The 70,057-nt window shown below is 51.3% G+C and overlaps 1 protein-coding gene across 2 annotated transcripts; it reads left to right on the top strand.

Moving 5' to 3' along the window:
- The first annotated feature begins 18,300 nt into the window (after positions 1-18,300).
- On the top strand, positions 18,301-60,656 carry SMAD6 (SMAD family member 6). 2 transcript variants are annotated; one of them, XM_086620311.1, is made up of 5 exons: positions 18,301-18,462; positions 18,589-19,096; positions 21,568-21,624; positions 23,650-23,727; positions 60,115-60,656. In XM_086620311.1, exons 1-5 carry the CDS (start codon positions 18,301-18,303, stop codon positions 60,654-60,656), a joined length of 1,347 nt encoding a protein of 448 aa, XP_086476437.1. The 2 variants fall into 2 exon arrangements, with proteins under 2 accessions (XP_086476437.1, XP_086476436.1); XM_086620310.1 differs by having other exon boundaries at positions 18,301-19,096.
- The last annotated feature ends 9,401 nt before the right edge of the window (positions 60,657-70,057 follow it).

The following is a 70,057-nucleotide window of genomic DNA, read 5'->3' as shown; positions in this document are numbered from 1 at the left end:
GATGAAAAGGCTCTATGCAATTGTAGGGTTTTTTTTTTTTCCCCTCTAAGGCCAGCATTTGGCTTGGACTATCCAAAGCAGTTAAGTTTATTAATAGTCTGTTTCTGGAGCCGAAGTGACTCCGTAGAGGGGAGTTATTCCATGCAAAACAAAACAGGAAAAGAAAACAATGTCCAACTCCTCCGTTCTGGAGAAGCCCTCAGAAAGCAGCATTGTTCCACCTTCTCACGTGAAGCAGAGGAGCCCTAAGACAGAGCAGCCATTGCGGGAGGAGCGTGATGTGGTCCAGCACAGAGACGCTCTGCGGCGGGAGGGACATAGAGAGGGCATTCAGGAATGAAATGTGACTGCTGCTTTTGAAAATGAGCCTGGTCCTGGCCAAGTCACTGGCTTGAGCGTTCAGCAAGAGAATCAAAGGGGGGAACTTCACAGGCAGCAGCACAGTCTGTTATTTGATGGGATCCAAGTGCTCATACCCTTGGAAGGCAGCAGGATACGTCGATGCGATTCCCATCATCATTAGCGAGGTATATGCTGGACAGTGAGACGTGCTCCATCTACAAAAGAGCAGTGAAGCTTTTCAGTGCCTCTTAAAGCCAAGGTTTTGCATGGATCCTCTATTTGGGAACCAGTTCACTCATTTTTCAGCCCTTTGCCAGTGGTCCCCATCCTTAATCAGCACCACCGGTTCCTTGCTTTACCCACGGCTAGCAGCTGGGTGCTGGCAGACACGGGGAGAAGGTGCGTCAGGACAGCAGAGGAGATACAGAAGAGCCAGGTGAAGACAGCAGTCGAGGAACAGACAGATGGACGGCTGTTCTTCCAAGGGCTGTGAAGATTAAAGGAAACCTCTCCGCTCAGAAGAGCCTGGGAAGACGATGCCATTGCTTTTTGCAATCCATGTTGTGTTTTATTGGTTATGACTTCCGAGTCTTCTTCCCATCCTGGCTAATAAAGCTATGTGGGCTAAAAAGGACACAGAAAGAGTAAGTAGGTTTGCTCCAGCTCTCCATAGTAAGCAACCTGGCGTTGTGAAACACTGGAGACAGTTGTTCATTAGAAAAATAAAGCGTGGAACTCTTCCCGTGGCAGGAAGTTCTCCCTAGAAATGTTCTTCATCACGAAAAACCCAACATCATCCGGCTCCTGCCTTCCCCCTCCTCTGACTAAACAGAAAATATTCTTCACATGCCTCGTTCCACTGGGATTCTGCGGCGGTTTGAGCATTGCTGGCTTTTTTCACTGCCATATTTCAACATATGCCCCTTAAGACAAACAGCAATGTGCCTTTCATCAGTTTTAGCTCTTGGGTTAATTTTGCCTACGGAGGAAGAATAATCTGTAAACAGCCCTCGGACAGGGGCACCAGAGCCTGAGATGAGTTTGGGGAATTACAGGATTACAAAACAGCATGAATTTTAGTGACAGTGCAAGGTATCCACTTAATGACAACTTCAAGTTCCAGCAGTTCCAGTAAGGGAGTTTTATAACAACATTAAATCTGGGATAAAAATGGATTATTGGCAGTTGCAAAGTTTTGGGGAAAAGGTTTGTTCTAGTTCTGAATAAAGCAAACGGTTTACAATTTTTCTGGGAAATGAGGATTTGAACAAAAATGTTGGTTTGGTTGAACGCATGGTTGGATTTGCTCTCAAAACTTTGTAGCATTTTAAAAATAGAATGAAACGTCGTCTAGAAACGGAGGTGATTTCAACTCGAAGTGTGAAAATGCTTCACTTTGAAACGCTTTGAATTTTCTTCTTACAGAAATTCAGCATCCGTATTATAAGGAAGTGACGGACCTTGGGCTGGGGCACGTCTGAGACAGCTAATTTTGAATCTTTGACTGAAAATCACTCATCTGGGTGGAGAAGCGCATGACCCATCACCGGAGACGTCTGAGGGAGGGCGAGCTGGCGCTGGGCACCAGGTAGGCTGCAAGGCAAATTAACTCGTTATACCACAGGCTCGTCAGCTTCTTTTGCTTCCTTTGAACACCACAAAATTCCTACTTGTTAGTTACTATTTATACAGTTGCACACAGATTCTTTCTTAAGCGTTCACATATTTTATGAAGTTAGAAAAGACTTTTAAGATGCAAAAAACCTCGATGTTTTTAATGAGTTTAACAATAAACAGGCAGAGACTAAAGCGTGCAGAGTCCTCGGGTCAAACCCGCACCGAATTTCCACTGGCCTCAGCACAGAGTAGCTTCAAGCTCATGCTTTCCCTTCCAAATCACGCTGGGGTGGTGAAAACAGAGTTTTCACTGACGCTTCACACATAAATGAAGAATTTTGGAGTACCGGGGGGGTTGCTTGGAGCTCGCTAACAGCTCAGCGGCGTGTGCTGGGCGCTGCTTTGGTTTATTTTCTGCAGAGAAACTCTTTTGTTTGATGTGTCCTGCTGGCGTCCAGCGCAGGACTGGCAGCAGAAAACTTTCTTCACATGCCTTTACATTTAACTGAGGCAGCTTAATTGTTACTCAATGAAAGCACAAATCTGCAGCAGAAGCATCGTGCCCACTCCGGGGAGAGGAGCTGGGATTAAAGAGCTGGTGGGGAAAGACCCTTATGCAAGGGCAGAAAGATCATTCAGAAATATTGATAAAACACAAGAGGAACCTTTAAATATTTATTAAAAACGAAGTTTGAATGTTAATTCCCCCTCACACATCACCCGTGAAAGAGATTCTAGAGATGAGGAAATGAAACCACAGAGCCAGTAAATGATTTGCCCGAGGCCTCAGCCATAAATCAGGCTCTGAACTTGAGACCAGCTCTTCCTGCTCCCTCCAGCACCTCCCCTGGCTCCGTCGCCTCTCGGCGATAAGGCGATGGGCTTTGCTCGTGCCCGCGTTCCCCCGCGTGCCACCTGGGAGTGACGCTCATCGAGGTTTCAGACCCGAGTTCTGCAGCACCACGGAGCGTGATCTCCTTGCTTCTCCTGAATGTTATCATGCTGGGATGAAACAACTTGCTTTCTCCAGCTTCTCAGTGTTTTCATGGCTTTATCAATGAAAACACACCTGAATTTAATTTGGTAGGGAATTCTGTGTAATGAGTGCAAAAGATGATGGGCGTTGGCAGTTTTTTGCAGAAAAAGAGTGTTTAAGTCTCTTTTCAGAGTCTTTCTGATTTTGCCCGACTGTTTTGTGATTTCTAACATGGGTGGTCCAAGTCCTACATGTGCAACCGTGAGGCCACCGATGGACTGGGAGCCCCGGTCCTCTTCCAGGAGACAAACCCAACCGTCTCGATTCCCTTTTGCAAGTTGGTGGAGCCTTGGCCCTGGCCCCGGGGAGTGCCTGGGCTCCTCAAAACCACCTGTGTGCCGGGCCTGGGCCACCATTTCCTCACTGTGCTGGGCCACCATCCTCGCACCGTGCTGGGCCACCGTCCCTGCGCCGTGCTGTGCCGCCCAGCACAGATGTGCCTGCAGAGCCTCGCACCAGATACGCTCCCTCCCGTGGGATTCTCCAGATAACTAGCTTGTGTATTAAAAGTTGTTTACCCCACGCTTAAAGCAGGATGCTTTCCTTATCTGCAGGCAGAGTAAATTCCCCCCCAGTGCCTCCGCGCCGTCATTCCTGGCCCGCTCCTGACTCCCGAGCTTGCTCAGCGCTGGGGCTGGCTCTGCGTTATCTCCTGTCTGCAGCACAGACAGACCCTGCCTGGAGCAGCCTCCGGGCTCTGCAATACCAAGACCAATGTCTTCAAAGACTGAAAATTACTCTGTAATTTGAATCTTTAACAACACATGGAAAAATCCACAGGAACTGGCCTGTATCATGTCTCCGAATGGCTTCATAAATACAACACTGAGGAATCTGGATACTCTCGTGTGTGTCCGTGATGGATGTTTGTATTCTAAGAAATGCATTTTCTGCCTTTCCCTATCTCTCTGAAGCTGCTCGAACCCAGTGTGCAGCAATTTCTCCTGCCCCTTCCGTGCCTTCAGCCCTTGTCCCACGTCACCAGCAATGGCACCCGCACCAGGGGGCAGGGTTTAGCCCCATCACCCATTCCCGAGCCAGTGGGCTCCGATGGCTCCTCCTGGGCCACCACTATTGTTGTCAAACCCCCATTCCCATCTGCCTGAGATGCAGAAGCCACATGTAGAAAGTTCAGATACAAAAAAACTCGATGGAATGTATTTATCTGAAAACAATAGTGCGTCTGGATGGAAAAATCAGTGTTTTACACCAATCATGTGGTTGCTATTAATGTTTTCCAAAACACCCAGAGGTACCTTATGCGTTAAGTAAGAGCAGCCTGTCCTATTTTGCTTAAAAAGCAAAATGTGCATCTCTGCATCTAAAACTGCTCTTGAATTTCAGCCCCATATTGGCGCCCAGATGGCTGCCAGAGGAATTTCCCGTCCCCCCAAATCTGCAGCCACGGGGCTTGGTCTCTGCCCCGGATCCTGCAGCAAATACTTATGGTTGCATTTCAACTCTTCTTTCCCATTCCCTTCCCCAAAGCAGGAGAGCACCCCGGAGGTGCGGATCGGCCCCGGAGCCGGGCACAGCCGAGGGCAGTGCCGGGGGTACGCCGGTGGGGACGATGCTCGTAGGGCAGTACGGTGGGATCCCGCCGGTTTTTACACCCCATGCTTTGACCAGGCAAAGGAGCAAACCCAGCGGAGAGCTGCTGCGAGGAGGAATTGTTTCAAGAGGCTTCGACACCAAAGGCTGAGCTGGAGGGTTCATTTCCTCGTCCGCAGCCGCTGCTGCAGCCCCAGAAATCCAAGATCTGCTGATAGCCATTGAGCGAGGATTTCCATTTTTGGTGCGAGCTCAGACTTAAAATAGACGGTCTTGAGCGAGGAAGAAACTCTGTTGACAGAACATAGGGAACATTCCTCCAGTGTACTTTTGCAAAGGACTATCTCTGTCTTTAATCTCCGCGCCGTTTCCTGCAGGTCTCCCGGGCCCAGCTTCCCTCTCATTGTTAGCGGAGCTTTTGGAAATGACCTCAGGCAGTTTGCAGTGACTGGCGACCCACGGTCAGAATGACTAACCCAGTCTGTCTCCATCCCTTGGACATGTCCCATTGACTAAATAAATGACAGGCACTGACATGTGAATAGAAACAAAAACAGCCTGACAAGTGAAATCTTAACTCTTTGAAGCAAAGGAGCATCCCGACAGCGGAGGGGAATCGCTGCAAACAGTCCTGTCCATGGCAAAAATACAGCAAGATGGCAAAAAAATACAGCGAGCCTCCCCGAGCTGCTCAGGACACATGCAGATTGGGTAGACAAACATCTCTAATATTATTTTTAATTGTTTAAAATTGTTTTCTGAAGCTTTTTATCTCGGCACATCTTTAATTAAAAGTGGGGCTGTGTGTTTACGTGGCCATTTGTGTGTCTGGGTTTGGCGTGAATAATTCCACTGGACGTTACAAGCAAGAGTTAACAATGAGAGTGCCTGTCGCAGGGTCTGGGCTCTATATTGTAGCCATACCAGTTGCTCCATAACCCTCCATAGGTGACCCTATAGGTGCTTCCTGACTTCCAGGTCCCATTTACTGCACATAAACACCCCTCGGACAGGTGATCCTGGTTCCCTCAAGCCACCAAAATCAGCTTTAGGGAGGATGTAAGGGGATGCATGCTGTAAGGGGGATGGATGTATTTATCCCTCTCCCAAAGGCCCCCGGTGCTGGGTGCTGTCAGATTTCCAGGACTGAATTCCTCAGCCAAGTCCCCCCTAACACATTTTGCCCAGCTCCCTCCAGCCCCCATCCCAGCTGAGCGGCACCAGAGTTTGCGAACAAGCCACATCATCCCAGCATGATATAATTTTTTTAGGGCCCAGACTAGCTGCCTTTGAAATCTAACAATAGTTTCACCAATAAGAATAGAATTAATGTTAATAAGCTACATTTGTGGATTTTTTTGGTTGGAAAAGTAGGAAAGTATTCTCTGTCATATAATCAAAATATATTTTGAATGCTGTAATTAAAATAATTAATAATGCTGCCTAGCAGTTATTAGCACTTGGTGCGTTGTTAGGATGTCTGCATTAGCTAAAGTTTAATAATGAGGTTGATATAAATCCAGAAGAAGAAAATAATGATATGGGGAGTGGTTGTAGTGCTGTGGTCTGATGGCTTCTTGCTTTAATGTACGTAACAAATGATTCCCTCTGGCTCTCAGCAGTTGTGGATAAGGCCATAAAAAAGGAGGGGGAAAAAAAAAAAAGGAGGAAACCTCAGCTAATAAAAATGCCACCCTTGCTTTACGACCCAGAGAAACGTTTGTTGTTTGGCTAATGATGATATTAATAACTCGTGTGGAGATGGTTGATGTCATTCTTTCGTCCTGCGTGTGTAACGTTTGCATCGAGCCCGCGGGGAGCGTGGGTCTGCGTTTGGGTCACTGTCACAAACACCGGCCGGTGCCACGGCGCGGTGCCACGGGAGCAGCCCTCGCTGGGAGGTGGCTTCGGGAGGTGTTGGCAGGTCTCACAGCTGAGACAGGAGAATGAAGTCCTAACCTGGCTTGGGGGTTGGTTTTTTTTTTAATGCAACACAATCGATTGTCTTTCCTCCCAAACGACTCTCGCCTTTCGCTGTCGCGGACCCGCTGCTGTCCCCTGCCACAGGGCTGGATGAAGCTCAGTGAAGAAGGAACCGATCCCATGAAAAGCCAGACAATTGCTGGGACTTCATTCCCGCAGATCTGATGCCCGAGCCCTCGGCCGAGCTCTTCTGCACTCACACACCCTCCTCCCCTCTCTCTTTGCTTCTCTGGTCTCGGTTCACCACATCCCATCTCCGTGCGTTAATCATTATTCACTCACTAGCCGGATACAAAGAGCCCGAGAGCTAAAAACTGCTCACCTCGTACCAAATCTGTTTTCTATCAGATATTGTCACCAGGTATCTGCTGCAGTCAGTGCTCCGTCCTCTCGTTCTCATCCCAAATTATGCCGGGATAGCCTGATGGGCCACGGGGAGCCTTCTGCCGTTTCCAGACAGCAAGACAGTTCTGCATCCCTGCGCCAGGTCGGCTCCAGCGCAGGCTGGACTTTGGGTGGGATGGTAGGAGCCAGCGTGCAGGGTCGGGCTGCGCGGTCAGGCATGGTCCCGGGCAGTGGCCCACGTGAGAGGGTAAATAAATGGTCAGATTTTGGCTGGGACCTGTCCACTGGAGGTGATAGAAGCCATGCCAGTTTACACCTTCCAAGGGCTTGGCTGCTGGAGATGGTTGGCACCGAAATACCATTGAAAGGGTTTAGTGTCAGAAACACATGCAGAAGTGTGGAAAGCCCTTGTCGTGGCTCCCAAAGGAGACGAGGGGTCTCCAGAGGAGACCTGCACCTCCAGGGCTGCCTGATCTGGTTGGTGTTTCATCCAGGCACAAGCTGACGGGTCTGGCTGGGACGGCTCCCCGGCAGGGAGGCACGCTGCTGGCACCCAGGGAGCCTTGGGCAAGAAGCTGCTGCTTCTGATCATCTCACAACAGCCTGAGATGTCGGAGCCAGCAGTTTCCTGGACAGAGACAACTTCTCAGCATGGTTCAAGGTACAGTGGGACCGACCCTGCGGGGCGCCTGCTCAGAGAGGGGTTTTCTCATTCCATGGTGTGGCAACAGGACAGAGAAGATCCCCTGGAGACCCAACGGGCTTCCAACCACCACCTCCTTTCCCAGCAAAGCCTGCTCTGTCTGCTGGGTGTCTAAGAAGCAGCTGTGCTACTGCTGGGTCAAACTGTGTACTTCTGTGTCCTGGTGGATATTTAAGGATGATTTGCTCTCAGTCACACCCAGCAGTGCCAATGACTTTAGGGTCAGCTCCTTTCCTCCCTAAGCCTGCTTTCTATTTTCACAGACTTCTGCATGAGCAAGCCCTGGAGATCCTGCAGCCAGCTGCCAGCAGAGATACTCAAAATACAGTTTCAACACAAAAAGAGATGTAGTTTGGGTACTTTAGCAATGATTGCCTCTGGCTACCTTCGGTCCAGGCTCAAAACAGAGAAGACAATATTCTCTTTTTCCTTAATGATTTTCATATCCCCATTTCGAGGTTGCAAGAAACTTGGGAAAGCATCAGACCAGTGTGTGCTGGTCCCACAGCCGTGTCCCGGGACCGGCTTTTGAAGCCTGCTTTTTTTAAATTTTTTTTTTTTTTTGCCCTTGCTGCATTCAGCCTCTGGGGCCAATGACTCAGTCACTATTTCTATTCTCTTCCCACTTCTGCTCCTGCTTCTCTAAAGTTTTGGTCAGCAGCAGCAGCTTTTGCTAATGTCTCGTGGCTGTTTCTCCCTTGAGTTATTACTGGAGATGACTACGAAATAACAGTGCTGCTCTTTAAGACACTACTGCACCACTGCAGAAAATATTTACCAAAGATGTGGTAAGCAGCTCTTTGCTGGAGTGACTGGCGTCTGCTCTGAAGCGGACCAGACGCCAGTCCCTTCAGCAAAGAGCTGCTGCAACAGAACAAATTGCCCAGGGCAGCAGATCTTGGGAAGGGAGAAAAGCCAGCAGCCCAGTCTGTCTGTCTTTTGTGTTTTCTAAGGGAGAAAAATTATCTTTTTACAAGCCTGCCCTAGTTGGCTCTGACCAGCTCTTCCCAGAAAATACCATTGTAAACAGAAGAGCAAACTATTGCATAAATGGACAGGTTGCCATTTATATCTGACCTTTCTCAGATCTGCTTCGATGTCTTCAGCAACCTATGCTTCCTTCTCATCCAGCCCCACCATATTTCAGCTCCTGCTTCTAGGAGAGCTCCACCGGGCACAACAAACCTCAATTAAAATCCATTTTTGACATGTCCATATACTCCCTCTACTTTCTAGACCAGCTCCAAATAGAATAATCCTTTTTTAATCCCCCTCCCAAGGTTCTTCCAGTTTTGTGTTTGCAAATTGTATGAGTAAACACGGAGAGGGGTAGATTTTATATTTTTAAAGACACTGGGCTTTGTCGCTGGATTGGCGTGGTGGCAACACGCAGCGCTGGGCTGTTTTCCTGACTCAAGTCGACCCTTTCCAGCTCAAAAATGACAATTCACCAAAGGTAAGCCACCAAAAAAAAAAAAAAAAAAAAAAAAAAAAGTAAAGGGCAGTCTCAGAACTGGGTGTTATCTGCCTGGAAAAGGCTCCAGAAAAGCAGCCTGTCTCCACAGGCTGCTGAACAAATGCTGATAGAAAGGACAAACCCCTGTGTGTTTGTTATGGGCGGCGTGGTCTTCAGATGTATCCTCTGGTGGACACGGGCCGTTGTAATTCCCTTCCTATTTGAATAGAGCATCTGTTTTATGTGATATTACTTGACTCCCACAGCCAGACCAGGACAGGAGTTTGATGGCCAGCCCTGCTGTTCTGCTTGTGACTGGGGAAATAAAGAATGAGGCTGAGGTGGATGCTATGGGCTTCTGCAGGGCTAGAAATCCCCAAGCTGCTCTCATGCAGATGGATGGTTGGACTCAGCACATCCAGCTCTCTTCTGCTGGAGTCTCAGAGTCTGTACCATCCTTGGACAGGCTGAACGTGACTTCTCCTCCCCATCCCCTTCTTCATCTTGCACCGGTACCTCCTCGCGCGAGTCCTGGGAGCCGATCTCTGTGCTCACACTGCTGCGGGATCCGTTGGAGGGTGGTTGCTCGTAATTGACCATGAGGTAGGATGTCCTTCCTGATAAAGAACTAGATTAAGAATGTCCTCCTAGATAAAGCCCTAGACTAAAGCTCAGGAGCCAATGTCTTCATCCTCTCCACCCACATGCCTCATTTGATTAGATCATCAGTTCAAAAGGACATAGAAAATCACTGTCACTGATACCAGGAAAGGCACTGAGAGGTCTGATGGCAGGTAGACCCTCCCCTGGATCAGCAGCTTCGTTCCAGAGCACAGAGGAGTAATGACCTCTGTCATTCACTCCTGTGCCACACTCCGGTCAGGAGATCCATGTCCTGCAGCTGTCTAGTGAATCTCCAGAGTGGAGGTAGAGCCACAAGATCCTGTTGCTTTGAGGAACTGTAGCTTTGCTTTCCAACCCCAAGCAGTCCTCAGAAAAACCACATTCAGAGGAGCAGTGGCCTACACCCCTCTATCTTCTCTACAGCACTCGTTGGGTGCGTAGAGCAGCTTAGGAACTTCTGCCCTCGGTCATCCTGGACAAAAGCAGAGGGTCAGGGCAGTTTTTGGGCATGACAGCTGGGGAACCTCCTCAGGGGATAGTCCTGTCCCCATGGGCCATTTGGCCTCTCCTAGATGCTGACACCAGGGGCCAAACTGGAACTATCAGCTCTGTTTCACCAACAAAACCAACTCGTAGCTCCCGGGCACAGGACTGGCAAGCCCATTAAACCTGGGAGTGGTGTTGGCTTGGCTGATACCGACCTCCTGAGCCTGCAGCTGTTGGTCTGAATCCAGTGCACTCAGCTGGGGAAAAATGGGAAAGGAAGGAATGGCTTCGGGCAGGGGCTCCCCAGCTGGCGGGTGCACAAGGGTGTGTGAGAGCAGTGGAGACCCAGGGCAGCTCCTGCATCCCAGCACAGTCCTCTTCAGGGGGAGAAGGTTTTTAGTGCTAGACTTTCACATGAGCTCTGTTCCCTTCTCTGGCACAGACTCCCCGTTACCTTGGGCAACTCACTTTCCCCCAGACAGCAACGGTAATTAGATCTCTGCATCCCACTGGATTCTGCGGGAGCCGGGCACTGATGTGCCTCCAAGGATCCTTCCCACTGCAAGCCCTCTGGATGAATACAAGAGGAAGTCAAAAGCAATTCCTTGCCTCCCCGGAGTGTTTTAAGAATAAATACGGTGCAGATAAATCAATGCTGCTTGCATGGGATCAAGAGGGAGGCGGTACAGGGAAACTCCAGAGGTTTGAGAGTTGGGTTTGATTAGACAACTGGAATTGGCAGATAAATGAGATCGGAGCCAATGTGAGAATCTGCCTGGCTGGCCAGAGGACGGGCTCGTGCAGGAGATGACGGTGGGTGTTGCGGGTGCTGCCCACGCTCAGGAAAAGTCTTGGCTGCTGGAGGAGGATTAACAGTTATTGACATGAAATTTGCTGAACCTCCGAAGAAGTTTGGCTTGGGTTCAGCTCAAGTTCGATGGCTTCTTCTTCTTCTTCCTCGGTGCAAATGGTTTGGAAATTGTCAGAGGTCTGTGTTAATTGCTGAGATATTTGCTGCTGTTTCTTCTCCGTGGATTGGATCCAGTGGGAAGCTGTGCCCGGCAGCTCTTTCTGCTTCAGCATCCTTCGCCCTCGCTGAGGCTGGCAGCGAATGACTCCAGGCTGCGAAGCCACCACTGGTCCAGCCCAGCCCAGCCAGCTTCTCCCTGGGAGCGAGACACATCTCCTGCAACATTCCCTCCAAAATTTCTCTTTTCACTTCGCACCGCCTGGAATATGTCATAACAAAGCTTCGTCGCAAGGACGCGTTTCTAGTTGTTCTGTATTTTTCAGATGGAGAAAGTGTGTGAATATTCATCTCCAGCTGCACCGTGAAATGGTTCAATTGGTGGAATTGTGTATGGTCCCACAAGGCAGTGGGTCCCTCTGGCCATGTTTGGGGAGAGGGGCAGCTCGAGAGAGATGGAAATACAGCTTTTATTAAGGGGAAGAAAACACCTTTCTCTGCTGTGGAGGCTGGTTTGGATGAAGGCAGCCTTTCTGTCCTACAAAACCTGAGACATCAGTGCTTTCCTTGGGTTGCATCAGGAATTTTCTGGGATGCCTTGAGTTTGTTTGCCTACAAAACAAAAGCTGCAGCACAGGGGATAATCCTGTACTCCTGGCACTGGTCTGATTTGTGGTTCAATCCTGTTTGTCCTGAGCCAAACCAGGGAACTGAACCTAATATCCCGTATCTCAGATGGGTGCTCTCATCTCCAGACTTGAAGTCAGACTCTTTCTCCCTGGAGAACTTTTTAATTATTTACACAAATAGGTTTAAAGAAATGGGGATGCAATGGCCTGGAGAGCTGGGCCTCCTCCTGGGATGTGAGTCCATGTCCCTGCTTCAAGCAAGGAGCCTCGCCTGGGGTGGGGACCACCGTGGACGAGTGCCATCACTCACCAGTGAGGACCTGTTGGGAAGAAATTTCACCTCTGTGGGCTTGACTAGAAATCCAGGCTTGAGCCCAGGCAACCATTCCAAGCAGCACTTCGTGGAAACTAGTAGGTGGCTACCAAAAAAGAAAGAAAGGGGGAAAAAAAAAAAAAAAAAGTTTTGGTTTTGCCCAAGTGACATTTTCTGACACAAGAAAAACATGTTGTCAAAAAACTTCCCAACCACTCTGCTGGGAATGTGCTCTTTGCCATCAGTCCCCAAGGCTGGAGCGCTGGGGTGTTGAAATGTTACTACAGCCCTGGAAACTGTGAGTCAGCTTGTCCCCACCCACAGCAGATACTCGTGGGAAGGGCCTTGAAAAGGCTGGAAACTCAGCAGCTCTCGCCTTGTGGAGTTTCCATTAACCCATTAACATGAATTTCAGGTCCGGGGAAATGCGGTATTTGGTGAATTTCTATTGGATTTTGTTCCTTTTATCCCCCGTCCCCTTCCTGATTCTGATAAGTTTGGAGGAGATTTAATTTCAACTCATCCCTGAGCAATTTGGCTGCCGTGGCTCCGGTTCACCCCGCTCCGAGCCCCGTGGGACAGGCTGGACCTGGGCAGCAAAAGCAGCACCCGTCGCCGTGCCACCGGATCTGGTGGGGATTTGGATGGGGTCATTGATGGCGAAACTTTCATCCTACTTAGACAAAAGGTGTCAGGGCACATTTTGCCAGTGCAAACCCTCCCGGTCGCATCGCTGTGCTGGGATATAAATGCATTGATTTGGGCATCCCCTGGCAGGGAGGAGGGTCATGCAGCGATGTCCCGGATCCACCGGGAGCAGGCGCGTGGATGCCCTGCTCCCCAGGGGCACACGGGTTCGTGGGTGCCCGCCGTCCCGGGCAGCCCGGGTGCCCGCACCAGCGGCGGCTGCGGTGCATCGTAGCAAATCCCACGTCTTAACTCAGTGTACGGTGGGGTGAAACAACCCGTGGGCTTCCCTGACACGTGCCCTCACCAGTGTCCCTGGAGAGGTGGCAAAAGGCGGCTACAACTCCATCCCGGAGCTGAGACGGGCTTTGCCGTGGGTGCAGCTTGCCCAGGACAGGGGCACGCTCCGAGGCGGCGGGGTGAGATCACATCCTCTGCACCAAGGGTTTCAAGACGCCGAGGTCTGGGAACGTGGAGTCCAGTGGTTGTGAAATACTCCATGAAGGAAAATTGTTCAAACATTTCTTTTTTTTTTTTTTAACTTTGGATTTATCAAAAAGCCTTGTTCTGATTTTAGCTTTTTCCATTTTGAAGATGGTCCAAAGTCCTATCACAGTGTGTTACCGCGCAGAATATAACATTCGCAAGAGCGAGATGAAAAGTCGGTCTGAACTGGAAAAATCACGGCAATGTCATTAAAACAAATGAAACGGGACATTCTGATGTTGTCAAAACTTTTTTTCTCTGGTCCCTTTCAAAATCAGCTTCCAGCAAAACCAGCCTGATTTTATGAGGCATTTTAGTTTTTGGCAGAGCCCCTCGCTCTGGCGCAGCACTTTTGTCGTGATTTCTCTGGCCGGGCTCAGACACTCTGTGCCCCCGTTGCAGGGGGTGAAATGGGGGTGTGGTGTGTCCCCCAACCTTCGCTGCCCCTCGGCGTCGAGTCAACGGGGTCCTTCCCTCAACGCCATTTTCAAGGCATTAAAATAATCTACAAACTGAGCTGTTAAAACATTATTTAAACGGCAATTATTCATTTTGTGTTTTAACCTCTGCATCTTTCTCTTTGACCAGAAACGTATAAAATAGTAGAGATAAAAAAAGCAGAAAATTATAAGGTTATTTTTCCTTACTGCAAAGCCGGAGCGCAGTGGTCCATGCCTGCAGGTTTGGGCTCTGCCATCACCTTCCTTGGACCGTGCTGGGATGCGGTGACAGTGCTGGCCCGTGTCCCCCTCTCTCCCTCCACCCCGGCTGCAGTTTGGCTTTGGGAAGAGGCTGGTGTCCTCCCGGCCACCCACGGCCCTCCTGGGCCCATGAGGATTTGGCTTTATATAGTACCTGGGAGATCCATGTCAGATAAGACTGGCAGGCGTTCAAAAGCTTCTCTCCAGCTTTTGTGCCAAGACCTATAGGATGCGTTCCAGAGCATCTCCCAGGAATGTTCGTTATTATGACAGGCTAAAAAAAATAAAAGAGGGAGGAAAAAAAAGGCAGTGAAAGAGCACATTGCTGTTAATTACTAGAAATCCTTTAATAACCAACATTACTATAAATTATATGTGCATTATGACGGGTACAATCGAGCGCTCTGTTTTTCTTGCCCCACGTTAGGGCACGGAACAATGTACTCTTGTTGCAAGAGCCACGCCGGATGGCACTGGGGGTGAAATTAGGCTTTTCCATCGCATACCTGCGCCCGCAGAGATGGTCGGCAGCGCCGGCGCCCCTGAAGGCTCCATTGTTCTTCGTGCCATATCGCACGCACCGTGATTATATAGCCTTGGACGAGCAGCAATACGTCGCTTGCTGAAATAACAACCTACCCTTAGCTTAAACAGTGCTATATTTAAGATTTATATATATTTAAATGTTGGTAATTGCATATTCGTGACCTATTATAATTTGGATGACGGTTTGTAAATAAGATAATGGAAAGAAAAGCATCAGCTGCGTTTAGGGAGGTAAATCGTGGGTCATGCAGGACAGGGCGATCGATGCGGATTTTAAACAAGCGTCGGAACCTCTCTGGAGCAGCGTGGGGCTGGGTCCGAGATCCAGGAAATCCCGATTTCTGCTTCCACAGCTGAAGCTGAATCTTTTCCGCAGCCCTTCCACGCCATTTAACTCGTCTTTATTCCCAAATGTGGAAAAGCTTGAGAGCGTTTTCCTCCCCCAGTTGGATGTCGGCTGACTTTTGTAAATAGAATCATACAATCATAGAATGGTTTGGGTTGGAAGGGACCTCAAAGATCATCCAGTTCCAACCCCCCTGCCATGGGCAGGGACACCCTCCACTACACCAGGTTGCCCAAAGCCTCATCCAACCTGACCTTCAACACCTCCAGCGATGGGCCATCCACAACTTCTCTGGGCAACCTGTGCCAGTACCTCACCACCCTCAATGTAAAGAATTTCTTTTTTATATCTAACTTAAATCTGCCCTCTTTCAGTTTAAATCCATTGCCCCTCTAAACCGTGATTTCGGGATAAAACACGGCAGCTCCGCGGGTCGGTGAGAGCGCTGGGATTTTGCACGGCCATCGTGGGACGTTGTTTCCACGCAAAGTGAGTCAGTACTCAAATACCATCATCTGGTTTTACTCCCAGTTTGGTTTCTACGTAGGGAGGGAGGTGGCCGGAGGAGGACAGAGCTGCACGGGGCCATCAATCCCCTGTCCGTAGCAGCTGGGAAACCCAATGGCGGAGGCGGTTGACCTTCAACCATTGAAGGTCAGGTTGGATGAGGCTTTGGGCCACCTGGTGTAGTGGAGGGTGTCCCTGCCCATGGCAGGGGGGTTGGAACTGGATGATCTTTGAGGTCCCTTCCAGGATTTCTCTGATTTTTTTACACGGCATTTTTAACAACGCAAACCGCACATTTCCTAAAACCCACCCCAAAAGGGCAGGGGAAAACGGGCTTTGCCCCTGGTCCTACAGGTCAGTAGGGGCAGAAGTAACCCCAAAGTCAAAAGACCTATTTACATATTATAATTACGCTGGTGCAAACCTCAGTGGCACCCAGGTATTGATTTTAAATGGAATATTTTGGAATCCTTTACGTTAAGCTAAATTAAGTATGCCATAAAAAAAAAGGTACTAATTTAACCGAGTGTATTTAAATCATGTTGTTAAGTGTATTAGCGCAGGTTTGGGGAAACACGTTTTGGGGAAATGTGGACATAAATAAGCCTTCAGTTATGGCAAGAGCCACCCAAAGATGTCGAGAGAAAAACTGCAAACATTCAGGTTACCTGCAATGTGTTGGTTGAAATACTTTTATGGTTTTGAGTTTTTTTTCCTTAGCTGGTCAACTGCTGGGAAATAAATTGCCAAGATTTATTTTTGCTCGTTAGTCTAGTTCCCCCGTGGGTTCCCAAGTCCATCCTCCAGACAAAGCTCCTGCACTTTCTGTTCTCACCAGCGGGTTCCCACTGAGATCACAGAATCACGGAATGGTTTGGGCTGGAAGGGACCTCCAAGACCATCCAGTTCCAACCCCCCTGCCACGGGCAGGGACACCTTCCACTACACCAGGTTGCCCAAAGCCTCATCCAACCTGGCCTTGAACACTTCCAGGGGTGGAGCAGCCACAACTTCTCTGGGAAACCTGTTCCAGTGCCAGATACGGAGCCGCTGCCCACGCGCGACGGGAAAGTCCGCGGGGGGGGCTGAGCGCAGCCCCCCGCCCCGCGACCCCCGCTTGAGGAGCCGCGTGTTCCGCAGCGCGTCCCTGCCACGCTCAGCGGCGGATGCGCCCGTGGAATCCGCACGCCGGGACTCCCGCTGCGGGCTCAGCAAGAAGAATCGCCATTTTAGGGGGTTTTATTTATTTTACGATTTTTTTTTGGGAGGGGGCTCTCAACCTCGCAGCCCCCTCCCTCCGCCGCCGCCGCTGTTCCCACCCGGCCGCGTGGGGCGGGACGCGGCGCCGCACCGCCCCCTCGGGGCCGCCCCCCCCCCCCCCTCCGCGGCCGCCGCTCCCCCCCTCCCTCCCTCCCCCGCGGGGCCGCGGCCGGGGCACGCCGCCCCCCGCCGGCAGCCGCTCCCCGCCGCCCGGGGGCCCCGGCGGCGGGCGCAGGGACCATGGGCGGCGCGGCGCCCGCGGAATGTCTTTCATTCACGGGCACGCCGCGCCGCGCGAGGAAGGCGGGGTGAGGGGGGGAGAGGGGGCGGTGCCGGCGCGGCGTCCGGACCAATGGGAGGCGGCGGCACCGCGCGTCACGCGGCGGCGGGCCAATGGGAGCGAGCCGGGCCTGAACTTTTGCCACGGCGGACAAGTTGATACATCGCGGGGGTGTGTCCCGCCGCGGCGGCTCCGGCGGGGGGGGAGGGGGGGGGGGGAGCGGAGCGGCGTTAACCCCTTCGCCGCCGCCGCGCCGCCCTGACCTACTTTCCCCCGGGCGGCCGCGGCGGGGCGCCCCCCCCCTCCGCCCCTTCCCGCTCCCCGCGGGGCCGCTCGGGAAGGGCGGGGGGGGAGGGGAAAGAGAGGGGAAGGCGCCTGTTCGGAGCGGCGGGAGGGCGGGGGCTCCCCCCGTCGGTGAAGTGGGGGGGGGGGGGCAATCGGGGCGCGTGTCCCTTTAAGAGTTCGGAAACTCGAGCCGGTGTTTGCGCAACGCTCGGTGCCGCGCGGAGCCGCCAAAGTGTCTAGACTGGCACATGATGGGCGGCAGCCAATCGCGCCGCCGCTCGCGAGGGGCCCTGCGTGCGCGCCGCAGCCACACAAAAGACGGCGAGGGCGGGCGGGCGCGAGCGAGCGCGGAGGCGGCGGCGGCGGGAGCGGCAGCCGCGCGCAGGGGAGCGCGGGGACCCGCCGGCCGCGGGACCGCACCGCGCCGCACCGCGCCCCCGGCCGCGGGACCTGCGCCTCTGGGATACGTACAACTCACGTGCTGACACCGGCCTCCGCTTTGGGTTCTGCTCTTGGTTTTTTGCTTTTTCGATTTTTTTTTTTTTTAATTTTTTTTTCCTGGCTTTTTTTTTTTTTTTTTAAAAAAAAAAAAACAAACTATTTTTGGCCGAAGGGAATCGATACCTCCGAGCGCGGACCCGGCGCCAGTTCCCCGCCGGGCGGCACCCCAGCGCCGGGGCATTCCCCCCCCCACCCTCCTCCTTACTCCCACCTTGTATGGTGGAGCAGCCCGAGCGCTGCCCCGGGCTCTCCCCGGCTCCGGAGTCCCGCGTCCCCGCCGCTCCCCGCTCGGCCCCGCGTTGGCAGCCGATGTAGGGCACGGCGCGGCGCGCCCGAGCCCCAGCGCCGCCACGGGAGCGGCCCCGCACCGCCGCGGGCGTCGGCGCAGCCCCCGCGGCGCCGTCTATGCCCGCGCCGCGCTCCCTCCCCGCCGCCTCCCCCATGGTGCGGCCCCGCCGCGGGCCGTCGGCGATTCGCTGGGCAGGGCCGCGGGGAAACAAACCGCCGCGCCGGGCGCTCCGGGCAGGCTGCGAGGGCGGCGGGTCTGAGATGAGATAAAGCCGGCGGCGGAGCGAGGAGCCCCGCGGAGGAGGGGCGCGGGGGGGGTAGCGGCGGAGAGCGACGCGACCCCCGGCCGCCCGCGTGTCGTATGTTCAGGTCCAAACGCTCAGGGCTGGTGCGGCGACTTTGGAGGAGCCGCGTCATTCCGGACAGGGACGGCGGAGATGGGAGCGCCAGGAGCGGCCAAGACCTCGGAGCCACCGGTAGCTTCAAGATCCCGGAGAAAAACCCCTCGGCGGAGATCCGCGCGGTAGCGCGCAGCCTGCTGCGGGAGGCGGAGGAGCGGCGCGGCGGGGCGGCGGCCGAGGCGGCGCCCCGCGGGGACCCCATGGCGGAGCGGCGCGGGGCCCGGCTCCGCGCCCCGCCGCGGCAGGAGGACGCCGAGGGGGCGGCGAGCCCGCGGCGGGCGCAGGAGAGCGACGGCCGGACGGTGACCTGCTGCCTCTTCAAGGAGCGGGAGCCGGGCGGCCCCCAGCCTGCCGCCGCCGTCGCTCCCCCCAGCCCCGACGGCGCGACCGACGGCGGCTCCCCGGAGCGGCGGGGCCGGGAGGCGCGGTCGCGGCTGCTGCTGCTGGAGCAGGAGCTGAAGGCCGTCACCTACTCGCTGCTGAAGCGGCTGAAGGAGCGCTCGCTGGACAGCCTGCTGGAGGCGGTGGAGTCCCGCGGGGGCATGCCCAGCGGCTGCGTGCTGGTGGCCCGCACCGAGGTGCGCCTGGGGGGTCAGGCGGCGCCCCCCCACCTGCTCCTGGGCAAACTCTTCCGCTGGCCCGACCTGCAGCACCCCGCCGAGCTGAAACCCCTCTGCGAGTGCCAGAGCTTCGGCGTCGCCGACGGACCCACCGTCTGCTGCAACCCCTACCACTTCAGCCGCCTCTGTGGGCCAGGTGAGGAGCGGGGATGGGGGGGTGGTGGGGGGGTCGGGGTCCTTCCCCCGCGATTTGGGGCTTCTGACCCCTTCCTCGGCTGATTCGAACCCTCGGGGGCAGCCCGGCCCTGCGCTGCTGCGGGGATGCCCGGCCGGGATGCGCCTGGCCGAGGGTCCCCCGGGCTGGCATCCCCCACCCCACCGCCCCCCTTCCCCAGCCCAGAGCGGTTCCCGGTTGTGCTTAAAAAGCCCTTTCTGTCTCTTTTTTTTTTTTTTTTTTTTTTCCCCTGCTTCCCGCGGAGGTTCCCCTGCTATTTAGGTGCATAAGCGGCGATAATATGCAGTTTGCATACTGCTGGCGCCAGCCTGGCTCGCTGTTTATCGGAGCGGCCGCGGAGCCGGGCAATTACCGCCGCCGGCTTAAAGCCGCAGGGCCCCGCCGGGCGCACCGGGGCCGCGGCCGGGGAGGGGGCTGCGGGGGATGCCCTGGCCGCGGGGGAACGCCGGACCCGCGTGGAAGTGGCGGGGGGAGCCGCAGCTCCTGAATTTCTCAGGGTTTTCTGATTTTTTTTTTTTTTTTTTTTTTTTTTTTGATCCTGGAGGACACCAACCTCCTGCTGACAGTCTTTTTCTTGGCAAGAGCTTTAATTTTATTTTTTTTTTTTTAATTTATTTTGCAATCCGGGATCCTGCCTCACTTTGCATCACTTGTTTGAAAGAAACTTCTGTGCTGGGCGCACTTCCCCCTCCCCGAAGATCACTGGAAGCAGCTTTTTGCTTCACTTGGAGTAAACGTGCGTTTGTAGGAACTGGACATTTATTTTAGGAATGGACAAAGTTTCCAGGTCTCTTTCCTGCAGCAGTGTAGGGGCAGTTGTTTTCCCAGCAGTTGAGTTGTTTTCCCAGCGGTGTAGGGGTACAGGCCCTGTGCAGGGTGTAGCAGAGAGTGGAGCTTTTATTGAGTGATCCTCATGATCATCTTGTAGGTCCTTTCTAACCTCAGTGATTCTGTGATTCTCATCATTTTGATAGTGAGTGTCTGTGCCAGGGCCCCACCCGCTCCAACCTGGCACTGGGGACAGTGGTGGGAGCCCAGGAAAGGCCTTGATGCCCTTTTCCACAAGTGCTTCCATGTCTCCCTGCAGAGACCATCTGTGTTAATGTTTGTCACCCAGTTTACTGTGGGGTGACGGAGCGCAGGGGTGTGAAAACTCCTCGATGCTTCCAGGATGTCCCTTGTGGCAGCAGGTCTGGCTCTAGCGTGGGACCATCCCAGTGTGCACGACACCGGTCGGGCTGATACATCCAGATGGGGATGTTGGCACCATCAATTTTTATTTTGAGACTCTTGAGTGCCCTGTGAGAAGAGCATCTTGTTGGTGGGCAGCTTGCTGGGTTAGGGGAGATGAGGAACCTTTCCTCAGAAGCAACAACTGACCACAGGCTGTCCCGGAGCCATCACACGAGGGATGCTGAGGTTGTTCCTAATGAGCTAAGCCAAGCTGAGCTGCAGTTGTCGGGCCGCGTGCCTTGCTTTCGGATCCGTGTGGGAGCACACCTGGGGTCAAGGTGATGCCGTTGACTTTTCAGTACAATTTCTCACTGAAGTCAGTGTCTGCTCAATGCCGCTGCCCTGGTACAGCCCAGCCAGCTGCGCACTCCTCAATTTTAGTGAGTTCTAATTCAAGAAACTTATCACTGCCGTAATTCGGGCAGGAGAAAAAACCCTCTAACCAGTGCATGAAGTTGATGGAGGACCTTCATCAGCCTTTCACGTGGTCTTGGCTCTTCCAAGGACAGCAAGAGCCAGTCAGATGCCCTGGTTCAGCAAGGCATTTCTAAGGACCTGCTTAACTTTTAAGTACACCACTGCTGATGTGCTGCTGCTTAAAGCTGAGTGTGGTCTTGGGAGCTTTGCTGAAGCGGGATCAGGGTGAGCAGGATCACAGGAGGCTTCTGCTGTGGACCACCTCATGTTCTGAGGGCTTTGTTGGGATGGACCGAAATTACTTTGGTGGCTTGTTGGCTGAAGCCAGCCTGGCCCCTGGTGTCAGGCGTCGGGTGCCAAGAGAGGAGTGTCTTTCCATCACCTGACACCCTTTTTCAGTCCTTGGAATGTGTCCGGGGAGCTCTTGTTAAGTCCGTGTGTGCTTGAGCTGTGGTTGTAGGGTTGTCTCCCAGCACAGGTGATGGAAGCGTCGTTCTTCGGGAGCAACATGCTATTTTGTGTGCTTCAGGTTGTGGGTGCCCAGGGCAGGGGGTGCAGGGGAGGACTGCAGCATTTTCAGTAGCAAAGCCCACTTGGAAAGGTCAGGGTGGAACCCTCATTCTTGAAAGGTTTGGAAAACTCTTACTCTCGAGTTGCTTCCAAGTGAGTTTTCTTCCACTGGGTGTTTGTATGCTTGGAATAGTTCCTACTCTGAAAGAGAAAGCACGAGGGTTTCGTTGATAAACCAAACACAGCACTAACATAAAGTTTTGTTTTTCCAGAGTCTCCACCACCTCCCTACTCTCGGCTGTCTCCTAATGACGAGCAAAAGCCACTGGGTACGTGTTCTCTCTCTTTTGATCTCTTTCGTGGTGCCGTCCCGGTGTTGGTTCTAAGACATCCCTACGTGGCACGTCAGGCAAAAGCCAACAAGTTGGGATTTTATGGCTGCTCATTATTTCTGAGCAAGCATCAGCTGACAGGTTTTAAGAAGTAAATGGCCGTGGGTTTATCATACCAAATTACCGCGCAGACACATGCATATTTTCCAAAATAATGCGAAGCGCTATTTTTAATGAAGGCGTAATGAAAGGTTACCAGCCGTCGTGTTTTGTCTGCGTGTGTAATCTGCGGGGTGACGGAGCGGAGGGGGAGCGGGAGCTCCTGGGTGCCATTTCCACCAAGCCCTGACCGCACAGCGCCGCGGCGGAACCGGCTGTTACCCTTCCTCTGCTTATGAAAATGAGACGCCAGCTCTTTGAAACTCGGCGCTGTGTAATTTCTGAATGGCGTTTCACTTTTCCTGATGGATTACAAAAGCTTTTTTTGAAAAAAACGCTGGCAAAAGCAGCTTGGGTAGGTAGGCTGGGCGTGAAGTGAAGGCTGCTGGAGAGCCTGGCACAATGCAGCCTTGGAGCCTGATCCTATGTAGTGCACGTAGGCTTGGAGATGGATTTAATGGCTTTAAACTGAAAGAGGGGAGATTGCGATTAGATCTAAGGAAGAAATTTTTTACATTGAGGGTGGTGAGGCACTGGACCAGGTTGCCCAGAGAAGTTGTGGCTGCCCCATCTCTGGAAGTGTTCAAGGTCAGGTTGGATGGGGCTTTGAGCAACCTGGTGTAGTGGAGGGTGTCCCTGCCCATGGCAGGGAGGTTGGAACTGGATCGTCTTTAAGGTCTCTTCCAACCCAGACCATTCTGTGATCTTATGAGATGTCTGGAATTGGCATGGCTGCATCCCGACCGTCCTTTCTCAGCGCCCGCTTCTTGCACAAGTAAACGGGACGCAAAGATGTGGGAGGGAAGGGAGGAATCCCACGTCCCTCTTGGGTTTCTTGCTGAGATGGGTGCAGTCCTGGCCGTGTCGGGAGCGTGGGATTTCTCCCTTCGGTAGTCAGTGGCTCTGGTTTACGGAGCGGGTGATGACCAAGGTGAGGCCCCATCGAACAGGGACAGGGTGAGACACGCAGGTTTGCCAGGGCAGTAGGAGTGGGACAGGACAGCTGTGCCTGCCATGTCCTACCCAGCCCCGTGGGGCGGCGGGAGCTGCCCCAGTGCCAAAGGTGAGTCCCTGCCCTGCCAGCCCTGCCACCCGCCTGCGGCACAGCCGCTCAGCCCTGCTCCTTCATCCCTGCAGCTGGTCTGTGACACAGGGCAGTGACCAGAGCGTCCTGCAAAGCAAAATTTGCTGGACATGTGGGGTTTTTTTTTCTGTTAGGTGTGGAGAAAAATAAAGGAGTTGTCCCTCCCCACGCTCCCCCTTCCAAGTTACTTCCCTTTAGAAACTGCTGGTGCTGCAGGGAGGGATGATAGATAGCGAGTGACACGTGACTTTTATTAAAACAACAGCCAGGGATTGAAATTTGCTTCACTGGCTTGTTTGATTGGAAAAATAATAGTTAATCTGTGAGCAAACAGTTGAGCGCTTAATTAGAGGGGTGTAAGCAAGAGAGAATAACAAAGACTCTTAACTTGTTAAAACAAAGTTTCCTTCGCTTCAGCAGAGAGGAAGGAAGGAAGGAAGCAAGAATAAACAGCTTCAAGAATTTTAATGGTGATAATTAAGTATAGTAACTATGAATTGTTTAGAGGCTTAATGTAACTTTATCCAGTAAGCACCAAGTTCCTACTTGTTTGATCAACTTCACTGCAGTTATTTTTGTGGTCGAAGCAATTCAGACTTTGCATTTACATGGTAGAGGTACAAAGTTAATCGCTGCTTTCTGGCCCGCTAGAGAGTTTCGGGGAGCCGATGGGAAGCTGACGAGCCACGGGTGCTTTCAAATGCAGGAGGACTGAAAATGCTTATTTTTTTTCCCCTTTTTTTTTTCTTTTTTTTTTTTTTTTTTTTTTTTTCCCCTAGATCTATCAGATTCCACGTTGTCTTACACTGAAACGGAGGCTACAAACTCGCCCAACGTCACGCCCGGAGACTTCTCAGGTTGGCAAATGTTTGCGCCTCTGCACGCGTGGAGCTCGTGGCTGGGGCGGCACCGTGGCTGGGGCAGGACCGCAGGAGGAGACGGGGGCAGTGGTGCTGCTGCTGGTTTATATTGGTGCGAACGGAGGGAAGAAGGAGCAGCTATTGGAGCTGGTTGTTCAGTCGTCTGCGCTCCGCGTGTTGCAATAAGATGCTGTTGGTGGGATGAGTGTGCTGGGACAAGCGGGGACGTTTGGGAGGTGGCCGTGGGGCCCTGCGTGCCCCCGTGGAAGCTGTCTAGACCCCTCTCAAGCCCCGGGGTCGGGGCTGGCATGGAGCTGGGCTGTTTGCCGTGACGGGAGCGATGAGGCCATTTCAAACGATGCTGCTCTGTGGTGGTTCATCCAAGTCCATCCCGCTGGTGTCACTTGTTGGGTCCTGGCCCTCCGGCGTGAACCCTGCTTTCCTGAGCAGAGCTCCCAGCTATGATGCCGTTGAAGTTCCTGAACAAAGCTCTGCTTAATTAGGTCCTGGTTTTTGTTCTGCCCCACCCCTGCAACCTTTCATTCATTTAATGGTGCTCCGTAAGGCCTCGGGGTGGTTTTACCTGCAAGCAGGCAGAGAGTTGGGGCTCTCCTTTGCTTGGTGTTGGGCTCTGGTCACGGTGGTCGTCTCACGTCTTTGTCCTCTGGTTTCTCATCCCAGGCTGAGGGCTGACTGTGTAGGGCAGGAGGGACCTGTCTATGGGACCAAATTTAATTTCTATCTAAGAAACTACTTGATTAATGGTCTGAGACCTTAGATGAAGATAGACAAACCTGCGTCCCGGTGAAGCCCCGTATCGCTCCTTCAGTGGTTGGGGTGGGCTTTGTGGTCGGGTAGGGCTTGGGCACCTCGGCGCCCAGTTGCTGGGTTGCTGAGCGTGCGGATGGGGTTTGCTGCTCTCTGGAGCATGCTCTAACTCGATGGTGGTGGAGGGGACCCTTGGGGTCCTGGTCCATTAGCCATGGCTTTTCTTTTCTCATTCTCCGCCTGCACGACTCTACGGCCGGTTTGGTGAGACCTGCGGCTTTCTTGGGATGTTTAAGCTGATCCCGACGCTGCAGCGCTTTAAAGAGCATTTAAGCAGCACGGCACCGCGGTGTCGTGGCACGGTGGTGCGTTTCTCTCCGGGGATTGTCCCTTCTCCTTTAAGGTTCTCCCGCCGCAGTGCTGCCGCGTGCCGAATCCAGCGTGCCGGCGCGCCGCGCTTGTGTTGTGCTGCCAAGTGTCCCTAGCAGGGGAACAATTGATAGGCAGGGCTTGGATCGTTCGGGGTTGTGCTACAATAAATAATGTGTTTGCAATTCCTAAAACACATTCCTCGGGCTGGATGCACGTCCGTAAAGCTCCCCGTGCCCATGGCTTTGATTATAACTTGATAATTGCCATTAATTATAGCAGCCGGGTTTGAAAACTGGGGTTCCTAAGGATGTAATGGTTTGGCCTCTCTCACAGCTGAGTCCTTTATGGGACATCTGGTAGATTTTCTGGACTAGAAGAGAAATTTTAACTTTTACTTGAACAATATAACGATAACATGTGACCGAGATTGTGCTGAAATCGGATCCCGCCTCTCCCCCTGTGTCGTTTCCAATGGTGTAACTTTTAATAAGAGTCTGGGGCTGTGTGATTTATTTTTCCCCAGTGCTCATGATTGCTGAAAGAGGATAAGAGCTTCACTGAAGTTAACCCGTACTTGTCATCACTGGGAAGTAAGAGGCAAAAAAACTGAGCCACTGAGGCTCTCGTCTCAGATTGTTTATTCTCCATTTCAACTTATTTAATGGGTCTGCTTGAAATGTAGGCCTGTGGAAATGATACACAAAGCACATGGTCTTCCCTCCCTTGTGTGTACCGAAGGAGCTTAGTGTATGTTTTAACTCCCATTCCAAAAATAAGGACGTTTTGGGTCTAGCATCAAGCCACTGCTGTTTATTGCTTCAGCTTTGATCATCAAAAAGGCTTTTCCTAGTAAAACCACAAAATTCAATTTTGCATAACAAAGAGAACCCTTCTTCTACTGTCGACTGTTTACTTGATGAACTTCTAAACAGGAAGTTTTAGTGTGAAGTCAAAAGATCATCTTTGTCATATGTATAAATTTTTTTAAAAAAAAGGATAAACCAGCCCCTCTTTTTGAAGTAGACCTGTTCATGGCTATAATAGCACTCTTAAAAATAGGAAAAAATCTTCGATGGACTAGCAGGCTGGCTAGAAAATTGGGAGTGACAGTCAGTGCTGACTGGAAGCACAAGTTGGGAGCAGTTGTGTGGATGCGACCTTCTGTGTCAGGAACTGGATTGATGGATAACACCCCAGAGTCCTCCTCATCTGAGCTTCAAAGCGTTTGGGTCATGAACTGAAGCTGTCTGTCCAAGGATCGGTGTCCCACCACAGCGTTTCCCTCCAGTTGGGGATGCTCCTGGTTTCTCAATGAGGTGCAACGGCTTGGGAAGATCTGGGTTGGTGGGAAAAGGCACTTGATCACTTGGGTGTTTGATCCCAAAGTTTCCATCTAAGCTCAAGCAGTGTCACGTTCAGGCTTGCGGGAGCAGGAAGAGGGGCTCCATCTTTTCCTCATTCGATGATTTCTGCAGCTGCGTGTGCCTGGGGAGCAGGGGTGAAGAAAACTGGCTGGTTTGGGGGTTGTATTTCGAGCCCAGGTAGTTCCCTTGACCGAGGTCATGCCCGTCCCCTGGATGCCAGTGGAGCCTCGGCCGGTGCCGGTGTCCCCGTGACTCCCCAGCCGGATCTGGGGAAATACCAGGGACAGGGAAAGGGCAAAATCCAGCAAGGCAGAAACAAAAGCTCAGCCCCGTGACTCATAATTGGTGGAACATTTGTAGTGATTTTTTTTTTTTTTTCCTTCCCCTCCGACTTGGCTCCTCTACCACATGCCAAGAAGCTGCTGTACCCGTTAGACTTGCCAGGCTTGTAGAGGGCTGCGCTGCCGCTGCGGGAACTGGTTGGGTATGGTGGGGACGTGCTGGAGCAGATGATGTGGGCCACGGGCTCTGGGATTCCCTGCCTTCCCTCAAATCCCTCACCTCCTCTGGGAAAGACCCTCTCTTGAAGATGACAAAATAGCTCCCCATGCACAGCACGCCCCGTCAGTCTGGCTGGCTGGCTAAAAAAGTCCCATGGATTCCTACAATAGTGACCGGAGTTCTCATTAGGGGTGGCATCGAGTTCTGAAGGTCGTAAGGACCGTTCAGGAGGGGAAGGGTTGACCAGAGGGAGGAGGACAAAAGGAGCCTGCCGTGGGTCACTGTGTTGAGTGGACCATCGCTTGTGGCCGCTACAGGTCTGGAGCAGCTTGTCCATCCTCCAGAGAGCACCGGAACGTCGGGGCATCCCTTTTCTTTGGAGCAGTAATAAATAAGGATGAGTAATTAGCTGTAGGAGCAGACAGGTAGCGATGGATGTGACTCACTGCTGCCTTGCAGCAAAGTCCCCAGCCACTGCTCTGAGGTCTTGCACCCGCCGGGTGTCTCCATTGAAGGTACTTAACGATGTCCGTGCCCGCAGCAGCCAGTGCCCAGCTCTTACGGTAGCTATTCTTCCTCAAAATGAGCCACTCCTCATTAGAGCCCATCTCATGTGTCCATACATACCTCCTTGTTGAGCATGGGCATCTGTGTCCAACCCACCTCCCTTCAGTTCTGCAACTTGCCAGAGGACCAAATCCTGCGCCCGGTGTAGGGTGCCCCGGACTGGCTGAGCCAGTGCCCAGAGTTAGGGGATGCTCAGCACTGGGTGGATTCAGATAGGAGAAAGGAAAGCAGCTTGGTGCTCCGTAATGCACCGGAGTAGAGACAGGAGGAGAAATAAGTGCAACCAGGGGAGAAGTGAGAGCTGGGAATGGGAGAAGGGCAGGAGAAAAGCAGGGGCTGGCAAGGCGAGCCGCACCAGCAGCGAGAAGTCAGGGAAGATGCTGCTTTAGAGACTTCCAAAATCACTAATTTTTCTTTTTTAGACTTTGAAAATTACTGATTTTGGGGTTTTTTTGACTTGGAAATCAATTCACTCCCCCATGTGCTAAAACTCTTCAAGAGTTTTCAGCTCCAGTGAAGCCGTTTTGTAGCTGGGAACATGCATCTGAAAGAAGAAACGGTGAGCTGGTGGTTTGTCAGAGGAGTGATGGATTCCTCTCCGCGCTGCGGGGCGGTGGGGAGCGTACCCCACAGCGGGAGCGCACGCGTTGGGTCTGCTCCGAGCAGCTCTGCCGAAGCCTGGAAGATGATGGGCTCCATGTAGGGATGGGGTTTGCTCGGTGCCTCGTTCTGTGTTATCCCCTCCCAAGTTGGTGGAGGATAAATGTGAATTAACAGAGGGAGACTGAACAGCCTGGAGCTCGTTTACATTATTTTGGATTTTTTTTTTCCAAAGCCTGAGAAGGTGGAGTAGTTGCTTGCAGGGCGGCGGTGGGACTGGGGGTGTTGGATCTGGGGAGCAGGGTCCCCGTACCCCCAAAGGGAGGAGGAAGGCAGGAGCGTGTCCATCCATCCCGATGACTCAGCCCCGCCGAAGCGGTGCCACGGCTCCGGAGCCGGAGGGCTTTTTCTGCTTCCAGCAATATTTAGGATGAACTTAAGGAAGCATATTTTAAAACCCACTGAATGGAGAAAGTGAACGTCTCTCTTCCTCTCCCCCCAGAAATAACAGACTGCAAGGATTTATGCTAACAAGGAAATTTATGAAGATCCTGTGTGTTAGGAGTAGGAAAAAAAAAAGCCTATAAATATGTAAGGCGGATACATGTGGAAACTGGGCAAACATTGCCCTTTCCAGACTGGGGGAGAGATTGTGAAATTACCTGTTAATAGGGAAAAAAGAAAAAAAAAAAAGGTATTTTTCTATTTTTCTCATTAATAGGGGATTTTTCTCATTAATAGGGTGGCAGTTTCTTCTGGGGGTGAAATGTGGGTTTTGCAACTTTATGATGATGTCTCTAGCTTCAGCGTGTCTCGGTGCTGGGCTCCCATCGTAGCCCCAGGTGGAGGTACTGGCTTGGGGTGCTGGTGCTGTGGGCTGGGGCTGCAGGTCATCTCTCACCCAGCAGCACCGTGGAGCCCGTTCATCCTTTCTCCCCCTGTCCCATGGCAAAAACATAAATCCAGTTGAAAAAAAAAAAAAAAGCAGAGCATATCTGTGCATCCAGTTTAATCACAGACAGATGTTTATTTGGGCCAGTAATGGTTTTGGTTTCCTTTTTCTTTCCTATTTAACTTTAAGTTCGCTGGCGCGTCTTGCCCTGCGCAGTCTGTAACAATCAGGGTTTGGCGAAAAGCTTTTCTTGTCGGAGGAGTTGAGGCCGTTGCCAACAGCTACTTCTTTGATGCAAAAAAATACATCCTGGAGGTGCTTTGTCAGATGTTTTTATATTAAACATTTTTCCTCCATAGTTTTAGTTTGCCAGCGGGAAATAAAGTGCATCTATTTTCCAGTGTGCTTCAGAGAGGAATTCTTTACTCGGTGCGAAGGTTTTCCCCACGTGGCCGTGGGCAGCCGTGAACGTTGGCATCCCCCTCGGAGCAGCATCCTTCCTGATGGTTGGGAGAACTGGGAAACGATACCATACCTTTGCTCTGGGTTTGTTCACGTGCCTGGGGTTGACGTGCAAGGCAGCGTTGCAAACTATGGGGTGAATCAGGGAATTAATCCTGGAAAGGGAAGGTGAGGAAGCTTTTGGAGACAGCATCCTCCAGCTTTCAGCACCGATCCCTTTCAGAGAGATGCGGGTGTGCTGTGTCATTCCACAACAGGTGTCTCTCTGGGATGGTGATAGATCCACCGGAGCCTTTAGATTTACAGGAGGGCTGTGGTTTTTTTTTCCTTACGTTTGTGGTTGCCACAGTGGGTGGCTCAGGTGACAGCTCCTGGAGTTCAAGTACTTCGTTTTTTTTGGAGCAGAAGGGAAAGGGAAGCGATCATTGTTTCTGCAGCGGGGTGGGTTCCTCGTTGTGTCCAAAGCCTATGGATGTCAGTGTTTCATCCATGAGCAATGTAACCCAGCAGAGAGTACTCGCTTGGGTTGTTAATAAGCAGCTGAAGATGTTGTCCAGAGCGTTGAGACTGAGCAAATGCACCCTTACTTACCAACTGAAGAAGAAGCACCTTAGATCAAGGCTGGGGAAGATATCCCCTGCGCGCGGTTGTTTTTCCGTTGGGCCACCAAACCCAACAGCTGTAGTCTTGAGGTCTGCAGGAGCTTGCTCTTGTAGAGCTTGTGGATGACCATGCTTGGGTGATGATACACCTTTGTGTCACCACCTGTACCCAACATCCCATTTGGAGCAGCAGGAGAGGTGCTGGTGACCCCATCTGTGCAGAGCGTGGGCCTCTGGATAGAGGATGAAATTTCGGCAGTGGACATACAGCTGTAGAAGGGTTTCCAAGGCAAGCGACACCTGTTCATAAAAATGTCCCATGAGTTATGAGCTTGCAATACAAGCCTTTTGGTCTTGAAATTAATTCGGAGCTGAGCCAGGTTAGTAACGTGGGGAGGGGAAATTGATTTCCTGGAGGGTGAGGGACCGCTGGGGAATTTGCTGGAGTTGGGAGAAGAGGTGGTTTGTGCCGAAGGTCTCCCAAGGAGGGAAATAAAGATTGTTCCAAGGCTTTTGCATCCTGCGCAGCGAGAGAGCATCATCAACAGCCTACAAAAGCACTGGCTTCCAGGAGGGAAGGTATCTCCTGGACTGGGAAATGGAGGAAGCGTCCCTTCGTTATTAGCCGTACAAATGCTTTGCAAGAGCAACGCTGTTCTCCAGCACGTCGATGGTGCCGAGTGGGGAGGATGTGAGGGAGCTCCCACAGCATCCAGCGTTCAACCAGGACTCCTGTGTCCCGAGGACCTGCCTGCCCTGAGGAGCATCCTGAGTTGCAACAGCTCTGGTGATGTTCTTCACCTGACCAGATGAAACAGTGGTGGAATCCCTTCTTCCCATGTGTTCTCCCTTGCGAGGAGTCAGTGATTTTTCCCAGGGCAGATGGGGCAGCTGCTGCAAAGCTGTGAATCGAGCTGGAATCTTCCCCCATTCCTGTCCCTTGGTTGCGACGTGGGGCAAGACCATCCTCCATCTTCATGTGCAAGAACATCCTTCCTCTTCAATTATTATGATGGCTGATACTACTGCCTTAACCCTCCGACACAGACAGCACTTAGAGAAATGTGGACAATCAGAGCTGTCCTTAATCCAGAAGAGGAGAGGGAAAAAAAAAAAAAAGGCAAAACTGGCTACTGGAGCCTTAGGATCATTTGTCTGGAGTAACACAGGCTGCCTGGTGCACAAGGGATGGAAGAAGGTCGGTCTTATCAATATTTGGCCCCGTGCCTAATGCAGGGATTGAAGCTGCTTTGCAGATGATGCCTCTGCCTTTGCGTGAGCACCCACAGCTCCCCGGCTCAGAAGGACAATTTCCTGTGATGGATCCAGGCAGGATGGTGCCCTGAAGGGAGCATCCCACAGGCAGTGTTTGGGGAGCACCATTCCCTTGTAGGCAACACACGGAATTTTTTGCTACGTTTCTGGAGAGAAGGAGAGAGAGTTGCCCTTTCCCTCCCTCCCTTCACCTGGAACTGGGATGGCTTTTCACAGCTAGCCGGGATGTTTTCAGCCTAGAAGTTCTTGGAGTAAGTACAACGCTCAGATAAAATATGTTTTTGTCTGTGGTTCATTGAGTAGTTATGATGTTTGGCCTTGAATCACAGAATAATCACGTCCCTCACTTCTCCAAGCACCTAAGCATCACACTTAAAAAAAAGAAACATCAGGAAGTAAGCAAGTTACTTAAAAGTAAATTAGTTTAATCTTTGTAGCCAAAACATGACATTCTTGCACCCTATTAGGAGTTGGATATGGCTTTCTAGGTAGTAAAAGTTCTTTTGATGTAACTCCGGTTGTGTCTTTTAAGCAGCGTGTATCTGATGGTACGTCTTTGTTTGAACTTTTTCTCTGTGCCGGTGTTTTGCTTTTTAAATGGATTTGCTGAATACTGGACATAGTGTATTTATGACCTTTGAAAACGGTGAATGTTTTGAAGGAGGAATTTTGGCTTCTTATAGGGACCTGTAGAGAGAGGCTTGTATTCACAGTTACAGTAAAAGATTTTTTTTTTTAGTATTTTTTTTTTAGTGGCACTTTGATGAGTGAGAGGTGTTTATAGGCTTGATTCATAACTGAGTTACTAAGGTTTTCCACGGAAATAACTTATTAAATCTGTGGCGCTCACCGAAACGATTGAAGTCTGTAGATTTGCTATTCATCAAAGGCACCTCCTTTCCTGGACTCCAATCCCTAACTCAGCATTTTGCCTCTGGAGGATGCTCAGACCCGAAAGGGGCGTGCGGTGCGGGAGCTCGAGATGTGTTTTAGTAAGACGTAAAAAAAAAAAAAATACCCCAAGACAAGCTGGAAAGGAGGAGGAAATAAAAAAAAAAAATAAAATAAAATAAAAACCCTTCAGGAAAAACATCCCCCGTCGTTCGGAGCCGCTGATGGTTAAACCTGGTTTTCTGGAACACTGCTTATTTGTGTGGATTTTGCTTTGCTGCTCGACAGCTGAAAAGTACATCCCTTTACTGCCGCTGGCCGGGCTGCCGCGGGCTTTGAAGTGCCTCGAGCCCCTGGAACCGCAGGTTCCATTTACTGGCGAAGGAGACTCGGCTCTTTGTCCTTCCGAAGTGCTTGGGATCGGAGGGGATTAGGCACGCGGCTGCCGTCTGTCCTGCCGTGCCGTGGGCTCTGGGAGGGAGGAGAGGAGCCTGCTGCTTCCCTCTGCGGGGATCGAGGATGAGCATGAGGATGAGGAAGGACGTTGACTTGTCGAGGTCTTGCCTTGCTCATGGGGCATCCGTCGGGTTTGGATGGTGCTTGTGCCAGCGGTGGGCTGCACTCGCTCTCCTTCCTGTTTTATGCCTTTCCCTTGGTCGATTCCTCTAGAAAATGGGTGTTTAGCCTGGAAAAAAGCATTGCTACGGGGGCAAATCGCTCGGAGAGGGGAGGTGGAGGAGAAGTTGCGCAACACACTGCCCGCGCTGGGGTCCAGGCTTCGGATGCTGAGAGCTGTTGAATTCCTGTTTGTTTGGTGTTTTTCTTTCCGTAAGAACAAAAACATTTCACATGGAAATGCCTGTTTTGGCTGACCTCTTCCAGAGTTGCTAAATGCTGACTTTTAATGGCCTTTGCAGCTCCTGGGGCTGGAGCAGGGATGAAATGGGCTCCAGCGTTGAAGTGCTGGAGCGTAGTGTTGCCCTGGTGCCCCCTTCCCGGAGGGGGGAACTTCGGTGAGAACTGAGTGAGCATCCCTTGGGTTCATCATCCCTGGCTTTGGTTATGGGAAAATACCAGCAGAATCAGAGGATATAAATGCAATTAAAAGCAAAACCCTGTTCCTGCCCGAGCATCTCCTCCATCAGCCTTTTTTCAGCCGTTTCAAGGCAAGCAGCTCGTGCTGATGCCAGCAGTTTGCTCCCCGAGCGGTGCCGCGTGGTTGCTGGTGCCCGGGGCACTGGGGCTGAGCCCACATTGGGGTTCAGGGTTGTATCTCACATTGGGGAGGGTGAGCCGTGCCTGGTGCTGAGCTGCATCCATCCAGCATCGTGCCCAGGGTGTGCAGTAACACCGTCCTGCTGCAGTGACCACGGTGCTCCGGTGCCTCAGGATGCGGCCGGCTGCCCTCGGCTGCCACCGCAGAGCAGCAGCACCCCGTCCCAACCTGTCCAGCCACCCTAAAATAAAGTACTGCAGAGGTCCAGCGGCCATCTGGACTCCTTGTTTAGCTGGTGGTAAATAAATATACTTTTTTTCCCCCCTCCCAGTGCCTAAGCATTAGCTCTGATGACCAGACCTGAATTCCCTCACACCGTAAAACCTGTTCGTACCTCTCCACGGGGATGCCAACTTTGGCTGGGAACCAACAGGCTGTGATGCTTCTCTGTGCTGTCAGCTTTCTGCTTTTCAGGTTATAAAAGCCCATGCACGAAACCTGCCAAAAAGTCAAAATTCCTAGCGGTGCGAGAGAGGGGGATCAGTAGAGAATTTGGATTTTTCTCTGCAGTGCTTTCCTTTTCCCAGGGGAGCCGGAGCCCTTTCCTGCTGGCACAAGGACCCCTTTGCCATGGAGCCCGCGTGGTCCTGCCGTGCAGTGTCCCCCAGCCCTCCCCATCCCGCTCCGAGCGCGGTTCCCAGAGCAAACCCTGGACCAAAGCCCTCCATTCCCTCCCTGAATGGCAATCCGTGCGAGTGCCCTCGTGTCACGTTTGCTGTCCCAGCTGGACACTGATGCTCGGCTGGACCCGCTGCAGCGTGGCCGAGTCCCTGCCCAACCTTTGAAGAGCTGTGCCAGTCACTGCCCTCCCCTTCCTCCACCTGCGTGTGGGTTTTAGGGGTTTGGAGATGTTCTTCCTCCTCCTCAGTGCTCTTTAGCGGCTGAGGAGATCGAGGATGCCCCTTCCTCGCCTTGGCTGTGTTTTCGAGGCCGAAGGAGGAGTTGGAGGCTTCATCCCGCTTCGGGAGCATCTGCATGCGAGGAGGAGCACGTCGGGGATACCTGGGCAGGGTTCCTCGTGGCAGCGCGGCGGAAGGGTCTGAGATACAACTGTTGGTGGTTTTATCTACGTATTCCATTAGCAGGAGCGAAACGCACTGGGAGAAAGGCTGTTTTTCAGCTCTTTCCGTTTATTAAGGTCTCGTTGGTGAAGATTTTTTCCATTCAAGAAGCCAAAGAATGTTAAAGACTTTCCAAAAAATAAAAGCTGGCTGCTTTATGCTTTCACACATAGTGATGCAAACCACTGTTGTCTAGTTAATAAAGAAAAAAAGCGTTGACTGAAGGGTTTGCAAAAAAGCCCCATTAGGTACTTCCACAGAGATGTAACACTTGAGTGTCTGGTTGGTGAGTGATGACAACGCTGCGTTGTCTTTAGATTTATTCCACCTGTCTCTGGAAGATCCGGGAGAGATGGACGTGCTGTTCAGAGCGCATCACTTTTCTTTCCTTTATTTCTTTTTTTTTTCTTCTGGCTGTTATGAAGCATGGCCTGTTGTGGGGGCGAGCTCCTGGCCCTGCCCTCAGACAACGGTCCGTTTGTGAGATCCCGCGCCGACAAAACGCAAGTTTGTTCACTTGGAAGAATGAGGCGGTTGATCCGTCTTGCCCCGCGGAAGGGTTGTGGGATTTGGGAGCATCCCTGACCCGTCCCGCGCTGACGGCGGGGAAGGCAAACACGGACAGTGGTGGCTGGGAGCTCCCCTGGCTCTGCTTCTGCTCGCTTCGGAATGAGTGACGTTGGCGTGGCCGATGCCCAGTGATGTCTTTGGGAGCACTGTCCCATTTTCCTGCAGAGTTCTGTAGCACACATGGTCATTGCACCCTGATGGCATCTTCCTGTGGCTTTTATATTGGTTGCTCTGAGCCCTAAAGTGAGCTGTACGTGACAGTGGACTACATGCATTTTGTTTTTTTTCCCATTCTTCTCAAGATCCAGACAAGCCACGGCATAACCTGACTTTTTGCAGAAAGGGAGCTGTGGATTTACGGAGTAGCCCATTGCTTTGTGCTCGGTGCTGCAGGTTTCTGTAGGGTCCAACGCTAGGAAAAGGGAAACGAATGTGTAGGGAAAGGTCTTTATGCTAATTAAGTCTAAGAATAAGCAAAGCTTATGGGAAGTGTGGTTCTAAAGTGTTAGAGACATAAACGATGCCGGGGGAGGCAACGCTGCGTGGGCTTGTTCCCGTAGCATCCTCCTCGGGCGCTTGGCTTGGCTGGTGGTGCTCTCAGCGCGTGTCCGGGGGCCCATCCCGGTGCAAAGTGCGTGTGTGCTGCGTTGTAAAGTCTCTGTGTTGGGTTTTTTGATGGAGTAAAAACTCTTGTGGCCCTTCTGGTGTTTGCAGGGTGTGTTGATTTGTCCTTGCCCGTCTGAAACGAGGAGCTCTCGTCCATGCAGGCATTGAGATCAGCGAGCAAAGCTGTGCCGAGTCTCGCAGCTAATAGTCACTGGTGCTTATAAAAAGCTCCGAGTTTAGATCTGGTTGGTTTTGTCTAGTGCAACAACTTGGTGTCTCCAGCTGTGGAGGGAGGGAGCAGATGTGAAAACGGGGGGTTTAATGTCTCGAACCCAAAGCGTCCCCATAAAACGTGTGTCTGCAGCTGCCAGCGAAGTCTCGAGCCCTTTTCTACCACGGGCCTGAAAATGCTAAAAATGGATCCATGAGGTTTTGATTTTGGCCTGTTCAGAACTAGAGAACTCTTTCTAATAAGATTTTACGGAGCCCTGAAAACAAGATGCTGTAGTTTCGAGGGGGACGTAGGCGCCCATGCCAGGGTGCTGGCTCAGCCTGGTGTGGGGAGGCCAGGGCTTGTTTTTCCCCAAGTGTCTCAGGAATTACTTTCTGAGATCTGAAAAAAAAACCCAACCGAACAACAAAAAAAAACCAACAAAACTTTATGAATCAACCGGGAAGCCAGTAAAAATTAGTAGCAACAAGCTCATTTCAATAGAAATGGGTTTGCTGCTCTGCCGGCTGCCAACCATTTATGAGACTGGCTGGGTGCCGGCGAGCAGGGTCCAGCACGCTGCATCCTTCCACCCTCCTGCTGCTGGAAATAATTTGTGACTTCAAAAAAAATAAATAACGCTATTGTGGAGCTTGTTTTATGGTTGGGGCCCGAGTTGGGCAAGGGTGAAGGCTCTAGCTAGCTCTGGAGTTTGCAAAACCTGGTTGGGGGCTTCCTCCTACATCTTAGGTGGGTTTCTGCTGGGTTTCCGCAGGGCAGGTGAGGACACTGGATGAGTGTTGCATCTACGGCACGTTGAGTCTGCTTGCCAGATCCAACGCAAGGAGAAGAGCTGGGTTGGGGTGGCCGTGCTGATGCCGGGGTGTTGCAGGGAGCGTTGGATGCTGTTGGGTGCCATGTGTTGAGTAGCTCAACAGCACTTGGCAAAAGCCATATCCAGGGCTTTGGCATTGATGCCCTGGACGTGTCTGCTCGTGTCATGTTTTCTGCCCTTTTTGTTCAGTTTTCCCGCGGGGAGTCTAGGGAAATACCACGTGCAAGGGAGTGAATAGGTTGATCAGTCCTAATTACAGCTATGACCGATTCATTGACCCGCTGAAGTCTATAACCATCAATGGCGATTGATTAACATGGTGTGAACAAGCCCATCAGATCCCTGTGGTGGGACCGCTGTCGTGCATCAGGATCTGTGGCCTCTGGGGAGGTGGCATTACCTACAGGCCAACGTGAAGTGGTTGGGGCAGCCCCCGAGGGGACCAAGCTGCAGGGCTGCTCCAATTCTGAGTCCCCATCATGAATGGGACTGGTCTGGCTCTTACTCCATCCCTTGGTCGCTGTCCTCCAAGTTCAGCCAAAGCTGTCAGTGTTCCTGCGGTGCAGGCTCTCTTGTCCTCACAGGATGGAGTGATCCTGGGATGAGGAGTGGGCAAGAGGAGACTCTCGGGCTGTTTCATATCCCTCAGTGAGCTGGTGATGTGCCATGTGCTTGGCCTCCCAAGCCCACGTCTCTGGTGGGGACATCCCAGCCCCACCGAAACCCAGAGTTATGTTGCAATGAGCCAGGTGATGGCTTGTTTGGAGGACCAGACCCCAAGAAAAGCCCGTTCCTGGTTTGGCCCATCTTTAGATATAGTGGGATGTTCCCAGCGTGGGAATCCATCCAACTTTTCCGTTTGCACTGGGCTTTATCTCAACGCTGGCAACAGAGGGATGGTCTGTGCTGGAAGCTGGTGTCCGTGTCGCCCATCGGCGAAGCCTCTGTCCATCCAGAGCCGTGCCAAGCACTGGGAATGGCTGTCGCTCTGCAGACAGCCCCATCCCATCCCATCCTGTCCCATCGGGATGAGTGCGGAGCGGGGGGCAGCCGTTGGCAGCGCGTCACGTCTTGTCTTCTCTTACCCAAGCGGATTTATACCCGGCCTCGAAAGATTTATGGCTTTCTTCTGGAAAAAGGGAGCGGATGTGTTTCTGGGATGCCACGGGACACTCTGCTAGAGCCGCTCGCATGTGACTGTGGAAACTTGCACCCCAGAGGAGAGCAAGGAAATTCCTTTGGCAAGTACGAAGTAAGGTAAAGATCCTATGTGCACGGTGAGTTGCTCTTCCCCCCATTGTTGAGCTATTTTAATGAAAGGGAAATGTCAGCAAAAGTATGTTTAAAAAAAAAAAAAGTCACTTGCACATCACTAGTTTTAGAATAGGGACACTTTGAGCAGCTGCTTCGCTGCTGAAACAAGAAAATCCGAGTCATTTTTTATTTCCAGGTAATTACAGCCACATATTTTGAAATATCTGTGGTCTTTTCCACGTTGAATCAGCAATACGGACCTTCAGAGCCGCATTGAATTCAGCTGTGCTTGAAAGGGTCGGTCATTTGAGACTTTCAACATTAAAAGATCTTTGCAAATTAGTTTTGCTCTTGCCATGCTGGATTTGTTTGTGTGAAAAAAAAAACAAAAACTCGGTGGGTTTGGTATGTGTCTTGTCTTTGAAGGGCTTCGCTTCAAAGGCTGTTTGCGCTGGGGATTTTGTATGCTGAGCTCTGCCGTCCACGCGGCGAAGCATCAGCTAAATGACTCCGTTAAAACTTGCAGGAAGGAAAAGCTGAGCGTAACTTTTCGAAGCTGTCAAAGAAGTTATGCCCAGGGCTCATTCCTGGTGGGAAATTAGTGCCGGAGCTCCGTCAGGGACTCACGTGTGCTGGTGTACGATCTGCACCCCCGTCCTGGAACACACGTCTGAAAATGAGCTTAAGCCTCCTGGTGCACTGGCTGCAGGGAGGCAGGCAGAGATGTACACACACACACACGTACATATATATGTAGATGCAGCTTTTTGATGACCCTAAATGAGGCTTGCATGCAGAACCAGGCGTGCAGAAGCGGAGCAGGGGATGGGCGTCCCAGCGCCGTGGTCGTGGTCACCGTGGGTTTTGGCCTCTGTGCTTTGATACAGTCCTAAACGTGTTTTCCCTCTGCTCCTGTCCCGCTTGCTTCGGCTGCGGACGGAAGGAGCTGTCGGGTGAGCTGTGTGGCATTTGGAAATTCAGGGATGGTTGGTCCCTGAAAACTTGACTGAGATCTTTGCAGTCGGAAGCCAACCACAAGAGAAGCAGTCGGACCATTGCTTTTAAAAAAAAGGCAAACAGTAAAAATAACATTGCGGAGTTTTCCAGTTCTTGGCTCAAAATCTATTTTTTCCTAAAGTAATTTAATCTCAAAAGCAAAAATGTGCAAATGTGTCTAATGTTGTGGCGTTTTGCGTGTTCATATCAGAAAGAGGGGAGACTTAGATGGGATCTAAGGAAGAAATTCTTCCCTCAGAGGGTGGTGAGGCACTGGACCAGGTTGCCCAGAGAAGCTGTGCCTGCCCCATCCCTGGCAGTGTTCAAGGCCAGGTTGGATGAGGCTTTGGACAACCTGGTGTAGTGGAAGGTGTCCCTGCTCGTGGCAGGGGGTTTGGAGCTGGATGGTCTTGAAGATCCCTTGCAACTCAAACCATTCTGTGGTTCTGTGATCTGTCCCCAAACAGGTTTGGTTTTGTTCACGGTGGGGCCGGAAGCCCTTTCCCATCCAGCCTGACGTATGCGTGCACATCCCAGCGTGCGGCAAATTTGAATTGGTTGTTTTAAAACACATAAGCAGCAGCAAAAAAACTAAAAAAAAAAAAACGCGCTAATGGAAGGACTGTTACTTCCCAAAGTCTTGGGCTGCTGGAGAGAGTTGCTTTCAGAGCCCAACACAAAACCAGTGAAGGATCCGTGAGTGGAGAGGGTGTTGTCCATGTTGAACACTGGCTTCGTTCCCGGTGATGCTTTTCGGCTGCCTTATGTCGCTGCCCTGGCTGGATGTGTGCGACACGATCGATCCGGGTTTAAATAAGGACAAACAAACCAACACCAGCACATTTCTGAGAGCCAGAAGATAATCCCGGATCAGCCGCGGCTCAAATCGCCACCGTTCCATCTCTGCCTCGCAGAAAACGTTTTGTTTCTCCTCGCCCCCCCCCCCTTTTTCTCCCTCTCATTGAGGTTTGTACACAATATTATTTTAATCCCGATCCTCTGGCCCCTCCTTTTCCCTCTCCCCTTCCCCGCGGGCTCTTCCCCCCTCGCAGGCTGCGGGAGGCACACAATGAGGAACAGCTGCCTCCAAAAGCGAATTTCCCCTCGGAGCAGGAGCAAAGCTGCACGGAGGGGCCAGGCGAGGGCGAAGCTGGCACGGCGCGGCACAGCACGGCACGGTGCCGGGGCGTGCTCAGCTCCTGCTTCTCGCTGCCGCCTGGCGCTTCCTCAGCCTCCAAAATGCTTTTGCTCCTGGTTCTGGTCTCTTTGGAACACGTGGTGTTCTTATGCCTGGGGCTCCTGAGCTGCCTCCCATCGGAGCATCCTCTGGATGCCTGTGCGGATGGTACGGAGGGAGAGCTGGGATGCAGGATGTGCCGCACGGCTTTCCACCTCGCTGCAGTGGCTCGGCCGCCTCCAGCCACAGCAGCACAAGCTTGCTTTGATTAGAGGTTTGTTAAAACACGGCACTTATTTGTTTCTCAAGCTTTTCTGCGGGCCAGGCTGGCTCGGTGCAGATCCTTGGCTTTGAGTGCTTGCAGCGTGTTGAGCACGGGAAGCATCCACTGGGTTTTCAAGTTGGGTTTTCCGCCCTGTTCAAACACTCAAGAAGGTCTTGGATGTTCAGAGGATGCTTCCAAGGCAGGCAGGCAAGTTGAGGCTTTAACTGCAAACAAAATTATCATAGAACCATAGAACAGTTTGGGTTGGAAGGGACCTCAAAGATCATCCAGTTCCAACCCCCTGCCATGGGCAGAGACACCTTCCACTACACCAGGTTGCTCAAAGCCTCATCCAATCTGGCCTTGAACACTTCCAGGGATGGGGCAGGCACAACTTCTCTAGGCAGCCTGGTCCACTGCCTCACCACCCTCAGAGTGAAGAATTTCTTCTTTAGAACTAATCTAAATCTCCCCTCTTTCAGTTTAAAGCCATTAACCCGTGTCCTGTCACTACATGCCCTTGTCCAGAGCCCCTCTCCAGCTTTCCTGTAGCCCCTTTAGGTACTGGCAGGCTGCTGGAAGGTCTCCCCGGAGTCTTCTCTTCTCCAGGCTGAACAGCCCCAACTCTCTCAGCCTGTCTCCACAGCAGAGGTGCTCCAGCCCTTGCATCGTCTCTGTGGCCTCCTCTGGACCCGCTCCAACAGCTCCTCATCCTTCTGATGCTGGGGACCCCAGAGCTGAAGGCAGCACTGCAGGGGGATCTCAGGAGAGCAGAGCAGAGGGGCAGAATCCCCTCCCTCGCCCTGCTGGCCACGCTGCTGTGGATGCAGCCCAGGACACGATTGGCTTTCTGGGCTGCCGGCACACATCGCCAGTTCAGGGTGAGCTTCTCTTCAGCTGGCACATGTTAACGTTAAAGCATTAACAACTCACACCCGTCTGCGTCATTAAGTACCAACGCGCCTGCTCCCGTCCGTCCTTCGGCGCCCGCTTGGTGCAGGCAGCACAAACTGGAAAACTGGGGATTGTAGCTAAAACACACATCGGGATTAACACCCAGGCTTGGGCCGCTCTCCTCAGCAGGGGCCTGGTGGCCATGCGAGGCAGAACCCTTTGGTTGAGCCCTACGGATGGCAAAGGGAGCTGCAGACAGGAGTGGTGATGGTTGGTGGCCCTAACAGAGGGAAGGAGCCTTTTCCCAGTGCCTGGGCGAGCGCGTTGGCCTGAAGGAAAGAGCACAACCTTATCTCGGAGCTTTTATTACTTATTTCTTCTTTAAAGTTCGCATTTAATGCTTGTGTTGTACGAATAAGCTGAAATATTGTGTAAGGCGTGTGACACGTGGGCAGCAGAAAGGGTTTTCCAGGGTGCTGTATCTTTATCCCGTCTCAGCCGAGGGTGCAGGGATGGGGCTGCTCTCCTCGATGGGATGCTCCGGTGCCGCTGCCGCGGGCGGTGCGGGGCCGTAAGCGACCGGAGGCTTTGTGGTCTCCAGACTGGCTTGGATTGGTGCTGTGAAGGCAACAGTGAGCGTGAAGCACAGATGTGCTCCCAGACCTGAAATATGGGCTCACCTGGAATTATCTTCCCCTGGCGTGATGAAGCCGACTGTGATGCAGGGAGAAATTCTCAACAGTTCCACGTTTCAGAGCTTTAGCAGCAGGACTTTTGTGGCTAGCCCAGCCTAGCAGCTCTCTGCAGAAGGGGTGATGACAAAACTCTTGCCTACGTGTGCCGGGGTGCCTGCGTGTCCCTTGGGATGCTCAGGCCATCACTCCCTTCCCGAGGTACCATCCAGCCCTGCTGCAGCGAGGGGGGACAATAATCAAGGCTGAGTTTTTGGAAATAAGGCGACTCGAGTGCTCCCAGAGCGGTGCCTCTCTGTTTTGAGTAAGGTTGTGGGTGTTTATTTGAGGGAAGAGCCGCTCAGCCAAACATCCTGCTTTTAAACTTGACTTCGCAGCAGTCGGAAAGATGCCTGGAGCTATATTTGTGTGCAGCCGCCGCTGCCAGCGCTGGTCTCGGGGCACGGATGGGATTTGCAGCGAGGGCTTAGGAACGGGCTCCCGTCCTTGTGGGGTTTCTGCTGCGTTAGGAGCAGGGATCAATCGGCACCTCTTGGCACCAGAGAAGCGCCGGCTGTCGTAGCGTGCGTCCGTCCGTCGAGATGTCCAACGTCAGCCGGGCATCTCGCAGCGCTCCAGAAATGCCAGCCCTTCCCAAAGGAGGGTGTTGGAGCCCTGAGCTTTGAGACAAAATAAAAGGCGGGTGGGAACTGCCAAGTTTGAGGGGGCAGATCTTGGATTTGGGCCAAAACCGCTGTGTTTTGGGGTTTTTTTCCCCCTTGTTTCAATCTCAAATGCAGCCTTGCCAGAAACTTGGCTTGGCTTCACCGGCAGAATTAGGGACGTATTTGTGTTTCAGGGTTTGTAAGGAAACCCAAAACCAGGTGAGTTTGGCTGAGACCGGGCTCATGCTGGGGAAGGCACGTGGGGCCGGTGCTGCTCACCCCGTCCTCTGCCACGTCTCGGTGCTGTGGAGTGGAACAAGGATGTGCATCGGGGAGGGTGTGAGCAGGGCTTATTTTTGTAGAGGTCTGTCTTAGCAACAGGGCTAAAAAAGAATTGAGTGTTCTGCCTTTTACGTTGTGCAGAAGAGGAAACCCTTTTTCTGCTGATGCAGAGACCCTTTCGTGGCTGGGATAGGTCTCTGTTCAGCACCAGCCTGGATTTGGCCATCGCAGGGTCCTTCAAGCTGCAAGAGAAGTTAGTGGCAGCTCTTATTTTTAACAATGGGTTCTGAGACAGGAGATGCTTGGATATGAGTTGTAATGTTACCATCTCCCACACACTGCAGCATCGTCCTTTTTCAGCCCCTGGTTCCTCCAAAGAGTCCATTTAGTCTTATATCAACCTCTTTGATTTTTGCAAAGCTGGAGTGTGTGGATTGTCACCGGAAAAGACCATGGGGAGATCTCATTTACCTTCTTGGAGGCATAGGAGTGTGCTTCGTTTTTAGCAACACTGAAAAATACTGAAGACATCCTTCAGTTACACAGGTGTGGCTAAATGCCACCAATTACGCATCAATTTTGTGTCTGCAGGTAGAAGGCTCCACTAACGTATTTACATTCACAGTCTGTTTCCAGCTTGATTTCACATCCTGAGGAACCCAGGAGGAAGACACGTTACCCATAAGATTCGAATTCTCTTAGTGAGATGTTGGTTTTGTGTGTAATTAGAGGGCTGATAATTTTTGGGGCTGTTTTGATGCTGTCTGGGTAGCAGTCCTCACACTTAATGTTAAATTAATATAGATGCCCGCGTCTGAGCAGTTCTTCTAGATGCTTAACCGCGGTCAACAGGGAGAAAGAGCCATTTGCAGGGCACAATTCATCTTCTCTCTGTAAGGGAGAAGTCTGAAAATCAGATGTGTTGTGCCCCAAAAGTGCTTATTTCTCCTCGTTTGCTGCTGGGGGGTGCAGCCGTGAAGGTCTGGGCTCGCTCACATGGCCCCGGGATGCTGTGATTTATCCTCATGTCGGCGGAGGGGTTTTGGGTGGTTGTGAGGCACGTGAAAGAAAAGAAAAATATATATTTTTAAAAGAGAAAAAAGTACCGCGCTGACCACCGAAACAAACAGCAAAGTTCTCCATGACTTCAACCAGCGCTGGACTATCTCCATTGTTTAATAGCGGTCGGCAGCGTGATGTCATGGGCAGAAAATAGCACCTGTTGTTATCAGCGTAAAAGTTTGATTTCTTGTAATCTTTTCCTGGGCTGCCTCCCCGTCCAGCCTTCCCCGCGGGAACCTGCGCACAGATCTCCAGCCCCTTCCTGATTGTTTTTCCAGCTCCATTACACAACGCGCGTTTGTTTGGTTTTGCAAATCGGTCATGAGCAGCATCAATAGCTGGAGATACACAGAAGGGGGAACGGACTTTATTTGGGTTTTAGGGCCTTCTAAATGAATAGTGCCAAAATAAATACGGAGTTTTATACGGGGACGCGCTAACTAAACAGCGCTGCGAGCTCGTGGGGAGAGGTTCAGTGGAGTACAGCGGGGATGGAGCTGTCGGGTACCCTGAGCCTGGAGCGAGACTCGGGATTCGTGAAGACTAATGTCCCCTTGGGTCTGGGTGGTTGTGGTTTTTTTTTTTTCTTTAATGATGGATTTACAAGGAAGTAAGGGCGTAAGGGCTGGTAACAGCACACTGGGTGACTTAGCCCTGTTGCCTTCTGTCTTCAGAAACTGCAAAACTGCATTGTGTTTACCAAGCTCTACCTTAAAAGAAGTTACTCCTCTGGTACTAGTGCGTTGTTCTGCAATAAAAACCTTATGATGGTTCTACTCTGAATTGACTAACAGCAAGTTTATCCCTGTTTTTTCTGGATCTCTCTGTAGTTTCTCATCCCCTTAAGCTGGGAGAGGGCAGGTTAGAGCTTCGTTGAATCGCAGGGCTTGACCATTGCGCTTCATGGTTGCAAGAGTTGTACCTTCTCAACAAGCTTAAGGACTTCAGGTGGGCACCTCAATGGGTCTGCATGGTCTGAGCATGGCTCCATGGTCACTTGAAAGCTTTCCCAGCATCTCACATCCCAGTGGCAGCAGGGCACTGGTTTCTTTGCCATCGCTGTTGTCTGCGAGCATTAAGATGACCTTGGCGAGACGCTGTCGCTTGGGAAGCATGGAATGGCCAAAATAGCCATGGCCAGACCCTTCCGTTGGATGCAGTTGCATCATTCGCAGAAAGAATCACACGTGAATTTTAAGCTTGTTGGGGCTGTTTGGTGGCACTGATGGCAGAGCCCTACTCCATGCTCGGATGAGTAAGGCTGACTTCATCGCTGACGGCAGACTGGAACGGCCCGAGCGTTTCTAAAAAAGACAATTTGAACGCCCAGGCCAATTTCTGCTCTGAGCTACAGCTGTCTAAATACAACCACGGTGAAGTCAGTTGAGTGACTTTGAATTTCTGGTCAATATTTGGAGGAGAACCTGGCTGTCCCAACATGCGGTGGGGAAGAATTTATTTGTAAGAAAAAGAGGAAGATATGATGGTGGTTGGAGAATAAGAGTCAGACTATCCTGCTCATTGGGAATTTTTACTGTCCTGCAAGAACTTTCCCTTTTGAAAACAGGTTGCCTCAAATAGCCGTGGTCGCTTGCTGAGGGCACTGGGTTATGACAATAAATACAAGTGAACAGCGCTTCTAGAAATGCGAGGAATGTGAAAACATTTAAATGATTTAGTACGAGAAAACTTTATTTAAACATTTAATCGAAGAGCGCCCTTTCATCTTTAAAGCGTCGGTGTTTGAACTCCCGTCCAAGTTTTTTTCCAGACTTTCTTTGCACTTCATCATACACAACCGAAAGCCGTGCTTTGCAAAGGGAATAAAACTTCCCGGTTCCCTGTTTCCAGTTGTTGTCGTTGCCTCGAACACACCTAAGTTACAGTAAAGAAGCTGTTCCGGGGGGAAAAACTGCTAAACGTGTTATTTCCTGCGTTAGGAAGGAAGATTTGCCTTTATTTGAAGAATCCAATCTGGGAAACACCGTGTCCAAGCAAATCTCATAAAGCTGCACGGCTTTCCATATGGAAACCACCCTGCATACAGATGTGTCAGTCAGCATGATGTCTTTTTTTTTTTTTTTTTCCCTACTGCAAGGAAATACCTCGGAGAAGGGCATCTCTCCGCACAGCACCCACGAGAGCGGCTGCAGTGGGTGGTTGGCACTGGTTTGGTCGTGGTCGTCCGTACCGGTGAGGGATGCAGAAGTCGGCTGTAACGGATTAGGCTTTGTTTCAAACCTGCCATATGGCATTTGGGAAAAAAAAAAAAAAAATAATTCTTGAAAGGGATGCGTATTAGTGAGCGATTTTGGGCTTAAATATTTTTTTGCCCGTGTGATGTTACATCTGATGCCGCGTTTGAAAAAGAAGAATCTCAGGACTTCTATCCACAATGCCGTCCACTACACAGTCACCATGAATAGATTTTTTTTAAAACCAGTGACACTGGAGTTACACTTATTGCAGTAACTCCTTGCACGTAACCACGCTGTGTTTTGGAGCTAAGGGATCAGCTTAGTAACGATTTTGTCGGACTGTGACCTGGGGCCCAGCATTAGCAATGGAAATGTCCCTGTTTGTATCCTTAAAACCTTCTAAGCGTGCACCGCTGCGATGGCCTGCCGTGCTCCGAGGGGGAGATTTATGCTTCCTAAGTACATTGTAAAAATTTTATCAAGTAGCTTAAATATTTACACAATAAGCATTTAAGGAAACAGTTATGTCTCTAAAGGAGCTGCTCATCCTTTAAGTCCATCAGCCCATGGACATGGGTGAGGTTTTTTTTTAACTGTCTGACCTCCAGGAATTTCTTTTTTTTTCACCTAACTGTTTTTAAGCAGACAAACAAATGGAAACTCATACACAGGAACCTATAAATAATGTTAATGACCTGGCTCGTATCCTCAGAAGCCAGGAAATTTAGGAACATGACGGCGAGCTGGCCCTTAGCTCGCCGAAGGGTGGAAAGTGGAGCTGGGAGGAGACGGCGGCGAGGACAGCACCAGTCCTGGGGGGTCACACACCCTCCGGAGCCACTGAACCCCGCAGCCAGACGGTGGCTTTCAGATGCCGGTGACAACGAGCCAGCCAGCCTTTTCCTGCACGGACATGCTCCGGAGGACGCGGGGGTCCGGCACCCCTCCCCGCTGGCACCCACCGCCCGGTCCTTTGCGCTTCCTGAGCCACACGGGGTTTGTTTGGTGGTTGGTGTGTTATTTTTTTTTTTTTTCCCCCCTCTGGCTCGCACGGCAAACGGATGTTTAGATCAGAAAGGAAACGGGATCGCTGTTTGCTCGGCTCCGCGTGCAGCAAACAGCCCTTCAAAATAACTCGGGCGTCGTAAGTGCCAGGAAAAATAGCGAAGCCAAAACGTCGGAAGCGAGTAATAAGGTCTCCTCTTCAGCTCCGGGTTTGCATAGCAGAACGGCTGTTTTTAGGTTTTGCGATTATTTTCAAAGCAAACAGATTCGGTACGTGCCAGACGAGAGATTTCGCAGATCCCAGGGTGCTGCTTCCAGGTGATTTCCCCGGGACAGCAGAGCTTTTGGGTGGGAAATGGGAGCTACTGTAATTTGGGAGCTAATATTTGGACCCCAAGTGCCTAGTGCCAGGTGTTACCTGGGAGGAGGTGGCCTCAGGGGACAGTGCCCTCCGGGGTGTCCCCACAGCCGGAGCCCACCCAGCTGGGCAGTGCCTGTCCCTGTCCTTGGCAGGGATGGCTCCTGTAGAGGCTTTTGGCCGGCGCTGTGGGAAGAGCTCGGCAGGTTTGGGAAGCTGACTGGAAGGGCAGGCGATGCCCTGCCTGCTCCCTGCCTGCTGCCTGCCTGCCCTGGGCGATGCCGGGGCAGCTGCACCCCCGGGCTGCAGTGATCCCTGGGGCTCTGGGGCCCTGGGTAGTGTTGCACCCTGAGTTTGTGCACGTGGTGCCACAATCGCCCTAAACTGCCGAATCCAAAGGAAACCCTGAAAGCATCTTCCTGCGGGTGAGCACTGTCATCCTGCTCGGTAACGGGACACACTATGTCCATTTAGGGACTTACAGAATCACAGAATGGTTTGGGTTGGAAGGGACCTTCAAGACCATCCAGTTTCCAACCCCCCTGCCATGGGCAGGGACACCTTCCACTACACCAGGTTGCTCAAAGCCTCATCTAACCTGGCCTTGAACACTTCCAGGGATGAGGCATCCAAACCTCCTCTAGGCAACCTGGTCCAGTGCTTCACTGCCCTCACTTCTTTGGGATATCCAGGCCAGGAGCCCCATTCTTGCAGCTCGACCCTCCCCACAGCACCCAGATGGGCACCCTTGCAGGACCCTGCTGCTCGTGCAGGATGGTGCCACCAGCCTTTCGCCAGATACTGGCCACTGGCAGCTCCTGCTCTTGTGCCGGGGAGCAGAATGTGTTTCAAATGTAGAAAGTGATGAAGTGTTGCCCGGACTGAGCTGTTTCCCAGACCCGCAGCCGTCTAATCCCAACTTTCAGCTGCTCAACCTTCAGGCACAGGGCTCACTCGATGCCAGCTTGGAACGATGGGATGCAGACCCAAGGGGTGCACCCGGCTCCCAGAGCCCCGCAGACATTGTCACCCATCACCCTCCCACCGCCGCGCAGGCATCCGGCCACTCCCGTGGTGGAAAATCCTGGATTTTGCAGGTTTGGTGGGTTTGATGCAGAGGATGCAGGACTGGGAGCTGGTCCCGCTCCCTCTTCATCTCCGTGGGGAAGAGCTCATTAGTGTAACGACCACAGACACATCGGTGCGCCGAGGGGGTGAACAGGGGGAACAGGTACTTTTTTTTTTTTTTTAGACTTTATTTTATTTTTTCGTTTGGAAATGTAGTCTTTCGCAGTCATGCTGTCACGGTTAAAATAAGGTTTAAATTACAGGGCTGGCTGTGGCTTTTTCCCTTTCTTTCAGAATTTTTGCCAACTTGCAATTTACTTAATGAAATCCTGCTATTTCGTTTAACAGGGATATTTTTTGCAGATGTTGATTTAACCCAGCTTTATAAAATATGTGAACTGTGCAGTTTCTTCCCTATTTTTAACAATTTAAGGATTCTAGTGCAGGAGCTCAACAGAGTTTATAACGTCGAGAGCGTTGGTTTGTTTGTACCGTGCAAATACCGGGGCTGAACTTTGAGGCTTCCACCTCATCCGTGGCCCCATCAGAAATAATCAGAAATGGGGCAATAATGAGCAAAAGTTGTCCGAAGTGGGAACTGTGTTGCTCGTTGGAGCTTTGGGAATGTGTTTCTGCAAAATACCTGACCCTGATTTTATACTCAGTTATTTTTTAAGTTTCTTGCAGGGAGGTTCTTTGCATCCGTGTGGATATCGTAGAATCATATGATGTATATATGTAAGATATATAATCATACCATATATGACCTATAGGAGAACGGAGAAGAGAAAGGAGTCTCTTTTTGGCTGCTGACAGGCTGCCTTTTTAATATATAATACCAGGCATTTTTTCCCCCAATATGCCTTGCTTTATATTTTAAAACCCATTTCCCTTGAGGGGAGGGGAGGAATTCGACGTTTCTCGTGCAGCTCTGGGCTGCGGTCAGGCTGTACGGTCTTGAACTCGTTAGCCCTAACGAAGCGTTCGCATGCTCCGTTCGTCTCCCTGTCCTCGATTTACAAAGAGCCCGGCCTGCTCTCCTTCCCAGTTTCCTCTCGATGGGAAAATCGTTTACTTGAGTACTGAATTTGCAGAGTTTACAAGCGCAGCTTATGCGTCCCCCCGAAACGTCCCATGGAGGATTTGCAACCACAAACGTGTGTAAGATGGTCCTGAAAAGGTCATTTTTAGCTTTAAATTTCAACTGCCCCATAAGAAAGATGTGAGCTTGTCCAGGACAGATGGGAGGGTTTTTAATCTGAATTAAGACCCTTCTTGAGCTCTGCTTGTACACCCACAAATGGTCTGAGCTGGGTTGTATTGAAGGAGAGTTACTGGGAGTCAGGAGAGCCCGGAGCTGATGCTGGCAGCATCTCTGCCGCGCGTCTCTTGCTGGGTCCCTGCTATAACTCATTAATCCCCTTCTCTTTGAACATCCCGAGTGATGCTGGAGTGTTGGGGTGTCTGGGGTTTGTTTTGGTGCAGAAGGACAGGATGTATCCCACAGAGTTGTGTGTGTATTTTGGTATTTTCCTATATTCCCCACCCCCCCCTTTTTTTTATAAGAAACTGTGGTTTTCAGAAATGAAAACAAGTCCTTCTTGGCCAGGGAAGGGTAATTAGCATGAGTCACCTCCACTCTCCATGTGCAAATGCAGGGTTAGGCATTTTGTCGTCTGGGAGATGACTGTGAAGATGCTTTCAGGGACTTTTGGAGGCCACGCGTCGCTGCCTCGCCGGGCTGCAGAGAATGTGATGGATTTCATGCGAACACATCGGTTTTCATCCCCTGCCCCCTGCTTATCCCTCTCACAAATTTCCTTGCTGTTTATCTGGACTTAAATAGATTTAAAGCATCGTTCCAGGGAGTATGAAAACAACACGAGGTATGTTTGGTCTTTGGGGGTGATCTTAGCCCGGGCTAGCAGAAATGCCTTCCCTGTGCCATGCCTGCTCCTCTGGCTTTCTGATTTATGGATTTTACAGAAAAAAGGGCCAGGAGACCCCTCCCAGTGCATCCACCGTGGCACAAGGGTTATTAACCACCACGTCCCCGATGGCATAGGTCCTCCTGCAAAGCAGAAACCGCCAGCGTGGCCTCCTCGCCGCTCCGACTGGGAGCGCGAGGGACCGACTACGGGACTTAAATCCTGCTTAAGTCATTGTTTAGTCTTTGCTTTAAGTGGGAGTAAGAGCCCGTGGATGCTGGCCACAAGCAGTCGTCAGTGGAGCGAGCTGCTTGCTTGGAGGAAGGGCTGGAATAGCCCCAGAAGATGTTTACACACAAATACGTGAACCAGCTATCGGGAAATCTGGCGTGTGTGGGTGCACACGCACGCACGCATCCCTCGGCACGTTTCTCCTGGCCGTGGCCGTGCGGACGTGTGCGAGCGGGAGGGCAGGAGCCGTCCCCGTGCTCCCCACCAGCACCGCGGACCATCCTCTTCCTCACCGCCCGCCTGCCAGTGGGCCCTTCCCGTGGCTGCTCACACCACGTACGGACTCCGTCCCTGTTCCTTTTAATCCCTCTCCAGCAGATATGAGCCCCACGACCTCCCCATAGAGGTTGATCCTTTCAGTGTGACCAGACCGGCTCACGCACCAGGATTGTTTCCTTGCAAAGGCCACGCCGGCACCCAAAATCCTTTAATTCCCTGTAAAACTTCGGCAGATCCGCCACGAGAGAGGGCTGGCAGCAGCCGCAGGCAGCGTGATGTGCGGTGCCAGCCGTGGGGCTTTTTTAAGGATGCTGGGGGAGAATTATCGGGCGAGGGGAGGCATCAGCCAGAGCCTTTTTGGCGGGTAGAGGATGAGTTGGGATGGGGGACCCACAACTGGGGCGGGTACTGGATGGGGTTTGGGATGAAAGTCGAAGATTTTGGTTCTCCCAGAAGTCCCAGGCTGGGGTCTGGCAGCTGCCTGGGGCTGCACTCTGCACCCGGCTGGGCAGGGAGCAGCAAAGCAGCCCCTTCCCAGCCCGTATGGAGAAAAACATCCGGTGGGCTCCTGCCTGTGGTCCGCAGGACCCTCCCCAGCCTGGCACTTGTCCATCATAGCTTGTTTTCCACGTGGGTGAGAGTTTCCTGAAGCTTTTTTGATCTGCTGCCTTTCTCTGGGAGCACATGTCTGCGTCAGGCGTCCTGCGCTGGGTTACTGCTCCCGCTGCCACCGGGGATGCTCCAATGCTCTCAGGGAGCGAGGAGGCTCGAGCGTCTTCCGAAGCATCTCTGTGGCCGCCACGGCAACGTCCTCACCAATTCACCATCTGGCTTCCCAAAACAGCTCCGTCACCGCAGTGTCCCCTCCGTCCCAGCAGAAACCATTTAACCCCAGGGTGAACCAGGCAGGGCTTTGGTTGGGTTACAGCCCGAGCCTGGTGCCCCTGGACCATCCAGCACCCTCCGGTGTGGAGGTTCCCAGGCTCAGCCAGGAGCCGAGTCCGGCACCCGCCGTGCTCTGCCCGAGAGGCACGACGGAGGCGGAAAGCGGTGTTATTCCTGTTTCCCTTCAGAGGCACCTACTAATTAGTTTCTGCTTTTAAATTGCTTTGAAGCGCTCAGCCGAAACTCCTCGATGAACAAAAACTCTTTATTATTTATTTACGCCGTTTTCCAGTCTCTCCTCCCGCCGCGGGATGCTCCGATTTGCCGCGGCTCTGGTCATCGAGCGGATTATTTCCCTGCCCGAGGGCATCAGTTGGGATTTATCTCTAAGAGCACCTAAAATTGTTCTGCAAAGCCGAAACGGCTTCGAAAAGGAGAATGGAGCTCGGGAGGTCCCGTGGGATTTAACCAGCCCGACTCCTACCCACCAGCCCAGCCGAAGTCGGATGCTGTTGGCGTAGCCGGGAGTGGAGCAGGCGGCCCCAGATTAATTAATGGGGGGGTAGGGGTGGGGGGGGTGCTGGCATGGCACCAGGCAGGAGTGGGGCGGGGAAGGGAGTGTTGGACGTTGCGGTGCTGGCGGCTAAAAGGGGAAAAATCTGCTGTCGGGTGATTTATGGGGTGATTTCTCCCGGATTCTCAGCATTTTTAGAAAAAATAAAGAGATTGCATACACAGTCGGTTGGAGGAGCTGAAAATGTATGCGTTCTTAACCTAAGAATGATAAAAAAGGGATTCTTTTCCCTGTTTTTTTTGTCTTGGTGTCCCCCTCCCTCGGTGGGCATCCGGTGCCTTGCCCAGCTGGCAGCAGGAGACAGAGAAAAAAGCCAAGCCCAAGTAGACAACGCTCGGAAGATTTTCAGCAAACCTCCTGATTTTATAAAAAATGAGTTAGTGGAGACCTTCCCCCATCCTATCCCCCAGGTCTCTCATCCCCTTGTTTCTCTCCATTGTTGTTTCGGCTGGTTGGGGCGCGGGGCAGCGGGGATGCTGCGGGTGCAGAGCTCAACCCCGGGATTTTGCCGGGCTTGGATTGAACCCGGGGCTGGTTTCCAACGGTCGGAGAAGTCTCAGCCAAATCCTGGTCGATGACAGGGCTGGTGCTTTCATAATGGGCAGCCGACGTAGGCGATTCCGTGCCGGGCTCCGTTTGAAGATGTATTTACATCGTTGTGTTAACTTCTGCGTGCCGGGATGTGGGCGAGGGGAGGTGAGGTTGTATGGAGCGTGTTCGACTCAAAAAAACCCCACAACAATCTCCTAAATCTCGGAAAACATCGGTCTTTAGAAGCAACGCATAAAAATGTCAGTGAAAAACACCTGAGTTGGACTTTTCCCATTTTTTGACTTTCTAGGACTTTTTGCCCTCAGCTGAAAAGACCTTTGTAAACCACGCAGGGGAGCTGGAAAAAAAAAACAAACACCAAAATACCTTAAAGTCGTGTTTTGGGCTGCGTGTTTAATGGCCAGAGAAGCTACATGAGAAACAAACTCCTTAAATTTAGCTTGAAAATAAGCTAACTGGTGATGGCTTACAAATTTCCGGGCAGAGCTAAACACGGCATGTGTTTTGCTTTGAAGGATAGAAAAAAATTAGCATGAGCTGATCATTTTGCAGCGTGGTTTCTCTTTTATGCAGAGAAAATTGTTTTCATCCTCATTCTTGGCATGGGCTCCTGTCCTGTGTTGCTTTTGTTTCTTGGGCTGCCATGGAAATGTCCCCCTTTCCCCCCAGGCCTCTCCACGCGCCTCTTCCACTGGCTCTGTTGCCCATCAAGACCCTTTTTTTGAACTAATTTAATTAATTAACCCAGCACAAGTGTTCTTCTGAGTTAATCATCTACTGGGTTAACGAATTCAGTCGGCTCATGGAAGGAGGCTGGAGAGCACCAGAGCTCTGCTCCAAGGTAAAGGCTGGAGGAAAAGAAGGAGGAGGAGGAAGATGCCTCCTCCGTGGTGGGTAGGGTGGCACTGAGGGCTCTTTTCGGCTGCCTGCGGTGCTTTCTTTGGTCTTGGTTTTTGCCACCAAGATGTCTATGTGCACAACATCCACATTCAACGTGAGGAACACGCCAGGAGCCATGCTGGAGTTGGAGGAGTCAAGACCCTTTTGGCCATAGCAGTGGTGACATCAGATTAGTTGTCGTATGAAATCCCACTCCTGATTTATAATTGAGGCATGAGCTGGGCTTGATCTTGATGTCTCTCTCAGCAGAGCAAACCAGCAGCGTGGAGAGAGTTCGATGCTCTGCAGCGTGTGGAAGGTCTTGACTGTCGTCCCTATGGCTGACCTCGGTCATGCACTGGGGAGTTGAGGACAACTTTTCAGGGCCTCTGTGAATCAAGGAGATAGTTTGTCTTGGTCAAAGCTGGGACACAGAAGGATCCTCAGTTCATTCTAAGCCTTAAGGAGAAGGTCCAGGAAGAGCCTAGGGCTCTCCAACCTCCTGCTTGCACCCAACTGCTGTCTCCTTGCACGAGCCCGTTGTCGTGCTGGAACCCACAGCTTCTTGCTTCACTGGAGAAACCAAGAAGTAATTAGAAAAAAGGACTAAAGTGTCCTTGTCCTCATCAGGACTTTCCCTGACTTTCGCTGGAGGACAGCATGGAGGACCTCCTGCTGCCTCTGCTCCTTCGGTGTCCCCAGGGCCACCGCGGGACAGCAGCCTGGGTCCTGCCCAGCCGCCTACCTCCGTTTCCCGGCGGATTTGGGATGTTCCCTTAAATATATATAGTGGAGCCAACGTTGGAGCCCTCCCATCTGCCGCCGAAGCGGCCGCTGGCCAAGCCACGGCTCACCAACGGCTGCATCTCCTCCGAGGGTGGGAACGTGCCTTCCAAGTCCCACCCCACCGCTCCCAACGAGGATGGACAGACAGACGGTGGCCGGTTTGTGGCCCTTGGTCCCCAGGACATCTCCTTGGAGGAGCCCCATGCTGGGGACAGCCCCCCTCGGCCGGGCAAGGTCTCGTGCTGGGGGTGGTCGCAGCACGGGGGCTCTCGGGGGGCCGCAGTGATGCATTCCAGCTGAAACTTGTAAGGCAGAGGTATTTTAAGTATATTGGCTTAACAAAAATGGTTGTGAGCTTTGCTGGGGCAGATTGACAATTAAATTTTTATTTTTTTTTTTTTTTTTTTTTTTGCGGGGCCATAAAAATTCCATTTCTGCTGTGGAAAGTTTTAACCCCTTCCTTACCCCGGAGCTTGTTTCCAAGGGTATTAACGGGGGATTATTTTAACTGATGGCTCCCCAGTGAACTGTTAGAAAGATTTTTGGGAATTGCACGTGTTCTTTGTGCTGGGCTTTTTATCTGGACCTTACAGTGACCTATCTGTGGCTGTAACCATCCTGCTTCCGTGCTCCTGCACATTGGGTGCGTCTGTGCTGTGGCAGAGAGGAGAAAAAAGGCTGAACGTAGCTAGTCATCTCAAGAACAAAACTGAAGAAAAACTTTGGCTGTGGAGAAGGGATGTGGCTGAGCTCCATGGCCAGAGGAGCGTTGGGCTGCGCTGACAAGACGTGGGGGTACGGGAGGGTGGGACATGAAAACAGGGGTGGGCTGGGTCGTGGGACACTTCTGAACGTCCCCCTTCATCTCCAGGTGCCCAGATGTGCACTCGAGTCGCCATCACGTTTGGAGTGTGCAGTGATTTATTTTTTTTTTCCCCATGCGTCGTCTTCCCTGTGGGCACCTCTTAAAGGTGTTTTGAGAACCCCTGAGGGTGCGTTGGGGTTGGGTGGGGAGGGGGGACTGACATCACCCATTCCTTACGGATGGGCTCTGCTTGGAAAAACAACATAGAGCCACTAGTGATTGTTTCTCCAGGAGTCTGTGCAAAAATGGGAATATTCCTCAGAGCTTTGCAGCAAACTTCCCTTCTCAGGCCCGTTTCCTTACGCAGCAAGATCTCCCTCGCAGCCGTGCGATGTGCTGAGAGGAGGTTTGGCAGCTTCGGAAGCGCCGAAGGATAAATCAGAGAGATGTTAATCGTGTCTTTTGTGATCTGCCCGCGTTTTCCATCCTGCTTTTAAGTGCAACATCAAGCGGTGGGACCGCGCAGCGTTTTGCTTTGGAAAAACAGCAGCTTTCTTCTCTCTTTTAACGCACTGCTTTGAACTCGACTGGCATAAAGCGCCCTCAAATCACCAATCATCTAAAACCTCGAGTTATTTTCTTTATCTCCGCGCTCCGCAGGGAGCGAAAGCAGCAGCGCCGCCAGCGCCACAAGGATTTACAGTATTTGCTCTTTGCATGCATTCCTCTACCTGGATTCCTTCTGCCTGAGCCGTGCGAGTCATTTTTCCCATTAAGTTCTGGTTTCGATTCTCCGTCTCGTTTCCTATCTTTTTTTTTTTTTAATCTTAAATTATTTGAATTTCCTTTTGGGATGTGTCCGCCGTGAGGCATCGCTGCGGCAGAGGAAACGGCGACTCGGAGCAACGAGTAAACAAGAGCCAGAGTTTCAGCCCGTTCATCCGATCGATAAAGGTCCACGGGGAGTGGGGCAGGCAGTCGATGGGGCTGGGGGAGAAGAGGGACCCTGCAGAAAGCTTTCCAGAGGTAGAGGCTTTTCAGATGAGCCTTTGAACCATCTCCTTTCTGGGTGTTTTATTCTCCTGCGGGCCACGGGCAGGTTGCTTTTGCAGCTGGTCACGTGGATTAAAGCCTTTCTTCACCCCCGGCCAGGAAGAGTGGAGTGGGAAGGAAACTTGGAGCTGCGCGATGCGCCGTTACCTAAAGCTCACATCCTCGTCCCTTCGAAGGAGCATGGGACATCTCCAGGAATGCTTCGAGCTGGTGGAGCTGTTACCACTGGGCAGGAGCTGCGATGGGGTGGCAGAGATGGGAAGCACATTGGCAGGGGGTTTCACCCCCCGAGATGGGTGCGTGGATGGATGGACTGAAGGTGATGCCATAAGTTGCATGGAAGTGACTTGAATAAGGCTGTTGTAGGTGCATCAAAGCACGAGGTGTGAAAAAACCTTCCCCTGTTTCCAGCATGCCTGTACATCGGAGATGTCACCAAAATACTTGCCAGTTTCTGGAAAACAGAGACGGCACCAGGGGTGGTGGCACCTACAGCGAGATGTTCGTGCAGAACGGACACTGGTTTCCTCCTGCTTTGCTTTCCCCCACTAGTTGTGTTGATTTGCAGTAAACCACGGGAAACACCTATTTGAATGTTTATTGCTGACTATTCCCCTGATTAATTGAACTGATGGAGAAACTTGAGTTTTGAAGTTGTCCCATTCTTAGTCTGGAAGGGAAATTCGGGGCCGAGTGGTAGTTTTTAAAAAAAATGTAATAATAAAACCAACTTAGCTAATGAGCATTCAGGGCTTTGTGGAGGTTGGGAGGTTAAATGGATGCAGAGCTCGGTAATTGCTGCCAGCCTTGGGTAGGCAGCAGATGAAAAGCTACCTTGGGCCCAGCAGATGAAAAGCTCTGAACTTGTCTGTAGCCACCTCAGCATCACTCAAGTGGGACAACAGCAAAATTTAGCGTTTGAGAAGAGGTTCGAAAAGACACTGGGGGCATCTCAACTATATGATATCCCCAGGGAAGGATGACTGTGGAAACTGGATGCTGTGGAAGATGGACCTGCAGATGAAGCTCAGTTGCTCAGTACCTCTTCTTTCTGCAGTCGTGTCATTTATGAACTACATCTTGTTTCACCTCTTAAAAGAAAACATGGAACTATTTGCCGTAGTGCGTTTTAAAGAGGAAAATGCGCTGACCATCTGCACGATGCTAGACCACGGGATGTTATCAGAGAAGGTCAGAAGATTTTCATCCATGCCAAGCTGTTGATTTCAAGGATTGTACAGACGTAGCCAAGGATGGTCTTGCTTCAGTAACGTTCAATTAGATACGACTCTTTGGGTCAGATTTGTGTTAATGCCATAAATTTGGTTAACATCATTTTTGCAACTGCTGCAGAAATGCTGCAAAGAGGTTTTGAAACTTTTTATCATCAAAGTTTCTGTTCTTGGTGGAGATCTTAGTGCATCATATTGGCACTAGGCTGCTGGCAGGGGGGTTGTAATCCAGGATTACATTTCAGTCTTCTTTTCCTTCCCTAAAACTTCCATGTTCACATAGCCGGTGCTTTGCAAGACATCATGAGATATTTAGGAAGAGTCAAGTCCAGTCGTCAGTATTTAATGATGTGCTCGGGTACAACATATCCATCATACACTTGCCCATGAAGTCACTACCCATGAAGTCATTAACCTTTCGGAGCAAGTTGGGTTTTTCATTTAACTCCTGGCAGTCCGGATGCAGGAAGGTCATTCGAAATGGCAGAGGAAATACAGTTATTGGCCAAAGAGTGCAAATGGGGAGAAACCTTTGGTTTTGCTGGTTTTTGTCATTGGCACAGGGCAGCGTTAGGATGAACTTATTACAGAGTGACTCTGAGTGGTTTCCACTGAGGATGGCTCAGAAACACAGAGACACAAAGACCCGTCGGTGCCACAGGGGCCGTGGCTGGGGTACAGGACCTGGTCCTTGGGGCAGAGAAACCCAAGTTTACCTCACCTGGCTCCAGGATGCTGCCATTGCTCTAACCAAGGGTCTTCACCCATTTCCCTGCTGTGCAGAGCCACTAACTCTGAATTTAAGGGGCACATCTCGCCCGGTTTGTGTCCAGCAGGACTTTTTGCATGTCTTTATGAGGCCCAGGACATCACCTCCAGTATTAGGGGACATGAAGCAGTCGGGTTCCTCCTCCATGGAGGATGGCCATAAATGCAGGGAATGATGTTTCTTTTCCCAGTGGGGTTGAAGTGTCTGATTGCTGTGGGATTTCCTTCCCAGTTCTGGATAAATCACGCATCAAACTGAAAAGGAGCTGTTGGCAGCCGTGCTGGGTCCTAAAAATTATGTGAACAGATGACAGAGGGGAAAGGGGCCAGTGTGGCTTTTTTTGAGTGGTTTAGACTGGTGACGGGCAAAGGGGTCAGTGCAAGATGATGAGCGTTGCCCACAGCAAAGGGCATCCTGCTGGCCCCACTGCCTCCCCGCTTGCCCAGTTACCCTCCTTCCCCCCATCCGCCTCCCCTTGAATTTGTACAGTTACAACTCAAGTTAAACTCTAACAAAGCCGCTTAATTCCAAGATGGTTAATGGGGAGGAGAGCTCGTTCCCCTCCAGGGTAATTTGAGCCTGAAAAGAAACGGGGCTGTAGGGCTGCGCTTGAAATCCGGTGCATCAATAGGGTCTCTGAAGCAAAATAATGGCATCACCCCGCGTGCGAGTTAATCGGACATGACGGCACGAAGGCAGAGGGGTCAGCAGGCCGCGGGCGCGTGATGTATTGTCAGGGAGCTTAATGCCAGGCACAGAGCAGGGCTGGCTCAAAGCAGAGGTCCTTGCTTGAAGACCCAGCGTGGTTTTCTGTTAACTGGTGTGGTAGGAGCTGGAATCATGTTCAGCAAGAGGTTGATTCACCCTCTTCGGGGCTCCTTTAGGGCTGAGAGTTCCCATCTTCCTTCTGGAGGCATCATAAATCGGACAGATTTCTGGCCATCTGCATCCCTCCCATCTTCCTTGAGTGTAATTCCTAGAAAGAGAGATGTTTCTCATCGTTCTGGAGAGAGTTCCAATGGCTTTGTAGGAGGACATGTATAGTTCATAGCAACTACTCCCCCTTGGCATGAAATGGCCTCCTCAGATTTCATGTTCCTTGTGGGAATATCAGTGTCACTGTCAAAGAATATTACATAGGAGAGAGATCTGTTGGGTCAGTCATCCGAGCACTTCATGGACAGGGGACTGTGTTTCAGCTCAACACAGTTGAACTTTGAAAATGGGGGTACACCACTGCAGCGATGCTGGAGGAGCTTGGGGACCCGCTGAGCTCAGAGGTGGCTGAGTTGCAGTGGTACAGTATCCATGCCAGCTCTTGGTGGTAGATGTCTTGAGTGCATGGGGTCCCAGCTCCTGGACACAGGACTGAACATTTACATAGGCGTTGAGCTCCATGGGAGCTGTGGGTGGCTTGTTGGGTCACCGGCCTTTGCTTGAGCCGTCTTTCTTGGTGGCATTTGATATAATTGAAGATGGGCTTTGGGTTGGAGATGAGCTTTGGGTTGAGCACAAGCTTTGAGTTGAAGATGGGCTTTGGGTTGAACACAAGTTCAGTCCCCACGTGAGCAAAGCCGATGGGTGGCATTTGCTTACCCTCCATACCTGTCTTCTCCCAGGCCTTCGCAGCAAATCCTGACTCTTCCTCTGCTTTCTCCTACAGATGCCAGTACGTCGCCCGATGCCGTGAAGAGGAGCCATTGGTGCAACGTGGCTTATTGGGAGCACCGGACGCGCGTTGGCCGCCTCTACACAGTGTACGAACAGTCTGTCAGTATATTTTATGACCTACCTCAAGGAAACGGCTTCTGCCTCGGACAGCTAAACCTGGAAAACAGGAGCGAGACTGTGAGAAGGACTCGAAGTAAAATCGGCTACGGGATTTTACTTAGCAAAGAACCGGACGGTGTGTGGGCTTACAACCGCAGCGAGCATCCCATCTTCGTCAACTCCCCGACACTGGACATCCCCAACTGTAGGACTTTGATAGTGCGCAAGGTGATGCCGGGCTATTCCATCAAGGTGTTCGACTACGAGAAGTCCTGCCTCTTGCAGCACACGGCCGATCTGGATTACGCGGACGGGCCCTACGACCCCAACAGCGTTCGGATCAGCTTCGCCAAAGGCTGGGGGCCATGTTACTCGAGACAGTTCATCACGTCGTGTCCTTGTTGGCTGGAGATTTTACTCAGTAACAGTCGATAACGGTCAGCCTCTGATGAAAGGAAAAAGGAGAAAAAAAAAAAAAAAAAAAAGACACAGACTATCCCAAATATCATCTACCTAGATTTAATATAAAGTTTTATATATTATATGAAAATATATATTATACTTGTAATTATGGAGTCATTTTTACAATGTAATTATTTATGTATGGTGCAATGTGTATATGGACAAAAACCAGAAAATGCACTTTGGCTTATATAATTCTTTCAATACAGATTTTTTTAAGAAAGAAAAATTATACAGCAAAAATAGGAGAAAGCCCTAATTTTGATGTATGGTTTTTTGAAATAATATTAATACCCAGACAAAAAGCTAATACCAGTCACTCATTGATAATAAAGTATTCGCATTATAGGGGGGTTTTTTAATTGTCTTTTTTTCCCCCCTGGCTGATGTCCAGCAACATCTGCTGGGGCACACTGTGGTTGGGGGGTTTCCAGAGGGGCTACCACTGTCTCCCATCTCAGCCAGGACCCTGAGAAAAAACAATAGATGAGTTGCTGGAAGGCTGCAGTTGTCTCCAAGAGGAGGATGAATGAGGACACGGAGCAAACGGAGAAGGTGAGAAGAAAATCTCCCGTAGTTGTTGGTGCTCAGGGCTCTGTGATCTCTCCAATAATGAAAACATGATGGGGACATTGTAAAGACGTGTGTGCATGTTCATGTTTCTGCAAATCGATGGGTATCAATGCTGGTGGGAAGAGCAGAATAGACCGTGGCCCTAAAAGCTGCCCAGTAGGGCAAACTGGCCCTAAAAGCTGCCCAGTTTGCATTATCAGCCTGGCATGGGGGTTGTCCATGAGTCCAGTATCTCCCAGACGTTTTTGATGGTTGAGAAACAAATGGTGAGTTTGGTGAACTCATGGTTGGGTGGATCCTCAATTGGAGACACTGTAGCGTGGTCGGAATTTCGGGAACCTCTCCAGCAACTTGAAATAAGGCTGGAGGTGAGTCAGATGAGTTGCGTGAAGGTTTGTCCTGTAGATCTCCCAGTCTGTCGTCCAGGCAATAAACCGGTACAGAATTGTTTGGGAAGAGTAGATTTGCTCTGAGGAACAGTTGCAGCCAGAAGTCCAGGTCAAGTGAGCTTGTCTCGGCTGATTCACTCTCCCTGGAAGTCCTGGATAAAATCGGACACTTCGCTGACATCCACGTGAGCTTTGTCGTGGTCAGCGCTGTCGCACCCATGCGCTGGCACGGGCAGGTTGGCCGTCGTCTGGCTTTGCTCGGTTAGTAAAGTTAGTTATCTGGTGTTGCCAAGTCCTACAAATCTCTGTACGTTCAATTTTCATAAAGTCCTGGACTCTGGTGACTGCAGGAGCACCTCAGCTTTCAGTATTACAGAGGATGTTTTTGTAGCCCTCGTATTTCCAGAGAAAAGCACACAGGGAGACCTCAACGGCTCGAAACTTGGAGAGTAAAATAAGATGTGAACTTCCTATTAAAAAGCCCTCCCGATGCACGTCGGGGTCATGCGTTTTGGCAACTGGAGTTGGTGTTTATACAGCAGCCACGAGTGAGGATGGGGCAGGTGGGGACCACATCCCTCCAGGGAAGGGGACCACATCCCTCCAGGGAAGGGGACCACAGCCCACCAGGGAAGGGGATCGTGTCCCGGTGGGGAAGAAGACTGTGTCCCACCAGGGAGATGTGCAAACCTGGAGTGGTCATCGGGGAGAGACGCGAGCAGGGATATGTCGCAATGAGATTTCTGCAGTCATTTTTCAAATTATAACCATACTTGATACTTAATTGGGACCACATTGGTTGAGTTCATGCAGCATCGGTATTAATACTTGACATCATTAATTTGTGTTGGTGTTACAGCCATTGTTGTCAGGGAACGGTGTCAAAACATGTCACTATCGTTTAAAGCCAGCTTTCAAGAGCTTTCCAGGTTTTTTTTATCCGCTTTGGCTCACATTTGGTGTGTCCTGCCACACCACCTACATCACTCACTGTATCACTTTCACGCGGTCAGTCGTTTTTATGTTTGGTTGTTTTTTTTTTTAAAGATGTTTTTGTTAATACTGTCCTCGTTTTAACTGGGAAGAACCAGCCAAAAGCTGAGTTATTTCTCCCTGTTTCGTTTTCTCCACTCCCTTTTCCTGGCTTTTCCCACTACCACCCCAAAGGTTTTGCATCCGCATCCCGAGCTGGCAGCCGCCTTCCTCCCTGGCCTGCTCCCCCTTCCACGCACGCAGCAGTGCCATCATTGTCCACCTTCTAACAGCTTCTTCCATATTTTGGACAAAATAACACCAAGGATGGACATAGAACCATTGAATGGTTTGGGATGGAAGGGACCTTCAAGACCATCTAGTTCCAACCCCCCTGCCACGGGCAGGGACACCTTCCACTACACCAGGTTGCTCAAAGCCTCATCCAACCTGGCCTGGAACACTTCCAGGGATGGGGCAGCCACAATAAACAACACCATCGTTTGCTTTTATACCACCCAGGAAAGACCTGTCCCAGCACCGACGGAAGCTGTCCTTCACATGCCATTGATTTTCCCTGACTTAACTCTTTGCAGTGTGGCTGGGCTGGCTGGGTGCCTTTCAGCTCCGTTCCAGGTTTGCATGAGCAAAAGGATTTTCACGTGTTGAAATTCGAGGGTTAACTTCGGAGTTTCCCTTGTGCAGTCCTGACTGATTGTGCATAATTTTTCTTTCTTGGTTACTCACACGCTTCCCCAGGAATAAATCTGGAGTTTGATTTCAGTTGACAGCAAGGCTTTAAAGGGAATAAGAAAGAATTTTATGGTGAGGTGAGGAAATAAGACATCAAGTATTTTTTTCCGTCCCTTTTCTTCTCTTTAATATCCCACTGTAATCATTGAAACTTCACACCATTTCAAGAAGCATTAGGACTCCTCTCCACCACTATTGACCCTCACAAAGTTTGGCTGAAGCCTTCCCTGCAGGATTCCCCACACCGGGTTTGAACCCGGGGGCTGTTCGGTGACGGTGAGTTGGCACTTGGAGCTGCCCTCGGAGTGGCCATGGATGGAGGGCACTTACCTCGGGGAAAGAGGACTTATTTCCCTGCCAGGGTTTTCAGGAGCAGCTGGGCATCGTTGGGTTTTGTTAACGACCTGATGGGTCTCTCCTGTGCCCACACCCACAGCTGCTGGTGTTTGCTCGTCTGCCCCAGCCCCTATAAAACCATGATGGCCACAACCCTCACCCTCTTGGCAGTCTTCTAGGATCTTCTAAACGTGTCTGCTTCTCTCTCCTGGAACAGTTGTGGTCTTCCAACACCCAAGGTGAGTGTTATGTTCTGTGTTCTCATTTCTGTAAGATCTGTGTGGGGTTGTACCCTTTTTCTATAAGGGCAGAAGTGACGATGCAAGGAGTGGGTTGAGATTTTCCCACCTGGGCTGTGCTTGGACTGAGCTGCTGCTGCGCTGGGTGCCCCGATGTTGGGGTGCTGTATGGTTTTGGGTGATGCCTTTGAGCTGGAGCTGGTTTTGCTTTTTGCTGTGAAGGTTGCTGGGTCACTCATGTGATGTTGTACTTTATCACTGAGTGCTTTTTTTGGAGGGATTTGTTTGGCAGAGCAGCAGGGAACTGCTTTTTTTTTCCTTTTTCCCCTGTGTTACTGTATTAGTGCTGGGACTTTTGGCCTGCTGCTATGGTGAGTTCAATCCCTGAACTGAAGGAACTGGATGTGCCACCAGTTAGTAATGTGGCAGAACCTTCATAGCACCCTCTAGCCCTGCACAGTCAGAGGAGACACAGGGACAGCAAATCCCTGAGCAAACCTGCCTTATCCCCTGTGCTGAAGGGCTTGGGCAACTTGCTGACTTTGGAGTTGGCTCTAATTCGTCTGTTATTTGTATGGAGAGGTGGTGGTTTTGTTGTAGGACAGGGGTGTTGAATGGGTTTGGTGCCTCAGCTGGTGAATCTCACCCCTCTGAGGTAGGGGCTCTTTCTCAGGTGGAGCTTCCCCAGACCACAGCCCCCAAATTTCCTTGTCAATGAGGAGTAAGATCTTGATCCTGCAGAAGAGCCAGAGATGAATGGTCTGACTCACCCTGGCTGCTTTATGGATCATCTGCAGAGGTGGTGGGACACAGATGTTCTAAGATGTTACTCAGGCAGTGAAACTTGCTGGACACCTTTAGCTGAAGGGTGCCCAAGCACTGACAGAGGCATCAGCTGAGTCCTCATGGTGTTATGGGTGCAACCAGGTGGATGAAGGCTGCACAGTCTGTTCCTAGCTTCCCTGTGCCAAATGCACCCAAAATCTACTCAGGTGGAAGTCTTGAATTAGTGATTCTCCTAGTATTGAACCTGAGTCCTTATGGGCTTTGATTTGTGGAGTGCGTTTAGTTGAGAAGATCCTTTTAATCTGAGTAATGTTGCATTTCAGATTGTCTCTGCAGTAGGGTGAGAAGAAGCAGCCAGTTGCTGCTGGTAGGTCCCAGAGGCTGCTGCTTCTCCTGCGAGAAGACGTTAATTGTCCCTGTCCTTGATGTTCATGGCCATTATGACTGAGAAATACCATTTACTAGCTGGAACGGAAAAGAAATGAATGCTAAAAGGAACCACGTTCAGCTCTTGTTAAAAAGAGAGGCTAAGATCCCTTTGTGGCACAGGTTTTGCTACAGTTCTACATGGTGAGTCACTCTCCTGACCATCATTTGTCTTTTCAGGATTTATCTCAGCAGTAGAAGTGTGGGGGACTTGTTCAATACGTAATTAAAAGCTGAGTGCTACCCCCCATGTGCAGGCTGGTGAGGGAAGAAACTAAACTTGGTGCAGAGGAAGGAGCTGGAGGTTTGTCTCAGTGTGATGCTGCTTGACTTCGTGGTCTTTGTAAGTGATGGAACATCTCCAGCTCTTTGCTTGGGGTGCAAATTAATGCTTTTAACAGGGCAAGAAATGCTGAAGTGCTTATACGTGTACCTGCACTTCCCAAAACTTCCGTAGGTCCCATAGGTTTGGGCTTTCTGCCAGCTCTGGTGTTGTGGCTGTGTCATCTTCAACCCAGCGAGTGGAATGAAGTGGAGGAAGAGCTTTAACAGCTGCCCAGGGTGCAGTGTGGTCCAGGGTTGGAGAATGAAGTGGGCGTGTGGTCAGAGCTACTGCTCTCCTGGTGCTGTCGAGGGGTTTCAAATGAGTCTCAGGAGCCAGAGTGTTGCTCTGACCAATGCCAGGGCCAAAAATCAAATGTCTCACCTGGTGAAGTGACCCTGCTGTGGGGATGGGGCTGTGGGTGATGCAGAACTGCTGCTGGTACCCTGTGTTGCCTTGGGTTTGGAGCTGTTGAATTTGGTGGGTGGGCTGGTGGTGAATATGGTGGCCCTGGCTGGGTTTTGAGCTCAGCAAGCTTTTAGGAGAAAGTGGGTGTGGGGTGGCTGTGGAGCTGCAAGAGATCCTGGTGTCCTCACTCCATCGTGTCCCTCGTCCAAGCTGTTTGGGAGCAGGAGCTGCCTCGTGGGTGAACGTGGATCTGGTCTGGTGGATGGCCAAGGTTGACCACAACCTTCCTAGAAAGCAGAAATAAAGATTCATCTCCATTTCCCTTCACTCGAGGTGGGCTGGGCTGCTGAATCTGGCAAGCCCCCAGGAAGGGAGGTGTGCTGGGGGTGACATGGCGTTGCAATGGGGTCGGCAGCATCGCTTGGTGCCGGGTGGCATCCCAGGGCTGGTCCTTGCAGCCGCTGTCCCAGCCCTGGCACCCTGAGACTTGGCTCCTGGAGTCTGAAGACACAGTGGTTACAGTGGAGCATCCAGAGTTATTTCCTGTAAATAACTCCTTTTGCTTTCCTCCAAGGTCTTGTTTTCCGTTCGGTGCGTGATGAAGCATCTCTTGCTGCTTCGTGGATAATCCTTTCTGTATTCCGGATTCACGTACGTGCTGGTGCGATGCACAAAGTAGCATCTGTACTGTGCACGCTGTGGGAACAGCCCAAAATTGCTCTGGAACTCGACTGGCTTACAATTATATTGGATTCTATTAAATTAAAACACATAGCACATATATTACACAATAAACCACAGCTATTTCATGGATCAAATTAAGTTTTATTTGGGCAAATTACAACCTTTCTTACAGTTGGGCCTTTGTGAAACCATTCCTTTTTAATAAAAGCAGGCATTTTTGGCAAATGCTCTTAAAGTGTGCATTCCCAATAATTGCATATACTGTTGCTGTTCTTTCTGGGATATATGCAGCTAATTATCTTCTATTTAGGATAGGTTCGAACGAGCAGTATCTTCCCTTTCCTCCTCCCCCATGCCTCCCTTCTGCTGGAATTTCTTATTGCTTTCCATTTTTTTATTAGCTTGGCTATGGGAGTCAGCAGAAATAAAAAAAAAATAAAAACTCTTCTCCTCGTTAAAAGCAGGAGTGCCTTTCCCGGAATTTCTTGGGGAAACATGACTCTTGCAGCCACTCTCTGGCCCCAGCTCGGGGGTAGATGTGGAGTTTGGGGGACAAAGCTGAAAATGAACCTCTGAGAAGTGAGATGGGACGTGGTGCGTTGCGAGGGGGTGCAAGATGCACCCTGTTTGCAGAGGCTCCTTATTCAATAAGCGCTTTGCTTCTGGCAGAGCTTTTTGCTGCACAGGGACAGCAAGGGGCAGGTGGGATGGCATGTCACCCCCCACAAAATGGCTTTTGTCATTGCTTGTCCTTGCACAGGCTTTGCTAAAAATCAACTAAATGGTTCAAAAATTGCAGGGATGGACATCCCAAGAGACTCACTCCCGTGTTTCCGTAGGAAACTCAGTTAAAAAACAAACCCTGGCAGCTCCTCTCTGGCTTTGAGAAGTGCTGTGCTGCTGCTTTTCCTGCCTCTTGCTTTCCGTTGGCTGTGGGGCTGGGCTTGCAGCTACCCATATTTTCTGGGAATCGTTTTTCCCACAGCGTTTTCAGCCCGGACCGGGAAACAGAGGAAATGTCCCAAGTGGTGTCTTCCCTGGGCAGCACCGGTGCGACTTCTAGAGCTGTGAGACAGATGAACAGCGAAGCAACACTGTGCTTCCCGGTTCCTGAGCACATGGCATGGACCCCTGTGGATTTTAGGCTGGTGTTTCCCTACACAGCAGCACCTCCGGGTGCGGGAAGGGTGCTCAGCCCCTCTGATGGGTGGGACAGAGATGATGGAGCTGTCACTGTACAAGTCCTGGTGTGTTACATCCAACTTCGAAGCTTTTTGTTGGTTTTCCAAACCCTTCTGGGCACTATTGTCAGAAGATCAAGAACTATTATTTAGTCTCTGGAATCACATCTGGATGCTGTTTATGGGATTGTGTTCGACACGATCGCAGCTGCAGGAGGGGGTTAGCACAGGCAGTGGGAGCTGGTTCCAGGGATGCCAGGCTGTCTACTGCCAGGGCTGGTGCCCTGGTGGCATCTCTCCATCCCATGCTCAGCCTGTAGCCCCTGTAAGAGATCCTTGGAGCTAATGGTTTCCCTATTGCTTCACAACTGCTGCCAAGTGTTTGCTCAGAGGTTCTGTTGGTTGCTCCTTCCCTCCACAGCTCCCTGGTGTGTGACAGCCCAGTGGGTGCAGGTGACCTTGGCACCCTCCAGCTGCCAATTTGAGTTGGTGACAAGCCGATGGCCCTGTGGTGTGTATGATGGGACTGTCTGGGTCCTCCTCAGTTCATGTAGAGAGTTGACATCAACCTGTGACACAGGGGAAAGAGGAAATGGGATTATTTTGTTCATATAAGACTCCTAGAAATGTCTCGATTGATTTTTTCTTTTAAATGATAAATTGAAATCATCTCTGATTTGTTGCCTGCTTCCTGGGATGGGGTTGCTCATTGCTGCTGCTATGTAATACATGATAGTGGTGCAGGAGACATTGGCATTTGCTCAGTGCCCAGTGTCTCTGCATGAGACGCCTATGGTGGAGCAGGAACCCAATGAAATGGCCACAAAATGTTTTTGATGTCCTGCCTGTGTGACCACAGTGTTGGAGAAGAGTGTCACTTGGTTGCAGTGGCAGAAGGTCACAGCCTGGGTCTGTCCCTAGAGCATGCCCTCCAGCCTGGCATCAGAGAAGAGCATCTGCAATGGGAGAAAACATGGATGGGAGAGAAAGGGAAGAGTCCCCAGAGCATCCCTTGCAGCCTGACTGTGGGTTTTGGAGGGAGAAGATTCTGTGCCATGTCCCTGGTTGTCTCTTTCATCCAACACCTATGCTGTCTATCAGCTTCCAGCTTGGGTTGTATGTTCTAAGCTGGATGATGCTCTATCTCAGCACTGGTCTGAGTCGGGTTGTGGTGCCATGCAATGGGATGGCATTTGGGACATGATCATTTACAGGTAGGTGGTACAAACTGCTTCAGGGGGCTTGCTGAAACCCTGTCTGCAGTTGAACACAATCTGAAGGGCTTTGTGGACCATGCGCTATGCTTCCTCCATGGCAGAATGCATATCTGACACGCTGCTGCGTTCGTTTTTGGACACAGAATTGGAACCATAACCTATTTCTGGGGAAGACACGATGAGCACAAAGCGCCTTCTGAAGGATGCTGGCGGAAGGGTGAGAAGAAAGCCCCCACTAGTCTCTGGAAATGGCTTTCCTTCCTCTTCTCCTTCCAAAATAGCATAATTAACAGAAATAAACTTCTCAATGCTGTTAATTTTGAAGGTCTTGTATGCCAAGCTCGAACATGCAGAGCTCAACTGGGCAGGCGCTGAGCGCTGGGAACGGTTAATTATTACCCAAATGGTGTCTGAGTGAGTCTGAAAGGATTGGAGAATTATGAAACTGTAACGAGGGAGGCCCGTTCTTGGCAAACACTTACGTGATTCAAATGCTGGGGAATTCAGCATGTTTTTCTCTTTCTTCTGAGGACTTTGTAAGCAAGCTGATGGGTCTGGATTGCATGGTGGGGATTGAGTGGGACCATCAGTCCAGGGGAGCTGATGCTGTAACAGCTTCTGCAGTTCTGTGTCACAGCAGTGGTTTAAAAATAGCTTTGGTGAGTCAATAATTAACTTGTTGTTATGTCTTAAAACTCCCAAGCGTGTGAATTTCTGGATATGGTGGTTTGGTGCTGGGTCTGCAGGAGAAGCTTGCTCTCTACATGGTGTGTTTGGCAACATGATGTGTTTGGCGTTGCTGTAGCTGGAGCTTTCCCTCTACTCACCTCTGCAGAGGTCTTCATGTACTCTTTGGGCTCACATACATACAGTTTTCACAGGGAAGGAGTCTGCTTTCCTGTGGAGAGCTGTTGTTTGGCCTTGGAAGACCAAGAAAAAGGTTAAAACATGTTGGAGGTTTTGGCAGAAGCTTCTTAGGTTTTCTGCTGAGTATCTGAATTCTACAGAATCCTCCTTTCTCTCATCTTCAGACCATGTATGGTCCATGTTCAGTCTCTTGGATCTTGACCTGCCTGCCAAAACAGAAG

This window comes from Tauraco erythrolophus, chromosome 14, assembly GCF_009769465.1.
Source record: "Tauraco erythrolophus isolate bTauEry1 chromosome 14, bTauEry1.pri, whole genome shotgun sequence".
NCBI classification, from domain to species: Eukaryota; Metazoa; Chordata; class Aves; order Musophagiformes; family Musophagidae; genus Tauraco; species Tauraco erythrolophus.
Note: the sequence above shows the minus strand (reverse complement) of the source record. Positions and strands in the feature narration are given on the sequence as shown.

Excerpts from the sequence above, each read along its gene's own strand:
- SMAD6 (XM_086620310.1), top strand. The coding sequence starts at position 18,301 with ATGTTCAGGTCCAAACGCTCAGGGCTGGTGCGGCGACTTTGGAGGAGC. Across the intron at positions 19,097-21,567 it reads CAGCCGCCTCTGTGGGCCAG|AGTCTCCACCACCTCCCTAC; the intron begins GTGAGGAGCGGG and ends TTGTTTTTCCAG. Across the intron at positions 21,625-23,649 it reads TGACGAGCAAAAGCCACTGG|ATCTATCAGATTCCACGTTG; the intron begins GTACGTGTTCTC and ends TTTTTCCCCTAG.